Consider the following 72089-nt stretch of genomic DNA (forward strand, 5'->3'; position numbering starts at 1 on the left):
TTTTAATATTTTGTTTGATTAAATGTTCCATACTGCAAGTAGCTCTCGCATTCAGGCCTTTGAAAGAGGGTTTTGTGAGTTTGCAGTGTGGACACAGGAAGGTTGTGTAGGGACATTTGTGACAACATTAAAACTTATGAAGAAACTAGGCCCTTGATGGGATTCTCATTTTCCTTTGTGGGCATTAATGAAACTACTGATTTTCTCACATTTGTTTCTCTTGATGCCAAAGAGAACAAAACACAATTTTAAACAAATATTTTTTTTTAATACAGCATGTCTGCAACTTTCTTCCCACATTTGGGATTTTTCTTGTATGTAGAGATAATAACATAATCAAATGTAACGTTTTTCCTGTTTTTCTGCCTTTAAAGATCATGAAAAATTTAAGGCAAACTGAAGCATGATTTTATAATCATTGTTTATCTTCAGCAACAAATGCCAAAACAAAATAAAAGCCTACCATATTGTATTGTGTTCTTGTTTACTTTGTATGGTTTGCGGTTATTTGGACTATTTCTTAAATGTAATCAGTTTGATAAACAGTTTGAAAACATTTGCTGTTGTAAGCATTTATTGTTTTAATGGTAAAACTTTTTGATCTATGTGGGTCTTCTGGTTGTCATTAGCTTTACTTTGTATCTTGCTGAAATATGCGAGACCTCCCTGAAAATGACATCATCAGGATGGGAGCATATGTTGCTCTAACAGCCATTGAGCTCCATAAAGAATTTCAAACTTAAATTCCTGTGACCACAGAGCAGTTTTCCAATTTGCTTCGGGCCATTTTAAATGAGCTTTGGCCGAGAGAAGACGATGCTCTCATATGGCTTCTTCTTTGCCTGACAGAGCTTAAACCTGCATCTGCACATTTTTAAATCTGACCAAAGTGACAGAATTAGCCCGTGAAACTTAATAAATGCTCTTAAAGACAGAAAACACAAGTAGTTAATTTAAAAAAAAAAAAGTTTTTTGAATAAATTGAAAATTAAGCCTGTTGCTACAGATGCTTCAGCTTTGTTCGACAGTGTAGAACAAACCTGATTACACTGGCTCCCAGAAAGCTTAGAATTGCCTGAGAGAGTTTACTCATCAGCTGAAGTAAAAAGGAAATTTCTTTCATCAAAGATAAAGCAGACAAAAAAAATCCTGTATTACTTACAGTTTACACATGCCCAATTCCGCTGCTCGAAACCAGCGTGTGATCACTAATTTAATACAAACATCAGTCATGCATATTTTGACATCTATAGTTTAAAAATATAAGTTTGTGTTGATGAACATATGAAACACTCTTCAGTGTAGTGTGGTGGCCTAATAAAGGAGAACAGTCTGACAGAACAGCAGAGGAACATTTGGAGTCAGTTTGTCATGGTCCTGGGCCAGTGAACATAAGCATAGTTAGGATTTTTGGTTACTATGATTTTCACTTATAGTGTATCTGCTTTGTTCTCATGTCTTAGTCCTTTGTATCTTGTTGTGTGTAGTTTTGTTTTGTTATATTCTTCAGGTTGTGTTTCTTATAGTTCAGTTTCTCAGTTTGTTGTTGGGTGATCTATTTAGTTATTTATGTATTCAGGGTTCTCCATTTATCTTGTCTGTTTTGTTCCTGTATCTTGGCCTTTCCATTGTTTCCTTGTGTAATGTTTGATTCCCTCTGTCAGGTTTTCTGTGTTAGGTTTGCGTGTGTTAGGTTGGGTCACTTCCTGTTTTATTTTGGCAATTTTGAGTTCCTTGTGTTTTGTATCTAGGTTTGCTTCCCCTTGAGTTGTCAGTGTATTGTGTTCAGCTGTGCTCTCACCTGTTGCCCATTCCCTAGTTATCCCTTTGTTTATATATTGTCTGCGTTTTCACTCGTTCCTTGTGTCCTTGTCTCTGCATGGTCAGTGTTGTTATCATTGCCCTGCTGTGTGCTTCATGTCTTATGCCTCGTTCTTGTTACGTCCATAGTTATGCTTATGTTCAAGTTTAGTAACGCATACTGCTGGCACCTGACCAGTCTCACTTTTTGTTTGACCTTGTTAAATAAAGTCTAAGCTTAATTATAGCTCTTGCCTCTGAGTCCTGCTTTGGGGTCCTCTGCTTTGCATGCGCCAGCAGAACATGACACAGCTCAGCCCCTACAGAGGAAAACATGAGTTCAACACAAAAAGTAAGCATACATTTCACACTTTCATAGCATATTAAACTCTCCGTTCATTAGATATCATTATCTTGCAGTTTGATTCCAGTTCTTACTGGTTTATAAATGCTGCACCAGTAGCGGTGCCAAGTTGGACTTGTGGTGATCCCCAGAGCCTCTCATCCCGTCGTTCAACAGACTCCAACTCCTCTGTTCCAGACTGCAGCTGGTGGCAGCAGTCCTTGTGCGGTACGTCCATGGATTGCTAAGCAATCCATTAATATTTGCCTGACGTCCACCGAGGTCTTCAAGGTCAACTTCATGATCTATTCATCACAAATGACAAAAAGCCTTATAAAAAAATATGGTTCTTACAAGTGTGGTGTGCATTCTCAACATGTAGAAAGTAAAGTAAAAGTAAAGTATTTTAAAGATTTAAAATATCACGTGACCTCTGACTTCTCCTTCAAGACAAGATAATAAAAAAAAAAAATCATAAAAAAAAATTATACTGAAATCTATTTCAAGTGTACTGCTCAAAAAAAAAATTAAATGAACACTTTTTAATCAGAGTTAAGTAACAAGTTAGTTAAACATCTTGGATTTTGTAAGTTACATTTTAGGGGTCTCCATATTCCTTTTTGGCTGCAAATTAAACCCCAATGAAAACCATAGTTGCCAACAAATCACTAGGTTGAGCAGGTTCCGATGCAGGCTGTTTATTAGACATCTTAGTTGCACACAAATAGTTAAAAAGACACAGACAGTAGCATAGTAAAGACTGATATACACACAGAGTGACAGAAAAGAAGAAAGAACCTGCTGATCATGCCCCGACTTCCTCGTCACTCCCTCCGACCGAGGAAAGCCCTGCTGAGATTAAGTATGAGTCCGAATAAAATCAAACTTTCCAAATGATCCATGGCAATGAGCAAGCTCTGTTGCAAAAAGTTATTAGCACTCAGAAATATACAAACACAAAAGTAAAAACAAAAAGCAAAAATCCCTCATGGGAGGTTGTGCCTTAGTAGTTGCTGGAAAAACAGACAACACGGACAAAGACTATCGCTGCATTTTCTCTTCTCTTCTCAGCGTGGTATTTATACTCTTTCCCTTTCTTTGTCTATTATTTTTATTTACTTTTATTTTTTTATGTATTTTTTAATTTTTACTTTTATTTTCTTTAATTTTTTTTATTTTAGTTTTATTTGCTTTAAATTTTTTAGTTTTCATTTGCTTTAATTTATTTATTTTACTTTTCATTTTTTTAATTTTTAATTTATTTTTTCAGAGGAATTAAACAAAAACCCTGAGGCTAATCTGATGCTGGAGGGGGAGGAGTGGGGGCGGTAGCTCCAGGCTCACTGACCTGTCTGATCTAGTTTGGTCACTGAGGGCTCAGATGCCTGAGTTGGATGCCTGATGCTGCTGTCGTGCCTTAACCTTTGTGAAAATCAGGTAAAACAAATCTTGATTTCATTTATTTTTTTTTAGACAAACTTAAACATATACAAATAAAATTAAATAAAGATTTCCAGTGCGGTCTGCAGCAAAACGTTTCGGACATATTCGAATGCAAAGAAAAAAAAAAAAAAAACTATACACGCTGTAACGTCTGCCAAAATGAAATGAGTCCTCTTTTTTTTTATTTATTTATATTCAATTTAAAAAAAAAGAATAATTAAAATTATAAAATTAAAATTATACTTTAACCTCTCTAGTGACACATAAGCACCCCCTGACATACATTTCCATATACTCCTTTATGCATTATTATAAATTTATATTTAATTTATATTTAATAAAAAAATATGACATCATCTATATGAAAGTTACTTATCTATGTTATAGATCTTTATCTATTACTGATAAGATCTTGACATGCATTTGACAGAAGGTGGTACCATATCCCTCCTAATGAACCACCAATTTCAGGTCCAAAACAGTGATCGCAACTACCTCCGCTTTTTGTGGTGGAAAAATGGAGACCTAAGTGCACAGCCACAAGAATACAGAATGACAGTACACCTCTTTGGTGCTGTATCCTCCCCAGGATGTGCAAACTATGGGCTAAAACACCTGGCCAAAGAGAACAGCCTTGTGTATCCACTAGGTTCTCAGTTCATAGCCACAGACTTTCATGTAGATGACGGAGTCACGAGTGTACAGACAGTGGAAGAGGGCATACAGCTGGCACAGGATAGGATGACCCACTACCTGAACATTTGAAACCACAGTGGGAGCAATGCAGAATGGGCCCAGTGTTGCCAGATCTCGCGACAGAAACAAGCAACCAGCTCTATGAAAACAAGCCCAACTGGCAACCCGCAACACTGTGTAAATCTGAGGCCGCTTTTAAACAGTATAGCTTTATAGCGGTATAGCTCACTTCTTTGTTTTGTCTCATTGTGTTTTGGAGCAGTAAAACCCATGGTTCTTAGCCTCATAGAAGAGAAGGGTGCATAGTTTTTTTTTTGTGTGTGTGTGCTTCTCTGTATTAGCATGTTGAACTAAATAAGCATGGTGAGCACATATTTCACAATTGCAAAATCTGGGGAATGCCTTTGGTACGTCTCCCATTAGGACCGCAGCTACTTTCAGAGGTGTATGCGGACACAATATTTTTTTATTTTTTGGGGGGGGGGGGGGGGCAACAGGAGGAGGGGAGGTGAAGGAGCACAGGGGTGCCTAATCAGCGCCGTTCCTCTGTTATTGATCATTTAATATGCACAGCTGTTAAATACAGAAAATGCCGACTAGAGAAATAATTTCGTCGCATCGTTTTGGCGCAGCCCTCTTGTATGGCGCCCCTATGCACTGCGTATAGTGAATACACACTTTTAGCGCCACTGTCTCCCATCTGAGCTCGGATCCATTCTTTAAGTGCGCTCTCGTTCTCCCACTCTATTATATTTTTTTCTATATTTTCTCCACTTACTGGAGCTCATTCTTGCGCTGCCTCCTCACTCTGGGCTGTTATGAGTGTTTGTTTGGGTGTGCGCCCAGTCAACTTGGGCAGGAGCGATAAACAAAGTCACTTATAATAAGCGGACTTGGCAACACTGAATGGGCCTTGTCAATCTGGAGAAAGTAAGGGTAGCCAGATGTTACATGCCTAAAACTTTGGACAGGTGGTGAAAAGGGAACTGCATCATTTTTCAGACGCAAGCACCACAGGGTATGCGCAGTGTTCTTACCTGAGGTTTTTGAATGAGAAGGGAGATGCTCATTGTGCCTTCATCATGGGAAAATCTCATCTGTCTCCTTCAAAGATCACCATCATCCCAAGGTTAGAATTGACAGCAGCAGCTGTCTCAGTCACAGTGAGTAACCTGCTCAGAGAAGAGCTGGATTATAGCAATGTGGAAGAATTCTACTGGACAGACTCTAAAGTTGTTTTAGGATATATTAACAATGAAGCATGGCGTTTTCACACCTTTGTTGCAAACAGGGTGCAAAAGATATGCAATAGTACAAGTCTGCAGCAGTGGTTTTATGTCCCCACCAGTGAAAACCCTGCAGACAATGAATCCAGGGGAACAACAGTAAAGGAACTGCTATCATCCAGATGGCTTATGGGTCCCAAGTTCCTCTGGGAGAGGCTAATTCACCCTCCAGCAAAGGAGAGCATGGAACTCCCAATCGGAGACCCAAAAGTTAAGAAAGCTCAAACACTGCAAACAAAGGGTATAGAGTGCTGGAGTCTTGCTAATCACCTGGTAAGGTTTTCATCCTGGTCTCAAGCTGTTAGTGCGGTAGCACGTCTCAGACGACGACTCCTAAAAGACAAATCAAACGCACACTCTACTGTAAGTAAACAAGATGCAAAACTTGTGATCATTAGAGACTTACAAAGACAAGCATATCAGGAAGAAATAATGACACTAAGCAAAGGAAATCCATTACCAAGAAACAATAAGCTATATCATCTCAATGTCTGTTTGGACAGAGATAACATGCTGAAGGTGGGAGGAAGACTACGGTGGTCAGCCCTTCCTAGCTCATTTAAGCATCCAACAATCATCCCCAGAGACCATCACGTCACAAAGCTGATAACTGCTCACTATCATGAAAGGATCAAACACCAGAGCAGAGGCTTTACTATCAATGAAATTTGGGCCAATGGCTATTGGATCCCAAGTATGAGTCAAGCTGTTTCACTCTACATCCACCAGTGTGTGATCTGTCGGAAACTGAGGAGACCTGTGGAAGGACAGAGAATGAGTGATCTTCCTAGAGTACGGGTAGAGCCCTCACCACCGTTCAGCTACTGTGGCATGGATTGTTTTTGGCCCACTCATGACCAAACAGAGCGTAAGGAACAAAAAAGATACGGAGTGCTCTTTACATGCTTCAGCTCTCGTGCCATTCACATTGAGATGTTAGACAATATGTCAACTGATGCTCTCAGTGGTCTGTGTTGCTTTATTGCATTGTGGGGCTCAGTCAGATAAATTAAGTGTGACCAGGGAACCAATTTTGTAGGTGCCAAAAATGAACTGACTGCAGCTCTACAGGAAGTCGACACTGAGAGAGTGGTAACCTTCCTTGCAGAAAACCAATGTGATTTTGCCTTTAATGCACCTCATGCTAGTCATGCTGGTGGAGTGTGGCAGCAACAGATAAGGACTGTAAAAAATGTCCTCAACTCCACACTCTCACTCACTCCTGGTAGGCTCAATGGTGCTTCTATTGACTCTATTGTATGAAGCTATGACAATCGTAAACAGTTTTCCTCTGACAACAGACAATCTGAATGACCCAAATAGCTTAGAATCACTCACCCCTAATCATCTCATCACTATGAAAGCGAATGTTGCATTACATCCTCCTGGAGGATTTGTATGGAAGAAAATGATGGCACCAAGTGCAGTACTTGGCAGAACAGTTTTGGAGCTGCTGGAGAAGATTATCTCCACAACATTATGGTCAGACAGCGACCCAAGAGAAACCTTCAAGTGGGTGAGATAGTGATGGACACTGAGGAAATGCAGTCAAGATCAGAGACTATATTAGATAGGGATGGACTTGTAAGGAAAGTCAAAATGGTAGTAGGTGATAGATATCTGAACAAAAGAGGTAAGCGCATAAACAACATATCTGTTGTGGAATGTCCTGTTCATAAGCTGGTTCTCATACTGGAAAGCTCCTAAATCAAAGAATGTCTACAGTGTATGTAGAGTTATGGAAATGGTTGTTCTCATGAAGAAATCATTTGTGTTTGAGTAAGTTGTGTACAAACACTAAAAAAATTTGGTGGGAGTGTAAATGACCCCAGTGCATAATGTCATAAAGGTTATAAGGTTTGCAATATGCATTTGTTGTTCTAGCTGTTCAGTCGTTTCCTGTAAAGACGGATGTTTTATTTTGAAAAAAAAAAAAGAAACAACTCCTCACATGTGATGGTGAAAGGTAACCAAAGGCGTAGCAAACCAGCAGTGTAAGCTAAAAGATTGCCGGGAGAGGTAAACAAAGTAAGGAGAAATCGGGAGCGTAAACGAAGAGTTTAGCTTCAGCTGAGAGATGGCAACAAGGTAAAATATATGCAACAGTGGCGATCGTTTTAGTTTGTCATACGGTATTTGCTAAATTTTGTTGCTAATAGTTTAATGTAGTGTGCTTTTGTTGTTTGTCATTCATTCAGCTCTTACGTTGGTCTGTGTATAATCTGACGAATAAAGAACAGAGACCATCATTTCAGGTTTCTGTTTTCTTGAGCTAGAACAGGGGTCGGCAACCCGCGGCTCTTTCATCCTTATGCTGCGGCTCTGTGTGACTTGTTCCAAGTCATGATGCCATGATCATGGTGGCATCATGGCAAGTAAAATACCAACAATGATAAGAGAAAATACATTTGACCACTTGAGTGTTCTACAAAACTGTTTTATAAAATTGTTTTATGAATTATTTCAACACTTTAATGGTCAAAATCGGAATTTACGCATCGCCTGTTTATACGCATGTGAGAAATGCGGGGCGAGCCAGTGCACTATTGTGGCTCACCTCTGGTGGCGCTGTGTCACATGCAATAAATGGAGCAGGCGGCTGGAGCACGCTCATTGCTGTCTCTCTTTATATTGCCAATATACATGTTTGATTACACCTGTGCTGCACATGCTGATGTCCCACAGTTTGTCTAATATACTGAATAAATGTGTGTGACATGTTTATTCTTTATAATAGGTCAGAAATGCACGGTCAAAATACACAGGGGGAGGAAGGAAGTACCACACCGCACCGCACCGATAGGGGGCATTGCTGGAGCAGTGCTGCCCCATAGGGAGAAGGATAGGCGCATCTTCCGATAAAGATAGGATAATACATGTTTTTTAAATTAAATACACATTAAATACACATTAAATGTGCCTCCCTCAGTCACAAAAGCGAAGGTCCGTATTCCTTTCACTACAGATGTTTATTCAGCACACAAGGTACCGACTTACAACACCGTAGAACTAGACAGAACATATTCAAAGGAAACAAATCAATATAAATTGTCTACAAAATACAACTCAAATGATTCAAAATAAACTATTACAATCATACCACTTTTGCCTGCTTGTGAGCTAAGAGAGGGGTTTTTTTCTTCAATATTCTTGTCCTTTAACTCAGAAAGTCTGTTTGAGCGATTCGTCTTCTTAGCGCTGCTCCTTCCATTTACACCAGCCGTTTACACCAGCTGTTGCGTAGCAACTCCAACGGGAAGAGACATACAGATCGTGCACACTTAAGAGCAAATAATTAAAATTATAAACTTATATATCCATAAGACTTGGTTACTTGTGATAGAACTGTAACACAATCAAACACAAACGTTTTAAAAGAAATTAAACTTAACAGTAGTAAATTAAATACACGACACTAAGACTCTTTGGTGCCACACAGTGGTCACTGACAAACACTGCACAATTCAAACAGGATGCCTATAGCAGCAGATACATTAAATACTTTGTTTTGTTATGCGAAATTCTGTTCCCCCATGAAAATCTGTTCCCCCTGTGTCAGGAGAGCGCAGCCAGAGAGGCATATCTGACAGTCTTCACGGCGCTTCTGATCAATTTCTCGGTAAAAGTCTTTTTACAGTGTTTATTCCTCTCATGAAGAACATCAACTCCTGTGAATATGAAAACATTTGGTCTTTATTTGCCAAAGTTACACGTGGGGAACCAAATATTTCAGCCATCCAAAATATTGTGTTCCTCCTGCATGACATGGGAACAATTTAATTTACCAGCAAGTCTTTTACAGTGTAATTTTACAGAAAAATCGATCAGAAGCGCCATGAAGACAGTCGGATCTGCCTCTCTGGCTGCAGTTTGCGCTCCTGACACGGGGAACAGATTTTCATGGGGGAACAGAATTTCGCACAGCACCGGGGAAACAGCTGGAGGTCCTTCATCAACCACCTGATTAGCAACATGAAGAAAGAGAACTTTGTAGCTTCTCCATCTACCTTGTTTCACACAGAGAAATCTGCTGTACAGAAGTTAAAATATGCAGATGAATTGTCAATACGAAAAATTTTTCATCTGATTAAATAATAGAATAATTGGTAGAATACTTGATTGCTAAAATAATCGATAGTTGCAGCCCTATTTGTATTCAGAAAGCCATAGTCAAACATTAGTTTCCATCACCAGTGGAGCTATGAAAGGCCTTCAAGAAAAAAAACTGCAGGTAGCTGATATTTGAATGCAGTAAATGCTTTCAGCAGCTGATCGATAAAACATCCGAATTATGTTTTTTTGTGTGTGTGTGTGTATGCTTTTTACGTGATTTCTGCAAACCCATTAGTGGAAGGAAACCAGACTCTGGGACACATTAAATGCATGATATAAGTGTAACCTTTCTGGATTATATGCAAAAATTAGCACTCTATCAATCTAATAAGGCCTGATTTAGAGTTCTGCAGCGGTCCTACGTACATAACTGAATGCACCTCGAGAAATGTAACTACACATCCACAAAGACTGTGATTACTGCCTAGGCTTCAGAGGTGCTTTCTGGTTACATAAGTAGGCCCTGTTACTCAATTAACAAGCAGGAGCAGCATTTAGTGGTTTGGGGGGGTTCCTGGCTAGAACCCTGTATAATTATCCAATTGAAGTGCATTTTATTTTTGTTAGTTCGGTTTTTGTTGTAGTTCTAAATTGAAACTGCTTGCTTCCGGTAGTATTTGCGGCTCTCAGTGTTTTCTTTTCCGTGGAAACCGGGTTGAAATGGCTCTTTGAGTATTAAAGGTTGCTGACCCCTGAGCTAGAAGCTACACCCGGGTTATCTTGTCAAGTCTTTTTTCCTGTTTCACTTTGTTGGTCTCTTGTCTCTCATGCTTTGTATTTAGTTTTACTTCCCTTGCCTTGTTTCCATGTGATTTGCTCAGCCGTGTTCTTCGGTGTTTCCCATGTCCTTAATGACCTGGTGTGTATTGATTTTCTGCATCGCTCCATGCACTTTTTCATGTCATCTTTCCCTCATGGTTCCCTGTATCTTAGTTTCATGTATTAGCACTCTGGATAACTTCCCTGGAAAACCTGGTCTTGTTTTTGATGTTTAATGTGTGAGCTTTGCTATTAATGCAGCCAATCCTGAGTTTATCCTGCTGCCCTGCCGAACTGTGACATTTATGTGATATCCTGCTTTCAGTTCCAGAAGATATGTTATTATATCCATGGGTAATAGTAATAAACTTTAATGAAGTTTGCCAAGGAGGAATGCATTAGATTTATAGTCAAGCACTCACTCAGCCATAAGTGTAGAATTTGTACACTAATTATGACTACTGACAGGTAAACAGGTTGTTTATGAAGGAAGACACCTGAAATATTTTAATTAAAAAAGTAAGACATTTAATATGTTAAAGAATCAGAAAAATACACACATGGCCATGTGGGGACTCAGTAAGAGTGTGCACTCACTCTCTCTCCGAGCCCATGTTCCTGTCTAACCATAACGTTCTTATAGTGACAGCCTCTTATCTAAACATAAACAATCTCTGGGCGCAATGAGTTGACCTTCGTCATTCAGTCTTGTCCAAGCTGGTTTTTCATGACCCAGATTCTTCTCAGTCATGAGCACATCTTCTTCCTGATGTTCTAATTTAATCAATACAGAGAAATCTTGTCCAGATTAATGACAGAACATGGTGACGTTGGTGATGTTTTAATTGTATGTTTTGTGGCCAGTCCTCAAGATAAGATGCACTGAAACAGAGAAGTTAGTGTAGTACTTTCTGAGCTGTTGATCCCTGTCTAATGTATTATTTAATTGTTTATTATTTGGTTGATCCACTGTTTAGTAATTAATTTGCTGGAGTTTACCTTTAAACATTTGTCCTTTATTCATTGAGTACAAAATAATCCCTAACAACTCCCTCCTTTTTTCACACCATTTATGGTGTGGAAATTTAATACCCCTATGGTTAATAACCTATTGATTAAAACTAAAAACAACATAAATCCAACAACATGACATAATATATTTTAAAGCACAATAAGTCATTACAAGCCAGAGTTGCTCTCAAATGATTTTCTGTGAGCCACTGAGTTCTGTAATCTGTTTATACAGACAGACAGTAGCTCTCTTTTTCAGTGACGAATGGAAAAGCATATGAAAAGCATTCTAAAACATTATTATTAGCACTCTTATTTCCCCAGATCACCCTCCTTTTCTATAAATTAAGACCAAACAAAAAAATGCCAAGTGGACTAAAGCACGAGACACAAGATCACGATTATTCTGCAAACTTCAGAATATATCTGTTTAAAGCACATCCCATTAAGCAAATATTTATTTTCACACTTTCATCAATTAGTATTTATTTGCTGAAAAACTGATCCTGTTGTTACAGGTTCAGACCCCTTTTTCTTTGTCTTTTCCCAGGCGACTAATTCCTAGGAAAAGAGGAAAAATTAGAATTTGTCCATCTGATTTCCCAAAATATTTTCCCATCATTAAAGATACAGGATTTATTTATTTGAGTTCTCTACTTTCTAAAATTCTTTAGACAATGCTCTAAAGAATTGAATTGCTATTGTTAAAGATTATTTAGACTGAGTAAACCACACAAGTAACATCTGTCACTTTATTCTGCTGTTAATGATGTTCAGTTCTATCGCTAAGTTTTCCAAGCCTCTGTAAAGTTAATCAACATTCCTGATTTAATATTATAATTAACCCAATCTAAGTTTTGTTTAATTTTGGCCCAAAAGGCATACAGTGACAAACTCTGCTGCTGTACCTTAAATTTGTTAAGAACCCAACCAGGAACTCTTAGGCATAAAGAAGCCTTTCAGGCTGATCGTTTAATTACAACCTGGACTAATTCAGACACCATCACATTTTCCCAAGACTCCCATCCTCCACGTGTCAGTCCTCTGTTTGGCAAACCAGGGATTTTTAATACCATTTATACTCCGATAACAGGCCATCACACTGAGATGCTCCCATCCACAGTGTGACGGACAGGTGTTCTAGTCTGAGGCAAAATATTCCCTGTAAAAGGCACATTTCCTTATCAGGACATAGCGGGGAGCAGTTACTGGTATCTATGAAAAACTAGTCCAGTTGTATTGTACTGATTTTTCCCTACTGTCTTTAGTTTGAAAAATTGAGTCTCGAACTGCAGGCCTTTGGGGTCAAAATATAAATTTAAAAAGAACCTGTGGTTTGATTAGGTCGAACTATTCAACTTGATTTTATTTATTAATTTTACCCACTAAATATTACACCCTGACTCAAAGACTATCAACTTAAAATCTACACACTACAATTTGCCAAGAGACATATTTAACAGCAGAAGTGTATGTTTGAAAGACCTATTATTCAGTGTCTTCATATTAAAGATCTCTTGATTAGTTTAGCCCAGCCTAAATTTTTCTATTCTAGAAATGATTCAATTTATTCAGATAAAAAATAAAAAGCAATTTTAATGCTCTGAAATCAACTTAACACATATTTAGGTCAGAAACCAGAAAAAATAAAAATATATGCTAAAGCTCACACAGTCTATGATTAGTCATCCTAGAATCCTACAGTTTAAATCTGCACATGGGTACATGTGTTATACCTATGGAATAAAATGAAAACAAAAACACTAAAGACTAAAGGTAGAAGCAAACATAAAGAAAAACAAACATAAAATTGTGATACCAAGATCCAACAATACATTGCCTATGGCAGTTCAACAGGGAGTTTTTGGAAAGGAGCCAATTTTGGATCTGTTCTTTACTTTTCACTTAATTGATAAAATTATAAAGTTTTAGAGTAGCGCCCTCCTTTGGCCCCCAGAAACACCCAGTCAGCCAGGTTTAAGACTTTACTGGCCAATTCCGTCCCCCCAAACCTTATATTTGACATTTCTGAATTTAGCCATTTATTTTCTCTCTTTTTGTTAAATTGATTAAAAAATACTGACAGCATTAGTATTTGAGTTTTCATTAAGCATGTTATTAAATGTTATCTAATGGAAAATTTGCCCAAATTACAGATATTATTCTTGTCCTAATTGTTAAAAAGAAAAGGAAAACTAATTGGACTTAATTCTGTCTTACAACATACACAGTCTGCTTTCTATTTAAGACTGACACAGTTTTAGTGTTAGTGAGAGAAACCTTGATTATTTTACTTTCATGACTTAATTTATTTTGTATTTTGTGTACTTTGTTGGTCTTGCTCTGAATATAACACCATGTAGTGCAAGTCAGTCAAAATCAAAGTCTAGTGGGTCTGAAATTTTGTGGTAATTCTCGAGTCATAGGTCAAACTTACACTTCCCTCCTTTGTTGGTCTTTTACACAGAGCTCACAGAAAAATTGTTTTCTGTGATCATCTAACTGAAATCAGGACGTGTCCCTCCTTAGACCTCATGTCAAGAAAAAACAATTAGTGTTACAAGAAACAAAGCGGATTATATTCCTGTGGCCTTCCAATGATAAATTATCAAAACAAATTATGAGTCAGACTACTGAGAATGTTCAGACTGGAATTGAAACATTGCATATTGATTTTGATGTTGATCATTTGATCTTTGCAATTAGGAAGTATTTCAAGTCAAATATGTCCTCAGATTGTTGTTACTCTGTCCATCTCTGTTTTCTTTTTCACCAAAACTGCAACATCACAGACAGGTGTCCAAATGAGGGTGGGGTCGATTGCACTTCAGGACAGCTGGATCAGCCCAGGAAAGCTGAAGATAAGGTCTACCTCTGTGATCTGATGCTCCGCCCCCCCACGCCAAAACAGGGCCAAAAGTTTGAATTCGAAAAAAAAAATCTGAAAGTGCAAAAAAAAAAAAAAAAAAAAACCTTGAATGTGAAATGTAGTTTTGGGAAAAAAAAATTGTTTCACATCTTTTTTTTTTTTTTTTTTTTTCAGTTGCAAAACTTTTTTTCCTGTTTACATTTTTTTTTTGACGGGTTCAAAATAATTTTTCGTTGTTAATGCAGATGTCCGTGACTTACACCTTCATTGTGCAGTCAAATTATATTAACAAGGTCCTTTTTAGGAACAATTTATTTAATTCTTATTTTTTTTTAGACACATGGGTGGAGTTGATTTATCTGATCAGCTGATTGGATACTATGATGTCCTCCACAAAACAAAAAAGTGGTACAAGACATTCTTCTTTCATTTTGTGGACATCGCCATTGTGAATGCCTTCATCCTGTACCAAGCCCAATGCAAAGTCAAAGGACAGGTGCCAATGCATCAAAAAGGATTCAGGGAGACACTGGCTGTGGAGCTTTCAAGGGTGGGCACTCAGCAAAGCACCCCGCAGCAAGAGGACCCAGAACTGCACCATTGCCTTGTACATATTTCTGATTCTGGGGACAAAACCTCTGGAAGGCTAAAGTGCAGGAAGCGCCATGCAAAAACTCCAGTGAAGTGTGCAACATGCAACATCCCCCTGTGTTTTGTTCCAAACCGTGACTGCTACAATAACTGGCACAGAGAAAACTACACGTAAAATAATGTGCCCATAAATATGTAAATTTTTGTGTTTATTAAAATGTTTGTTGACTAGAGCACTGGTTTGAACTACTTTTTATAATGCACACGTTTAGTTTGTGTAAGAAAATACACTCTTTATTGCTTTTTTATGATAAAATATGAATTTCTAAAACAGGGAGAGTGGCTTTGGCTCTATATTCTAATTCCTTTAAGTGTAAGATTTCATTAGAGCCCTCATTGATGTCTGTAGGATGAAGCATACAAAAGTTACTGCATTTTTTCCAGACGTTGTACAGGGTTATCCAAATTCATCCGGAGTGTCCACTTGGAGTCTCCAAAAATGTCCTAAAAAACGCACAACCTATACCATATGAAATATGCTATAAAATGCTCATTTTTACAGCTATTGTTTTCAAATTTGAAATGGGGATTGCCAAGACCCTATTCTTTGTAATCATGGTGTGTTTTAGTCCATAAGTACCAAATTCAGCTGTCTGCACTCTTGTTTTTTGAAGATTTTTTTCTTTCTCGCCTAGATAAAACTAGGCGAGAAAAAAAAAATCTTCAAATCTCTCTGTTCCAAAGAGTATTACTTTCTGATAGGTACACTTGGAGTAAATCTTACTTTTGTGTTAAAAACTACAGAATGTTACCTTTACAAAATGCCCAAGCTTTTTCACACAGTCCTAAGGGTTTAGGAACAGCATTAACTTAAACATTTTATTGTCTTTTTAGGCGTTTTTGCCAAAATAATCCTGGATTGTTAAAGGGTTAAATTTCTTGGCTTTGTCTCACTCACAAATAATCAGATAATACATTTTAGCCTTTGACTTTCACTGAAAGTGTAGCACATACAGGAAAATATAGGCTATGGACACTCAACCCATTTGTTGGACCAGTTTCTAGGTTCCTAGGAGGGTTAGGGTAATGAGTGACACGCAAAGAATAAATGGAGCCACAGATAGTAAACACATCGAATGTATTGAACATAAAATACACAATAGAGAAATATACCGTATTTTTCGGACCATAAGGCGCACCGCATTATAAGGTGCACTATCAATGAACGGGTCTATTTTCACACATAATGCGCACCGGGTTATAAGGCGCATGATAAAAACACATGTAGAGTGAAGCAAAAGCGTCAGGTAAGTCGAAGTTTATTCAACTCATTCACAATAACTCAGAATATTTTTCAGTTGTAAGAAATACAGAAAAATACCCTCACATTTTAAATTCCTCATCTTCAGTGTCTGAGTTGAACAGTTGGGCGATTTCGGCATCAAGCATGCCGGGTTCCCTCTCGTCATTATCCGAGTCAGTCTCGTTGTTACTGTTTTGTTTTGGTTGCGGCACACAGCAACCATTTAATTGTTAATAAAAGGGCAACTTTTGAGAGAGCCAACAGTGAGTTTTGTTGCACAAAAGTTGGCAACAGCACCAGCCGCTGATCGCTAGATTACGCACAAATATCCAGGGCAGCATAGATGAAAATAGGCCAGGAACATGTAGAATAAAATCCATCATCGTTTTCTGCGGTTTACTGCGTACGGTTTCTATTTTTGGAACAATGCTTCAACTTCTTGTTGAATTTATCTCCGGCGGCTTTGGCAGCTTTCCACACCTGCTGCGCCGCACTCACAGCTTGTTCCTGTCTAATATCGTCAGTAGAGTCATTTTGTGAATCGACGATGGACTATTTTAGGGAATTTAATGAGGCCTTTGAACTGATCTGCCAGACCGGAGGAAATATTGCTGCAGACCATGCAATGGTGCAGTGGTGTGGATGCCTCGGCCATCGGCGGTCAGACGGCAGCGCTCAACTATTTGAAAAGCGTACCCCCCCCCGTTGTACGCTCTGCAATATTTCGATATTTATTAAACGTCCCTTAACCAAAGTCGCACCGAAACATTTCGACATATTTTTGAGCGCAGTGTACCACATAAAATTGGTTCAAGGTCAGTAAGCACAAGAAGAACTCACACATAAGGCGCACCGCCGATTTTTGAGGAAATTTAAGGATTTTAATTGCGCCTTATAGCCCGAAAAATACAGTATACAAAACAATAACCCAATAATAAAGTGTCCTTAAACTCTTTGAGGCAATAATTAGTTAAGTCAGTCAGTTACGTCAGTCAAGTCACTTTCCCCGTTCCAGGAGACAATGTTCTATGCAGTAGCATGGCAATTGTCCTACCGCCAGTTGAGAGCTGATGTTGTGAAAGAACCTGTTCCTTGTAGGCCAAAAGGATTGGTCCTGCTCAGTTCCAGAACCTCAATGGGTGGCTTGCCATCCTCCTCGTCAGGGGGAAATCCAACAGATCCAATTCAAGTTGCAAGTGTATCTAAAAAACCTAGCCTGTATAAATAAAGGACCAACACAATAATAATTTACTTTAGCTCAATATAGCTCAAGTGTTTCTTAACTCAAATTCTCTTAATATCCTAACTGTACAGTTTCAATCATGGAATGTATTTCAAATCCCATTTCACTTATTCTGTTCAGACATAATACTTGACATTTAGATATTTATCAAATAGTATAATGAACCATATAATTTGATGATAAAATTCAAACTTTTAACTTAAAAGGAATAATCACAAATTAAACAGAAATGCATTAAAGTACATTTCCCCGGTGCAGCGTTAGTTTATTTACTCAATAAGACTTGACTGCAACACACGTGTTTCGTATCACAGCTTACCAATAAATAAAACAAATGCTCAGCTTTAGTTATGCTTGAGACACAACTTCAATAAAATAAGACATTACATAATATTCAATTCAACACACGAGCATGACAGTACAAACATAAAATTAACCTGGGTTATAATATGTAGCACCAGTTCCCGGTAGCTATCAGGTTTGCCGCCACTAGTCGCCAATTAAGCTTTGCGCTAGGTTAGCCTCCGCCGTACTTTAGCCTTTTAGCTTCTTTTAGCTTTCGAGCTAGCCCAGCCCAATTCACTCACCAAGACGCTCGCACTGCCCGAAACCACCAAGAGGTCGGTTCCGTTTCTCCCGCTCGCTTAAGGGTGAACCAGGTTATTGTCTCGTTCACTTTCTTAAGCTTATTTCGAAGTTTGCTCAATTTAGCTCAGCACACACTGTATCATCTTCGCTCCCGCTTTCTGCTTCTGCAGCACGAACGTGCCTCCTCTGCGGAAGTGGGCGGGCTTAGCTGATTTAGCCAATGAGGCTCAGATTATTACAGATCAGTCCACTGAAGGCCTGAACAGAGTGAGTATCTGTGATGACAAACAACACATGACATACATGAAGGTTGGGAGAAAAGTGATTATGAACCCACTGGGTTACGAAAGGTAATAACCAAGATGGCGTTTCAAAGACAACATTGGAGGCTCCACTTTTCTTGTTAAAAAAAAAAAAGAGAGTCCTTATTTAGAAAGCAACTGCCTTTGTCTTTTTTAATTTTACAGTCTGGTAAAGTGATGCCACATTTCCATTTTGAAGAGAAGTGGGTTCCAATCATCTTTGATAATGATAAACAACTTGACAAAATCATGAAATACCTATCAGACCTGCTTGACAGCTACAAAAACATGTCAGCTGAAGTCATGGACATGGTCTCTTTAGACAGGATCAAGTACATGCTGAATGTGATGCTGTCTGAGGTAAGTTACTGGAATAGGTTTGTACATAATTTAAACATTTTTCAAAAGAAATCTGTTGTTTGAAAATCCACTGGTCACAACAAAGATAGGTAGAAATAGGTGAGGTGAAGCAGGGTCTGAAATCATGAAACATGTTAGCATAAACCCTTTGTAACCTTTATTAGAATGTAAAGTAAAGTAAATATTTGTATTTTTAGAAAACAGTTTTTAACATTACGTTTTTGGATCCATAAATGCACTGGAAAACACAAGCGCACTAACCAGGGCTGAGGCAGTGGAACAAATTGAACATGGCCAAATGGAGGAGAGGTAAGAGAATTAAAGTGACTGAAGCAATATGAGCATCCAAAAATAATCATGTATAAAAAACAGAAAAGGAATTAAAGTGATTGATAACTTAATGCCTTTTTTGCAGAGAGAGAGGAGCTTCTCATGCAGCTATGAGCAGAAATAGAGAGACGTTCAAATCTCTAAAAGCAAAGGAAAGTTGTGAAATAAAAGTGTTTACAAGTTTGAAGTTTGGCATTTTTATGCTTTTTAACTATCACTTGTCATATTAACACACACTTGCCTATTTTGACTTTTCTTTTCATTATGCTCTAATTATTTAGCCAGTACGATAGAATAATCTGGTCCAGGTTTGAAGTGTGCAGGTGTTGTAGTTTTGGAGCTGGATCAGTTCTAGTGTGATCCAGATGCAAAAAAAAAAAACTGCTGAAATGGCCCTTTATTGAAGTTTCACAAATCAGATAAAGGTTTCACAAATCACAAACTTGGTTTTAATTATTTTGCTATCAGTTTAGAATAATCTAGTCCAGGTTTGAAGTGTCTAGGTGTTGTAGTTTTTTAACTAGAGTTGATTAAAGATGCTGAAGGTAGCGAAAAATTTAGTGGAATGGCCCTTTAGCCATTTCCTGAATCGAAAGCTGCAATCGGAAACCAACTTCAGCTTTGTAAATAGTAACGCGTTACATTACTCGTGAGAAAAAGTAGGCAGATTAGAGTAACAACACTTGCCTGCTGATGGGATAAGGACCTTCTACGGCCCTGTCCAGCTCTCTTAAAGTAAATGCCTCTCTCCTGGAGTCTCCTGAATGCTCTTGAGACTGTGCTGGGAGACAAAGCAAACCTTCTGCCATCCTGGAGGTGTTGGACTGTCTGTGCAACTTCTGTAGGGTCCAAGTACTGGCTCATGCTACCAGTAGTGACTCTGACCCAAGCCACATGCAAAACTAGTGAAAAACAGTCAGAAAAGAAGAGGTGGGAAAAAAATGTCAGTGGCCTCCACCTGTAAAACCTTTCCTGTTTTGGGGGTTGTCTCTTAATTGCACCTGTTGTTAATTTCATTAAAACTGATTAACAACCCCCTCTGCTTTTTAACTGACCAGATCAATATCCCATAAGGTGATGCCATACTCTGATTAAAAAGTGTTCCTTTAATCAGTTTAAGCAGTGTACGTCAGTCTTGTACTGTATGACCGTTTTCTAGTTTGAATTGCGAATAATGTGAGTCGCCGCTAGAGGGCAGACGCTTCCAATCCAAAACAGGAAGTTTAAGCAGGCAAACGTGTATTTTGGCCGAAGAAGACGGGGAAAGGAAAACAGTTCGTAAAGTACTGTTTTGTTCTTTTCAGTTATTCGTGTTATCACATCGTTTGGTTAAAAAAAAAAGTCACGATGCCCGTTATATGTGCGGCAACAGGATGCAACAATAAGTTTGTCAAGGGGTCAGAAATAAGATTTTACAGGTAAGCTTTCACTGCAACGGAGGAGCTGAAGTACCGCGTTAGCTTCCAGCGTTAATGTAGCACAACATAGGTGTGCATTTGTTTTGAATCACTTTAATCAACTCTAGATCGCCTCAAGATTTAATGCAACATTAAACGTTTGGACATCAACTTTAAAAAAAGCTGCCGTTGTTTAGCATTAGCCCTGCAGAGCTAGCTAACGTTACCCTGACGGTACTATTATTACACTGCAATGCGACCTCACCCAAGTACTTTCTCTAAGACACCAGACCTTTAAAACTCTTTGCTTAAAGCTAATGGTTTGGTGGGTTGTGGCTGAAATATACATACTGTAACGTTGTAAACACACTTCCACAGTCGGCGATATTCACAACAAAGGTCGTCTTTATTAGCAGAAAAACGGCTGCTGTAGGCCACAGCCACGCCAACCACAACTACAACAGCGGAACAGCAACACACACACACAGGCAAGCTCTCGGTCTTTTCTCTCTCTCCATGCTGCCTTCACGAACCTCCCGAACAGTCCGAAATCCCACAACATCAACACGCTCTCTAACTAAGAGAATCGCTACAATACATTTACGCGGCGTTAATGCGCTAATGGAGCAGACCGCTTTACCGCCAATTAATGTTAATTTAACAGCCTACGAGGAGAAATGCATACAAGGTGAGGTGAGCACACATCAAATTTTAAAGTCAACTTTTATATGGTTACAGAGGAACCCCCCCCCAAAAAAAGGCACTGAGATGTTCTGATAATATAATAAAGAATGGGGACAGGGATGACAGATTCTGTAACAGTATGATGATCAAACTGCTGCTGTGATAAATTTGGTATGTATGTCTTGTTTAGCTTATTCAGTTGGTAAAAGATGACAGGAAAATTTATGACATTCTGTTAAGTAGGGCAAGGCTGACTCTTTGCCTTATACATGCTGACCAGTCGTGTTTATGGGTGTTGTCAAATGGCAAAGGCTTGTTTTAAGCCAGAGAAAGAGTTGGGCTAGTGTTGAGAAAGCCCTTGGTATCTAAGGTTGTGATTTTAAATTAAACTGACCCACCTGCCTGGACAGTTTACCAGCAGTCCTTATCTTAACAGGTTTGATGGTTGAAATCTTGCATCCAGGACTGAATAAATCCCTTTCTTGTGTGTCAGGTTCCCTCTCAGCAAGCCTCAACTTGCCAGCAAATGGGTGCACAGCCTTGGGATGAAAAACTTCATCCCAACTGCCAACACGTGCCTCTGCTCAGAGCACTTTAGGCCAGACTGCTTCAGGGACTACAATGGCAAACAGTTTCTCAGAGAGGATGCAGTGCCCACCATATTCACCCAAGGACAGGACTCCTCAAAGGTGCAGGGTCGCATTGACATCGCACTTTTTTCTAAACAGATGGCTCTACTTTCTTTTAAGTGAATTGATAACTCTGCAAATTCCACAGATTGAGCTGCGTAAAAGGGGGGTAATCCTAAAGGAGACGAATGTGGCAAATCAGATGCCAACTCAAGCAGACAGAGACAGGGCAAAAGAGGCTGCACTTCGCAGAGACAAAAGAGGAGGAATAAGGGTGAGTTTCTCTGTTACTATTGTGTGTACTGTGGGAGGGTAATGCAATGAGTTATATTTAATTAATAGTCTAAAATGTGCAAAAAATGTGTCATTACTGTCACATATATGCAACAAAGACATGATATTAGGATAGGATATCATAGTAGTAGGTTATTACTGTTGTTTCAATAGAACATTAAGCAGAACCCACTGGATTGTTTGAAACAAAGCAGTTTCTTTGCTGTCATTAAATCACAACTCCCGGTTTCTATAAAAAGTGCATAATACGTATATTTTAGGGAAAATTTACCTTTTACATTTGCATAAGATGTATTTCTTTGTTATTGTTGTTGTTGCAGGGTGGACGAGGTGGGCGTGGAGGGAAACAGCTGTCAGACAGGTGAGAGACTATGTGGGTGGAGGGTGTTTATTTATACTTGGAGCACATCCACACGAATGCATTTAAAAGCATAAATCCTATATTATGTTCAGACCTAGCGTCCAAAAGACTTTCGCAAATACTGCTGACCTAGTTTTGTATTTTGACGTGGACCGACTTTCAGAAATGATGCTGCTGATGCTCATGTTTGCTGCCTGATTGGATTACAGCACTCCCCAAATATGTAGCCAAAACATCACAGCTAGGCTCAGAAAATAGCCTTAACTACCCCAGGTTAATCCAGTGTGGACAAAGAATTATAACTATTTGTTGTCTAGTTTCAGACGTGTTACTGTAGAGGTATGTTATTTTTAAAATGGGGCTAAAAATTCTAATCTGGATGGAGATCCGTTTTTTTTTTTTTTAAATAAAAATGTGTTTTGTGGACGCAGCATCTCCACTGAGTTTTGTAGTCGAAATGTTAGTCGACAGTTTGCGCCTTTGTGCTCTTCAGTGCGTGTACTTTTATCACAGTCTTTTCCGGATAAACGTGCTGTTCTCTTGCACTTACTAATTAGGTTTGAACAGGAATTATGCCCACACGGATAACTTGCATCTTTTCCGGCTTAAGTGATTTTTGGCCTGCAGCAGACCCGTGGAAAAGAAAGCACACACAAAAAAGACCATCTGCTGGTGATATTCCTCAGATTTCTATGGTTACTGTGCCTTCTCATTGGCCAGCTTTATATTAATGAGTTGGCGTCTTTTTTTTTTTTTTTTTTTCCCCACAGCGGCCAGGAATTAGAAGTGTGGATGGTAGTAAGATAAACTGTCATCAGTAAGTTTTTGATTTTGGTGTGGGAGATCTTTAATCAGAGAATCATTCCTGCAGTGTAATATACCTTTTCTTTGTACATCTTTGAGTATCCAACAATGTGTTATTGCAGGAAAGTAGTATTTATATGGACTGTCCCCTTTAAAGGGTTGACTTTAAAGTGACCTTGCTTGTAAAATAGTCTGGATTATTATTGTTATAGAAATGGGAAAAAAAATAAGTTTCAGTATGTAGGTGCTAATGTGATGTGGAAATTAACTGCCATGCCAGCAGGTTTAGAGACTTTATTGTGTAAAGCACCTGAAATATAGCAACCGAGCTTGGATTTTAATTTAGGTCAGATTGTTGCATGAGACAACCTGTGACACGCCGTCTGTTTTAAACCACACAGGCAGAATATCGGAGCCAAAAGCAGAGTGTACGACACCAAAGGCCGACTGCTCTCCAATGGCAAGGACTTGTGTGACTGTCTGGATGTGGATTGTATGGGCTGCTTCTACCCCTGCCCCGAATGCACATCTCGCAAGTGCGGCGTCGAGTGCCGCTGCGACAGGAAGTGGCTTTACGAGCAGATGGAAGTGGAAGGTGGAGAAATCATCCGGAACAAGTTTGCTGTTTAGTTTTCAGATAACTTTTTTTGTTTGTTTTATTTTTCTTCCTGTTTTCACACCCAAGTCAGACTGATGGACCATTCAAGACTGTGATGCCCTCCTTAAGAAATAACCCACAATATTTATCTATTTTAATAAAGTTTTTTTTTCTTAATATTTAATTTCTGTGCTGTTGATAATGTTTAACATGCTTAAATATTATTTAAAAGTGCTTTTCTGTAGTGTTTGCTTTGTAAATGGGGGAAAATGCAGTGTAACGTACATATTGTGTTGTTGCCTCTCCAGCACACCTGTTGCCATTTTAAATTTGACAAAAAGCAGTGGAAATAGATTCACAGTGGATTATGCTTCCCAATGGGACCAATCGGTATCCCTGAAGTTCAGTGGTGGCCAAAGTACTGACATTCTGTACTTAAGTAGAAGTAGAAGTACTTGTGTTAAAAACTACTCTTGTAAAAGTTGAAGTACTGGTTCAACTTCTGTACTCAAGTATAAGTAAAAAAGTACAGGCTCTGAAATCTACTCAAAGTAAGAAATTAAAAGTAGTTTTTTGGAGGACGTTTCTACCTCTTTCTTACATCTTTCTCCATCTGAGTGAATTATCTCATTCTTTGCTCTCCATTAAAATACTGCAGCTGTTCTTTTAGCTAGCAGACACACTGTGTGACAAACTGCAGACACTTTTTTTTGTCCTTTACATTTTCTGTCATTTATTTTCCTCACCGTTCTGGCGTGCAGCCTCTATGTAAAGCGCAGCTTCCTCTGGCTCTTTCCAGTCTCCAAGCGAGCGTTGCAGGAGCCTCTCCCTCTTACCGTCTGGGGTGTCTGTTCCCTCCCGCCTACCCTGTTGTTGCAACTTCCAAGAAAAAACCGCTCGCAATCAGGAGCCGCCTCCCGCACTGACCGGCAATGCAAACGTTTCTCAGACGCATTAAACCTAAAGTAACGAGCTTCTTTTGAAAATGTAAGAAGTAGAAAGTACAGATACTTGGGTAAAAAATGTAGGGAGTAAAAGTAGAAAGTTGTCAGCAAAATAAATACTCAAGTAAAGTACAGATACCTGAAAAATCTACTTAAGTACAGTAACGAAGTATTTGTACTTCGTTACTGTCCACCTCTGCTGAAGTTTAACTGACTTTGTGTTATACTGTGATCAACTGTTTCCTTAATTTTTTTTGAGTTGTGGAGTTTTAGTGGTTTATTTGTGAGGGATGAATACAGTGTTTAAAATAAGACAGGTGAAGATATCATTGGAAAACTGAAATGGGTGAAAAGCACTAATAATAAAGAGAATAAAGCTAATAATCTATTTCACGGTTACAGAAAACAATGCAGCGTGGTGGTTAGCACTGTTGCCTCACAGCAAGAAGGTCCTGGGTTTGAATCCACCATCTGGCCGTGGCCTTTCTGTGGAGTTTGTCTGCGTGGGTTTTCTCTGGTATGGGTACTCCGGCTTTTTCCCACAGTCCACAGACATGCAGTTAGTGGGGTTAGGTTACTTGGTGATTCTAAAATCCATAGGTATGAATGGTTGTCTGTCTCTGTATGACAGGCTGGCAGGGTGTACTCTTCCTCTATGGCCTCTGGGATACACTACAGCCCCTCCCCTGACCCTGAATTGGATAAGCAACAGCAGAAGATGGATGGATGGAGAAAACAATGTGATGACAAATGAAATTCATGAGCGGAGCTCCTTGTGCCACTGAGTTAGACTGACTTGGTGGTTTGAAGGTCGGGACTTTACTCCCATTGTATATCTTATCAGTGTTCATCCAAAGGCAACACTGAAATGGGAAATAATCCTCCCTAAACAACTGCATTCCCACCTTTTTGACAACCAAGTCTTAATTATGTATGTTATAGAGAGCACTTTTGATCTTAAGGGCCTTTTAACAGCTAAATATTAATTATGAGTTATGTGTGGAGTTTTGCCAGCTATCCATCTAGTAAATTAATAACTATTTAAAACATAATCAATTTTCAATTCCATTAGGTTCTTTTTGCCTGGTTATCACAGTCCGGACACACTTGAGCAGCAGTCTTTTCACTCCCTTCATACTGACCTGAGGCAACAGACAACAGTGTGACACAGCAGTTCATCATGCCGGCTGGCAGAAAGAGTTGCAGAACTCCTCAGACAGTAATGTCTCATTTGTACACATCCTGCCGTCCTTGAGCTGAGCTGTAGGTCAAGAGTCATGCAGCCCAGGGTAGCTGTGCTTTTATACCCTCTGCTTATTACCACAGAATGAGATAAAGAATTGCAGCGGTGGAGATTTTTATTTTTAAAGGGCATGCTAATAAAATGCAAGTCCTTGTTTTTTTTTGTATTTGTGTGTATACACACACACACACACACACACACACACACACAGGGGTGCAGCTCGCTAACACGAAAAACCTTAAAGACGTGTGCATGTTGGTATTTCCAGCACCACTGTCTTATTTCGAATGGATTTATAGCTCATTTTTAAAAGTCTGCATGCAAATGAATCTTATTAATATTTATACAGTTTTTGAACAGAGAGTGAGTCGATGCAGGCATCATTCATCACAACCGCTGAAGCTTTGTTGTTAAATTTCAATCCAAGTTGAAATATTTACCCGTGGGGACTGTTTGCTATGCAGCGGCTCAGAAAGTAGAAGACACTCCAAAATCAGGTACTGGCCTTCAAAGGACACCTGTGTACTCTCTCATCATCCTAACCCTGAAACAATTACAGGAAAGCACAATAAAGTGACCTCAGTGTCTTTAACAGTTGTTAGCATACACATGTATATAAACTTTTCTTGCCCTGGTTTCTTAGAAAATATTTAATCTAAAAAAATAATTCATCATTGTCTGAGAATTAGCCATCCACTGCATCACTGTGTCCATTTCCTCCCTCGAGCAGAGAAAGCCCCCATGACACCTCATCTATAAACTTGATAAAATGTCTATTGAAATTTTTGCTGCAGCAGTCATCAGTGAGGACGGAGTGCAAACCTCCAGGGAGCTGCTGGATGAAAACAAGCCACCGTTAAAGGACACCGGTGACCTGAACGGACGGAAATCCGTCAGCAGATTTCCAGCCTGCGGTGTTCACACTGAACTGGAGATGTGGGCAAAGTGAGTTAGAGGCTGAAACTAAATCCATGAACAACAGGGTAAGACGACCAAAAGGTCTGTCTGGATGTTGACTGTTGATGGAGTAGATGTAATAATGGGACCGTCGTGTCTTTCGCTCCTGTGAACTGCCAGCTTCTTTTTCCAATAAATTCAGCAGAAAGAAAACTCATTGGCAACTAATCCATGCTCGGAGCTAAGTGTTATCTTTAGCACTCTTAAGATTTTCAAAATAATTCATTCTAGGTTACTTGTATTATTACCTGATGGCAGAATTACATATGAAGCCATGTTTCCAGACTTCCCACACTCAAGACATCACCTCCAGCTCTTTCGGGAGGTGTTCTCACACCAGTCAGGAGACGTGATCTCTCCAGCGCGCCCTACATCTTCTTCAATTTACTTTATTTCTATATGATTTGTTTAAACATGTGTCACATCTGTCCTCTGCTGTCTGAACCCCTTCAGGCTGTTTGTAGAGGAACAGAAAAGGTCAGTTTGTTGTGATGTGGTCGGGACTAAAATGCCTGCAGCCTCTCACCTGTGGGCCACACTCCGTCTCTCTACATGCCAGCTTGTACTCCTCTACTACAAGCAGCTTAGGTCAGTTTCACCTGCAGGGTTGATCATTACTCCATCTTAGCTCCTTTTACTCTCTGACTCAAAACAACAAATTGAAAACTTGTCTATCCAACAAGATCCCGAACATCAGCTGCTGCTGCCTTCAAGTACAAAACTACTTTATGCAGTCATTGCACAGAGATTTCTGTTCCGACCTCTTTTGCTATCATTGATTATTTTGTTTGCGAAGGCACTTTGGCTTTGACTTTTGCACTACGAGCCGGCAGAAACATTGATACCTCCTGAATGCAAGTTTCCACAGCAACACACTTTTAAAGTCAGTGCAGATAAAATGTCATGGCAACCGTCTTCTCTTGTTTTGGTACGGATGTGTTTTCAGGCAACTCCACGTCAATTTCACCCATACCTCACCCGTGACATCACCCTCCACAATGCCCACAGTTACGATATACATTAAGTGACATATCAGTGCATCAAAGTGCCGTGCGTCACTCCCTGCCCCTCCATCACCCCAACATCCATCAGTATGGCTCCAGGGAGATGTTTACTCAATTTCAATGTGTAGCATATTTCCAGAGGGTGATGAATTCAGAGCCTAGACTTCAAACTTGAATAGCATTCTGCTGCCGTAATTAATCAGTCATTTCAAACATGAGTTACCTGAAAGAACTATGACCATGACCTTTTTTTATGTTGTGGTCACCTAAGATCTGTTTGTCTTTCTTAAAAATAAATACACATAAAAAAAAAAAAAAGCTCAAAAATGTTGAATAGTGATTATCTCTGTGTTGAGACCCACCCCCAGGCACTCAACTGAATTTGCATTTTTTTTTACACAGATTGAAAAGCTAACTTTCACACATGGTGATGTTTAATGAAAAAAAAAATCTCATTAGGATCCCGAGCCAGACTATAGAGATTCAGAGTGTCAGGATAACTTGTCCTTTGGTGCTTTGAACGGAACAACTTTTCATTGAATCTGTCTCCTCTGAACCTCTAGACGTAATTAAAGGGATACATCACATTTATGGAGTACCCAATTAATGAATATTGCCTTCTTAGATAGGGGTGGGACAAAATATTGATAGAGACATTGATAGAGCAACACATTAAACAACTAATTACATCAGCAGTTGACCAATCCTTATTGTGGCGGTTATCAAAAGAATAAGTACAAAGTGAACAGAAAATCACAGGGAGGGAAATGGTGGGCAGGAAATGACACATTATTAGAATTTAATAATATTGTTAACACACACACAGTGACACCACAACCTGCAGTGACACAGATAGGGGCAGCTGTGGCTCAGGAGGTAGAGTGGGTGTTTACTGGGGTAATTGATTGGTCAGTGGTTCAGTCTCTGGTTCCTACCGTCCACACGCTGATGATCCCCGATGCATCAGTCAATATGAGCGTGTGCATGATAGTTAGAAAGCACCTAAGGCACAAAATAAAGTGCTTTATGAATGTGTGTGTGCTTGGGTGTGTGAGACTTGTAGTAGAAAAGCACTTTGAGTGCCCAGTTAGAGTAGAAAAATGCAATATATCAGGACAGTATTATTTTGCATGTTATAACATCCCAACCCCTGAAAAGGAAAAGCCATAGTTTGGTGCAACAATCAAGCAGTCTTTTAAAACCGAGCAAACCAGCACAACAAACCCACATTTAATGATGTTGCAGGAGATCTCCTTTGGATAAAGCTGGCTCGTTGCCGGGTAACAGCACTGTAGGTAGTTAACCGCTTGTCATATTAATGAGTGAGTTGTTGCTAGCAGCAGTCTCAGGTTTGTCTCTGGCTTAATAAGATTTTACGCTAACAATCTGTAGACTCAGGAGATGCATCTGCTTGTGCCTAAAAATAAGCCTGTTTCAAACTTTATCGTAACAATGGCGTCTCTGGCAGACTTCAGGGCATGGAGCTGATTTCTTCTTCTTCTCATTCCTCTGCAAAGGTGTCCATTAGTTCTGCCATTTTGTCCTAGTGTGTGAGTGTGTGTGTGTGTGTGTGTGTGGGGGGGGGGGGGGGGGGGGGGGGTTGCAGATGCAGACATCAGTTTTACTGTAAAGTGTTTTTAAATATATATTTTTTTGCTCTTATTAAGGCCTCCCCACACCTCAGCATACAATTATACTTCTGTACCTTTAGACAGTCTGTATCTTCCAGCATTATAGGGGATATTATATGACTCTGTTGGCATTTTAAGAGATCTGTGGAGGCTTTCTGCTCACTAAGCTGTGCAGAGTAGTGAAGAGAGACACTGATTTGCAGGCACTTTAGGGTTTTTTTTTTTTCGATATGCTGCAAACTCTATATTTTCATTTCCACCTGTCAAAAAGGAGGTGAAGAGTTCTGTTTTTTCTTGGAGGATTACATCCTGTTCTCGGCATGAAAACCTGACTTGCAGGATTATTGACTTTCAGGGGTCAGTCACCCTGCTCAAGACAAAAAGGGAAACTGCTGGTAGGTCGCTTTTCCAACTGACTCTACAGGACTGCTACATCTACACACAGTTTCCTCTGCGGTGACTTATGACACTGTAAGATTAACGTGTGCCACTGATCATACAGACTAATCTTGATAGTGGTGTTTTGGGGTGGCCCGGATTACCTAAAGGTATAAAGAGAAGAAAACAGAAATGCTTGTGATGCCTGTTTATTTCAGTGTCAAGAGACAGAGAGACACCATAATTGGTGAATGCAGGATGAATACGGGGGTCCTTTAAAAGGACAGACAGCTGGGTATGTATCCAGGCCAGGTCCCGCAGTCTGTGTTTGCATTACATACAGTGCACTCGCACTTCCTCGCCACAGGGTAGGTGAAGCCCCGTGGACATCGTTCTGTGTACTTCACCTCGTAGGACCATTCCCCGCTGCAGATTTTCTGTTCGGGCCAGTTATCAGCAAGAACGTAGTTGGGATCCTGTCATCAACACCAGCAGAGGGGAAAGGGATCAGACACAGGGACATGAACACAGTCAGTTCAATTTCTTAAGAGTGATGTTCATTTTAAATACATGAATTTAACAGCTGATTATCGCCAGCACTCTACAAGATTATTTATGGGGAAAAGATGTGGATGCTGAGACAGTTAAAAATGTTAAAAAAAAAACAAGATTTGAATCAGCAATAATCATTACTCGCTTTACAGGTATTTTAATAAATGAACTAATACCTGACCACAACCTGCTCTAATAGGTTACGTGTGGTATCTGTAGCTGCTGAAGGTTAATTTTACGCTGATAATGTTTGTAAGAACAGTAGTGAACCTGGAGCAGGTTTTAATGTTGAAACAATTTAACCAACAGTTGAGATCAACAAAACAAAATTATATTTTCCCATTTTGTATATGTATTTGTACCATTTCATTGAACGTCGCTGAACGTCTGTTTTCACCTTAAAGCTTGTATTATGTACTGGGGAGGGAACTTGAACCCACCCCTCCCCTGCAGTAGCCTTTTTGAGGTCTGATATAAAGTTGTAAACGTGAATTATCTTTTAAAAAAAAAAATGTCCTCAAAATAGAGAAAACAACAAATAATGTTACTGAACACTATAAAATATTCAGATTTACTCAGGAGGACTGATCTCAGCTTAACACGTTCATGGACGTAAGCAGAAAAAACGGTGCGCGTCTCAGTAGGAGCAACAAACAAGTTAGAGGCAATACATTCTTCACCTCCTGGTAGCACTGTCCTTCACAGATGGTGGTGTCGACGAGCTCGGTGGTGCCGCAGATATCCACGGGGAGGCTGATGTTTTTTGGGTGGCAGCCGGAGCTGCAGCCTTGCCCCGCCCCCGCCAGCGCTAGCGCTGCTGCCATGACAACCAGCTGCATCCTCTGCCGGGTGCAGCACACGCTGCTGCCACAAGAGGGGGTCAGGTATCACAAGTTATTGTTGATTAAAATGTGGCTGTGCCATTACACACAATTATTTCATGGAAATTAAAGAGAAGAGTAACGTATATACTCAAATGTAGTGGTATACGTTTACAGGAGTGGTGGCTGAATTAGTTTTTAGTGTGCTGGAAAACAAAATGTATTCTGAAATGACATGCAGCAAACAATGGTACTGATTTTTTTAAATTGTATTTTTGTGTTTAGGGTTTTAAAGTTGTATCTGGATGGCCTCTATGATAACAGTTCATTTATTTATCTACATGTTTTGATTTATTTTGTAGTCTTTCTTAAAGGGGCGGTTCACTTAAAATAAAGTTATAGCTTCTGTCTGTTGGGATTAAAAGACATCCATCTCTGAAATGTCTGCCTCAGTTTCACACAATTAAAGTAAAATGATTATTGTTTGTCAAAGTATATCAATGTTCAAAAACATTACTCTTAACAAGCAGCATTCCAGAATAAAATACATATAAAATACTCTTAGCTCAAGGTTCAGTGAGTTTTGCACATCTCACGCTGAAATGTCATTTAAGGCTTTGTGGAAATAAATAAATAAAGTGATATTAAAAAAAAGCAAAAGAAGCTTCCAAGGCTAATAATGAATTTCTAATTTGAAAAGCATTTTTTTAATGCCATGGCCATTAGAGTGCTTTAAACTTGGAGAAATAAACCTAAAACTATGTCTATGAACACAAATGTACAAGTGAAAAAAAAGTGTTTCAGTATCAATGAAAACAACTGAAAAGCTCACGACCCAGATGAAATCTAAATGAAAACAGCGCAACAAAGATGATAAAAGTGGGATAATACAAAATTTAGGACACTTCTTCCAACTGACCCCTTTCATCCACACTTTTTTTCCAAACCAAACCTTTAAATCACATTTACTTCTATCACATATTGTATATGAAGATAAAATTTTGACGTAATGACCTTAATATGTAAGAATCAAACTGCTTACATTACATGCGCTAAAACTGGTTTTTTAGCTTTTAAATCTCACTGTTTTCACAGAAAAACTGAATGTGCCACATCCTGCATAACTATAATTTCATATATATACATGAACAGGAAGCATACCTGTAGGGCTCCACTGATGCTTTGAACCTCTGCTGACAGTCCTGTTCCTTCTTTCACTCTCTAAACACCTGTAACAGCTTTCAACCTGCAGCTGTCTTTCTTGCTTAAATAGCGCCGCTCATAAATCCTTTTAATCCTTTCAGCCTTGGTTGGGGTGATATTTTTCCTACCTGTTTAGATTTATAAGCAAATCCTTGTGTCTTTCCTTCAACAGTCCAGGGATGTCCCGTGGCTCAAAGCCTTTCCTCCTACATATGAGCAGGAGCCGGCCGGTAACTTCAGAAATCTTATTTAGGTTATGTGAGTGAAAGGCGCAGATGGACCACAGAATTATAAAAATAAATCTACCCCCACAGTGTGATGGCAAACACTGATATGAGATGCACTAATTAATTTGTGTGCTCCATCCCCATTTCGCCATTGTGTCATTTTTTCCACCGTGTTGATAGCACTGCTGCATGTTGTTGTATTTACCACCTGTCATAGCAACAAGAAAATACAAATATTTTAGAAGTTTGTCAAAAACCTCTTTAAAACAGAAAATTATATTGTTATTTATTAAGTAAATAACAAACTGAATTCATGTGTTTATACCCAAAATTTGAGCCTGCAGTCTGGTCTTCTCTGAGAAGTCGGAAATGAATCAAGCACAATATTCAGTGAATCAAGCATAACATTCAACCAGTAAAACGAATTATTCTGTTCAAGAGTGCAGGTAATTAACTGTAATTTGGCCTCTTAATCAAAAAATAATAATGCCCTTTATTTTTCAGCTTTTTTTGGGGGTAAAACTGTAGATTTGAAAAGTCATGGATCACAATAATTATATTTTAGCACTAAAAATATAGTTTTGATTAAAGAGCTTGCACATACTGGTGGATTAACCATTACAGAAATATATAAAAAAAAGATTTTGGTAATGATCAGTACTGTTAATTTAATACAGCTGTGGCAGAAACCTTACACTAGGAGGTTACTAATGATCTTCTTGTGGCCTCTGACTCATATCTCTGCTTGTCCTGCTAGACCTCAGTGCAGCATTTGATACGGTCAACCACAATATTTTACTACAGAGATTAGAGCATGCTGTAGGTATTAAAGGTACTGCGCTGGAGTGTTTTGAATCATATCTATCTAATAGACTCCATTTTGTTCATGTAAATGGGGAGTCATAAGGTTAATTATGGAGTTCCACAGGGTTCTATGCTAGGACCAATTTTATTTACACTACACATGCTTTCCTTAGGCAGTATTAATAGAAGGCATAGCATACCAACTAGTTAAACTGCAGGAATGTCTTAAAGACATAAACGCCTGGATTACCTTTAATTTCCTGCTTCTAAGTTCAGATAAAACTGAAGTTCTTGTACTCGACCCCACAAATCAGATGCTTACTCTGGATGGCATTACTTTGGCCTCCAGTAACACAGTGAGGCATCCTGGAGTCAGTTTTGACCAGGATATGACCTTCAATGCACATATTAAACAAATATGTAGGACCGCTTTCTTGCATATCTAAATATCTCTAAAATTAGAGACTCTTGTCTCAGAGTGACACTGAAAAGCTAATTCATGCATTTATTACTTCTAGGCAGACTATTGTAATTCATTACTATCAGGCTGTCATAAAAGCTCCCTGAAAACCCTTCAGTTGATTCAAAATGCTGCAGCTAGAGTACTGACAGGGACTAGAGAGACCGAGCTTATTTCTGCTGTGTTCATGAGCTCCCTGTTAAATCCAGAAGCGAATTTAAAATCCTTCTTCTCACATGCAAGGTCTTAAATAATTATTTTTCTTAGTTATTTTCTAACTCTTTTTATTGTAAAACAATAGAAAATGCCCATTACTCCTGTCAAACTTTGCTTTTCTGAAGTTTAGAATGATTTTTTTTTGCCCCAATACATAAAAACATCAAATACATCAATTTATTGTTATTTTTTCTTTTAATTGAACATTTTTACAATTTTTATAGGCAATTTTTGAAGACAAAACAGCTTGAGAAAAAGTTGAAACCTAAATGAAAGCCACTAGTAGCTTGCATCATATGGGAAAATAAAACATACAATATGTTTATAATATGTAATATGTTAGAAATACATAAAGCAACATTTTGGCGATCAAAAATATAGATTTTTAGAACTAAATCCCAAGACAAGACAAAAGTAGAAATTTGTTACGTAGTGTAATCAGGCCCCACCTTATCTTAAAGCCCTCATAGTACCATATCGTCCGAAGAGAGCACTTCACTCTCAGACTGCTGGCTTACTTGTGGTTCCTAGGATAGAATGGGAGGCAGAGCCTTCAGCTTTCAGGTCCCTCTTCTGCAGAACCAGCTCCCAGACTGGGTTCAGGAGACAGACACCCTCTTTACTTTTAAGAGGCTTAAAACTTTCATTTTTGAAAAAACTTAGACATAGTTAGGGCTGGATCAGGGGACAAACCCTCCCCTAGTTATGCTGAAATAGGTCTAGGCTGCTGGGGGCTTCCCATGATGCAGTGAGCGTTTCTTTTTCACTCACTTCTTTTCACTCTCTGTGTGTTTATACCCCACTCTGCATTTAATCATTAGTTATTATTAATCTCTGGCTCTCTTCCACAGTATGTTTTCTGTTCCTGTCTCCCTCCCCTCACCCCCAACCGAATGCAGATGACTGCCCCTCCCTGAGCCTGGTTCTGCCGGAGGTTTTTTCCTGTTAAAAAGGGAGTTTTTCCTCCCCACTGTCTCCAAGTGCTTGCTCATAGGAGGTTGTCTGATTGCTGGGGTTTTCTCTGTATTACTGTAGGGTCTTTACCTAACAATATAAAGTGCCTTGAGGTGGCTGTTGTTGTGAGTTGGTGCTATTTAAATAAAATTTTAACTGAATTGTATGTACAGTCCAGTGATTATCCAATATGCGACTTATATAAGTAACAGAAAAAATGCTTTTTTTTTTAAAAAAAAATTCATGCCTGTGTTTTCACAAGTTGTTTTCATGTAATTATGGCATCCTTCAAATCAGTCTGTCTTAGTGCATATTGATGCAGCCCATGAGTTGCTTTTAGCTCATTCATTTCAAGTCATCAAGACACTGTACTGGAAAATATTTGCAAACCTGTGACTATGAGGAGCTAACGATTTCCAAAGTAGCTTCAAATATTTTTTTTTTGTCATGATCTCAAAAATGCTATATCAGCATCTATAACTGCAGGGAGCCTGATCAGCACTGGATGCTATAAAAAGCAATCTAAATGAATCGCTTCTTTAAAACTTCCTAGTTTGTCCAACTCATTTTATCCCACTTTACCCTTTTCTTAAAACTAAATGCTCTGCCTACAGTTTTTGTCCAGAAGGAATCTAAAAACGTGCAAACAGTGAGGAAATGTGAAAGACCAGTAATGATGCTCTTGTGCTGAGCAGTAACCCATCCAATATGACGTTTGCTGCCTTTGAAAGCAAACCAACAACCACGACCCAGATCACGGGGGAGCCTGAAAATCTGCCAGTTCAGTCAGCTCAGCAATTGGTGAGTGTAACTGTTCACCAATTAGGACCCACCACTCAGACGGATTTAGGTGTGCTGGATGGGTCTGTAACGGTGGTCAGCAGTTCTGCTGGAGCTGGTAAGCATGCATGTGAAAATGAAACCGACTTGTATAAAAAAGTAGAGGAGGACTATATTAGAGGAGGTGCCTGGAATTACTGTTAATGGGAGATGTTTTATTATAAAAGGATCATTCAAATGCTCAGTACATGGCATAGAGGAGCAGCTGCCACACAAACACTCTCGCATCCCTCGCTGCCGTGATCATCTTCTTCCTGATGTACATTTTCAGTGCCCTGTATTATTTTCCTCTTTCGGTTACATTATGCTTGTTAAAAGCCAAAAGACTTCTTTGTGTGTGTGTGTGTGTGTGTGTGTGTGTGTGTGTGTGTGTGTGTGTGTGTGTGTGTGTGTGTGTGTGTGTGTTATTATGATCCCCATTAGCATCAGTGTTAGCCTTGGCTGTTCTCCCTTGGGGCCTCCATTCATGCAAACACATACAATCAACATTCACAAACAAACATAAACAAGAAAGCAAATCGCTACAGATTTTATTTTGATTCATAGGTGAGATAAATAAATATTATTTCTTCTATAATGTCTTCTCATCCATTTTCTTAAATGCTTAAAATATTCAAACTTTCTCTCTGTTGCAACTTGTGTTTGGTAATTATGTGGAGTAAACAGCCTTACATACAATACATTTGGTGATCTTATGTTTAACATATTTCTTGTTAGTTAAAATAGCATATGCTAGTCTCTTGTCTAGCAGTTAGCCAGCCCAGGTTACATAGTTTAATTTGGTGCTATTTGCGCAGTCATGTGAAAAATAAAGTACACTCTACGATTCAATAAGTAGTGATTTTCTGTATGATTTTATCAGTATCTCACATTGTTGTGGAGGAATTTTGGTCCACTCTTCTTTGCAGCGTTGCTTAGGCAGGCATTCGTTTATGCACAGCTCTGTCCAAAGGACATTATTCCTGAAGTCTTTGTTGTTCAGATGCAACTTTGCAAACCTAAGCTGTGCTGCCGTGTTCTTTTTAGAGAGAAGAAGCTTTCTTCTGGTTACTGTTCCAAATAAGCCATACTCATTCAGTCTTTTTCTAATTGTACTTCATGAACTTTAACATTTAACATGCTAAGTGAGGCCTGTAGAGTCTGAGATGTAACTCTTCGGTTTTTGCAGTTTCTTTGAGCATTGCACAGTCTGATCTTGGGGGTGAATTTGCTGGAACGTCCACTCCTGTGAAGATTGTACCACTGTTGAAACATCCCTGAATGCTCCAGACCAGCAAAGAGCATACAGGTTTATCTGTATGCTCTTTCTTATGTCCAAGATATGTGAAAGGTTTTGGGGTTTTTTTTTGCAAATTTTGTAAAAACAAAGATATAACCTTTATGTTTTAATTAAAAATGATATTTCCAGTGCTGATGTTCATTTTAAGCCTTTGTGGTCTTTTTTCTTTTTACTGGAATCCAGGACTTTTCCTACTCTGACTTGGTCAAAATGTCTATTGTGAAATCTGCTGTTTCCCAAAACAATTAGATGATTTGTCTGTAATATCTGAATGCAACACACTAGGCATGCACAGCTGCCAGATATATGCGTGGAGAATACTGCTGTGTAGTAAAAAATTTGTTAAAAGTAAGTACAGGTATCTCAAAACTTGCAGTTGAGTACAGTCTTGACTTTCATAGAGCACTTGCAGATTCCAAGACTGCTCCTGTCTGCTTCTGAGAAATTCAGTGTTCTGCTGCATTCAGTAAAAGTTAGCACTGCACCACAATCTGGACAATCTGCAGTGACAGTAGAATATAACTACTTGGGCAGCAGCCACCACGGTTCATCCAACTGCTGCTCCGTCTGCCCTTGCAGCCACTGGGGAATGAGGTTCCCCGGCATCCTGCTGAAGTGCCATACCTGCTTAATAAGGCTGCAAGGACTTTTATTGAGTAAACCCCATCCTCCAAGGTGCTACTTTTTTTTTAGACAATTTTGGCAGGAATGCATCATGTTTATTGTGCATTTTGCCCTGAATGAACACCAGGCAGATTTGATTAATCTTGTATTCAGAGTAAAACACATCATTAGTCATTTTCTGAGAAAAAAAAATAGTATAACAGATGGTAGTTCCTCTTAAAAAAAGCGCATCTGCTCTGAAAATTGATTAATTAAGTGCGGTGCTGAAATTATATCATCCATCCGTGCATTCTATTGATGTGCTGAAATCTGGATAGGGCAGGTAAGACTTTCAAGTTTATGTCAGTAATACAGTCTGAAAAATAGCCCATTTGTTCTGCAACATGGCAAAACAAAACAACAGCAAAGAATCAGTGATATTAGCTGGTTGTTTCCAAGAGAGCGCCTCATTTTTCCTTCCCACAGAAGGAAGAAGTCCTGCCCTGTAACGTCACATCAGTGTAAACGGTGAATCAATTGGGCGATGATGAACTGTTCCCGGGAACCATGATAATATTCTGCTTCATAACTCGAAGCATTGCTATATAAAAAGAGCTCCTTTGGGTGCAAAAGCACATAGCTGTGTATGAAGTCACATATAGCCATACATCTTGCTGACATCACAGATTTGAGTCATGGGTCATGGGTTGTAAGCTTAGGAACAGAATCCTCTTCCTTTCTTTTTCTTTATATTAACGTAGTGTAAGCACTGCCATAACAGCAGTGAGTGTGTTTGACACGACACACAAACACACTCAGTCACACCTTGCTCCTGTCCTCTGCTCTCTGTCTGCTAATGTACAAGGCAGAAACAGAGTTTTTTAAACCCATTTTGTCGCATGCAAAAAAACACTCAGCGAGGCCCTGAACGCACTGCATCACCCCACACTCACGCTCTCTCCCTCCTTCCACCAGGTCTAAACAAACGCCTCCACAGCGCTGCCAAGGACAAGACTTTTGTTTGGTGACTGTGCTGGATGTTTCTGCGTGCAGGCCGAGTGTGGAAGTAGGTGGTAGGTGTGCTTATGTGTATCGACTGCTGATGATTCTTCGCTGACTTCTGCTGTCTGTTTATATATATATATATATATAAATATATGTGTGTGTGTGTGTGTGTGTGTGTGTGTTCCTAGTTATAGCCAATTCAATTAGTCAAACCAGATTTTTTAAGATTAGGCAGTCCATCAACGTAACAAATGATCTTGATGCCTCTGATAAAGGGGGGGGGGGGATAAAGCCCCCTGGAAGGTGAGAACTCTTTAGATAAAATGCAGCAAGGCTGCTTCAATCTGCTGAGAGTGTGGAAAGATTTCCTTCACAGGCCAGTGTCCTGTATGGCAAACCAAACCTAAACCAAATCCTGCAACTTCAGAGCCCGAGCTTACACAAGGCTTCTTATCCATAATAGACTTTGGGTGTCATCATTTTGCCCCAGGCTCCTCAAAAGCCTGACACACAAAAATGAAAACAACGTCATTACATCACATCATTTTGTGATTATGTATTTATCTTCTGTCCACTGCAACGGACAGAAGATAAATAAATAAACAACAATTTTGAAAAAATAAAATGTTGCTCTAACATGTTTCTTATGACAACAATACTTAAATTATCTAAAAAAAAAAAAAAAAATCTAAATATCAAAATATTTCTTCTTCTGTGTCTGAGGAGGAATAAATCAAGCTCATTTGTTGCTTTGATGGACTGCCTAATTGTCTCTAACTAGGACCCAGTATATCCAGATTGTTAGTATATCCAGCTAGGGTATCCAAATCATGCCATGAACATAGTTATGGTGAAGAATGTTTTCAGCAGTGTTGCCTTCAGAGGTGAAGACCTGTTTACTGATTTCATGTTAAAAACAGTTTCAACTCAACTTCAGCAGGGTATAAATTGAATTCATAAAGAAAGGAGAAGCCCAGTTTGATGCACTTTTAGGAAATATATTATTAATTAGATAAATCAGCAGGTTAAAAGAGAAAATCTAGTGTTTAGCTGATTTTGTGTGTGTGTGTGTGTGTGTGTGTGTGTGTGTGTGTGTGTGTGTGTGTGTGTGTGTGTGTGTGTGCACTTGAGTTCTTTTATCTATGTGTATGTGTGCCTGTTTTTTTCCTCGTTATAGAGTCCCTAAAAACAGTCATGATGTTTATTATGGTCTTTGTTTATTGTCTTAGTTCTTTAGCATGGACTTATAGCAGAACAAGAAATATTCACAAAACAAAAAAAAAGCAATCCATTTCTTTGCATATATGGACAGGAAAGGTCCTTGTTCTTGACTTTGAAGTTAATGTTTTTCAATCAGTAGCGTGTTTTGAGCCTCTTCAGAGGGGGCACATCACCCAGGCAAGTTGCAAATGTATTATTATTATTATTATTATTATTATTATTATTATTATTATTATTATTTACCATAGACTATATAAAATGTATATAAAAAGATGTAGCTTCTGGGTCTGAAAAGTGAAGCTAATGCTGAAATGCCTTAAACCTGCACTGTGTTTAATGGCCAGCAGGGGGCGAATCCTCCGGTTGCAAAATCAATTACTTTTAGTCAATTAATTTTAAGCCTCTGAAAACGTGTTTCAAAAATGTCTGGAACTCCTAAACAGTTAATGCACTACTAAACACACTGTAGTGCTGTGCAATAGCAAAATTACAAAATATGTATCACTGTCCAAAAACCCAACTGTACCTGACTGATTGATACAAAATTCAGTTTTACTACATACTGACAAGATGTAAAGGTTATTACATTAATGACTTCACTTTTGAGTTAAGCTGCAAAGATTTTGACTTCATTTGATACAATTTTGCATGATGGCTTTGAAAGAAACTACATCCAATATTGATTGTGTCTTGTGCATACAGAGCTTGGCATTTTTCTTGTCTTTTTTGGAATTTGGTGTGCTGGATTTTTTTCACCTGGTGTGCTTCAGGGAGAGGCAGAAGGATTTCTGATGAGCTCTGGCATTGGTTCAAAGTGCAACTAAACTTGTGTTTAATAAGGCACCTTGCATCCCCACTCTATCACCTCTTATTATTACTGACCTCACAACTCCCTCTGGTGCTGACTGAGGTGGATACTCAGTGAATAAGTGCAAGGGTTGAGGGAGCATGATGCGTCTGTGTGTGGTGGGTGGAAGGTGCTTACATGTGGTACAGACTAGAGAAGGCCTCCTCTTATGTCTTAGGTAAGTATCTGAAATACAAAGACAGAAGGAGGGAAGACTGTGAAGGCATGCTCTTTAAGGAAGCAGTGAGTGAAATTTGCACTGTCAGGTGCACTGATTACTTCACAAACACAGGTGTGTGCATTGGGTCTGAGATTTTGTTTCAGATTCCTTCATATCAAAATGTAGCACAATGGCTGTATGATAGGTTTTAGAAGGAGACAGCACAAGCATCCAAAAATATCCCAGCAGGAATATTACAAGTAGAGATTTAGGAAATACCTTAGGGGATTATTAGGATTCCTTAGAGGAATCCTGTATCTGGAATAACAGGCTGTTCATGTCCTAATTAGTGCTTTTGTTTCAGATGTATAGTTTGAATCAAATGGATTGAACTCAATGGGCTACAGCTACTGATTGCTTTGTAGCCCAGCACCAGGCCTGCAGCGGTACCTGCAGAAAAACTAATTATGTGTGCAATCAAATTCAAACTGGGAGGTTTCAAAGGTGCAATGAGTAAGACCTTAGCGCAAAGTGATCCACATAAATCTGTGGTGGCAATAGGGGGAATGATCAATAACAATGACTCAACAGTTACCTCACCAGGTGCTGTGATGTCTGGTATTTAAATTCATTGTATTTGATCTCCCAAAAGACGTGACTGTGTACATCTTTGACTTGTTAACAGAAGGCCAACACCACAACCAAGCTGGAGGGATCATCAAGCAATGGCGATATTACAGAATAAGATATGCTTTTGAATTGTATTTGTCCTCATTTTATTGTGGTCAGTTGTATCCTCCAGCACACATCTTTTGATGTTGCAATCGCTTGCTCAATGATTATAATGATCATATTGCTTATTGTGTAATAATGCACAAAATCTATCTTCTGTTTCTTAAAGTATCCACATTTTCACGAACTCTTACGTCCGTATGCAAATCAGAGCTAATGTGGCCACATTAACAAAAAATCCTCGTGGTATTCATTATACTGACTTGTCTGTGGTTTTCAGTACTCATTACTCAAAAAAGTAATGCATTCTTAATTGCCTTTTCAATAGTAATGCATTGTTTGACTAATTAATACCCTAACACAGTAATTTGTTAGCCTGCTTGTTCTGTTGCACTGTTTTTTTTCTCCTACAGCCTAGTTTAGGCTGAGAAGATGACCTCTAATTATGTGGTATACAAATTGCTGTACAATTGCTTTAAACAATATATAACAAATTAGACAACAAAAGGTCTGATTTTTTAAATTTTTTTTTGTGGTCCTACTGATTACACTGGTGATGCTTTCCAATTAAGAAAAAACTTTGTTTCTTCTCTTTTTCAGCCATTCACTTGTAGATTTGCTGTTGTGCTTGGGATCATCGTCCTGTTGCATGATCCAGTTTCAGCCAAGCTTTAGCTTTCAGACAGATGGCCTCACATTTGACTCTAGAATACTTTGGTATACAGAGGAGTTCATAATCAATGACTGTAACGTGTCCAAGTCCTGCGGCTGAAAAACAAGACTAAATCATCAGCCCTCCACCACTGTGTGAAAACTTTCTTTTTCACACGACTGTGTACTGATCAGACTGTGGTCACTAATGAAATAATCCCAGTTACTGTTTAAACTCCATGACAACAATTTTATTCCTTTAACCTTGCTTTAAATGTCAGTTTTACTGCTCATGACAAGCCTTACTGATGTCAACAAGACTTGAAAGCAATAAAAGAAAAAACCCCAACAGTATTTCTGTATTAACTTCAAAGACTGAAGCTCTGTAAATCAATTTAAGAGTGAATGTGTTTGGAATTTTCTTTCTTTTAGTTTACATGTACAAGTTAGCACTTGTTTGGCTCTACATGTAGATTTGATTCATGTCTTACTTGATGATTTTGTACATAGCAGTATTTTATATTGCTCAGGATTTATTGCACTACGGCACACAAGAAAGTTGGCTTATGTTGTGCTGTAGAAGCTCAGTAACAAAATGACCTCTTACATTTATATATATATATATATATATATATATATATATATATATATATATATATATATATATATATAGTGAAAATATAAAGTGATAATGGGATTTTATTCAGAATTGTGGAGGGGGAGTCATACTTTGTACTGTCAGCATTATGGCAGGAAGGTGAAACTAGTTACTAGTTTTTGAAGAGCCTGAGCTGGAGCAAAACAACAAAAACATCAGAAGTCCATCATGGGTAAGAAGTAGTGTACAATCTAGGGCTCTGAAGCTGTGGGATTTGGTTTCCCTGGCACAAACTGCAGTACAGGAGACTGGCCTGTGAAGAGGCTGATCTGCTCATCTACACAGGCCTTGTAGATAGGGGCTAACAGGGCACATGGACTTTCTTTTCAAAATGATAGCTTTCACATTTTATGGTCAAAACAGAGGTTAAGTGATTTTTTTTTTTTTCAGAAATAACATCTCTTTTGCTAAAAAAAATCCAATTGTTTCTTCAATTTGAGAGTCTTAACTTTGATTTAGTAGGATTTCAGAAATGTACAGTAATTTCATCCCTTCCAAAACAAAACTTTTAATAAGAGTCCTTTGTAGTGGACTGCACTACAAACTCACATTTTCAACCTATATCCATACTTCAGGAAGCAGAGGGCAGAGTGAGGCAGAAAGGATTTTACTCAGAATTGTAGAAGTAAAGTCAGACCTAGAGCTGTCAGGAGATGTGGCAGAGGAAGGCCAGACATTAGAGCAGGAGGGTGAAAGCTCACAGGAGGACTTACCAGCTTTTGAGGTGATATGTTATAAGAAGCATAGTTTAATGTAGGGCTGGGAAGTTTTTTAGGCATTTACAATCTCTAGAAGGGGAAATAAGAGCCTTTTTAGTTGAATATATACACACACACACACACACACACACACACACACACACACACACACACACACACACACACACACACACACACACACACACACACACACACATCAAACTGGGCTTCTCCTTTCTTTATGAATTCAATTTATACCCTGCTGAAGTTGAGTTGAAACTGTTTTTAACATGAAATCAGTAAACAGGTCTTCACCTCTGAAGGCAACACTGCTGAAAACATTCTTCACCATATCTATGTTCATGGCATGATTTGGATACCCTAGCTGGATATACTAACAATCTGGATATACTGGGTCCTAGTTAGAGACAGTTCAATAAGTCGAGACAGATTCTTAAAAATTAGGCGGTCCATCAAAGCAACAAATGAGCTTAATTTATTCCTCCTCAGACACAGAAGAAGAAATATTTTGATATTTAGATTTTTTTTTTTTTTTAGATAATTTAAGTATTGTTGTCATAAGAAACATGTTAGAGCAACATTTTATTTTTTCAAAATTGTTGTTTATTTATTTATCTTCTGTCCGTTGCAGTGGACAGAAGATAAATACATAATCACAAAATGATGTGATGTAATGACGTTGTTTTCATTTTTGTGTGTCAGGCTTTTGAGGAGCCTGGGGCAAAATGATGACACCCAAAGTCTATTATGGATAAGAAGCATTGTGTAAGCTCGGGCTCTGAAGTTGCAGGATTTGGTTTAGGTTTGGTTTGCCATACAGGACACTGGCCTGTGAAGGAAATCTTTCCACACTCTCAGCAGATTGAAGCAGCCTTGCTGCATTTTATCTAAACAGTTCTCACCTTCCAGGGGGCTTTATCCCCCCCCCCCCCCTTTATCAGAGGCATCAAGATCATTTGTTACGTTGATGGACTGCCTAATCTTAAAAAATCTGGTTTGACTAATTGAATTGGCTATAACTAGGAACCAGTAAAGTCAGATCTTAGGTTATCTGAGTCATTAATTAGAGAAATCAACAGTTAATAGCTCACCCCCCCCTCACCCACCCACCCCAAAAAAACCCAAAAACCTCAGAGCCCTTGGTTACACTCCTGACAGCAATAAATCTTACACCCCTTCCACGATTCTGAGTAAAATCCTTTCTGCCTCATTCACCCCTCTGCTTCCTGAAGTATGGACCTAAGTTGGAGTTAGTACGTCCTGGTGTCCACTACAAAGGACACTGTTATTAAATATTAAATTATTAAACGTTTTGTTTTGGAAGGGTTAAAATGACTGAACATTTCTGAAATCCTAATAAACTGAGGTTAAGAAACTCACACTGATGAAACAATTTGATCTTTAGTAATAGAAACATATCTGCAGAAGATTTTATCACTTAACCTCCTGTTGCCATAAAATATTGAAGCTGCAGTTCCTGTCATTTTAAAAAGAAAGTCCATGCGCTCTGTTAGTCAAACCCTGACAAATGTGGCACCGCTAGAAAGCCCAGGACGTCCTCTTGACATTACAGTAGGACTCAAATAGATTGCATAAGTTGTGCCATTAGAGGTCTAAGACTCATGCCCCCCCCACAGAGGACAAGCATGAATTGCTGGGTCTTATAATGAACACTTTGCATTCTGTTTCGAGTGCTCTCCTAATCAAATATCAGAAGGAGGGCGGGCACAATGAAGATTAATTATTTGCTTTCATGGGATATGTGAGCATTTTTGCATGAGAAACATAGAGCTAACCTCTTTTACTGTGATAATTTTAAAAAATGTTAAAGTGAAATTATATGACGCATTTCCAGTGCTTTAAATTCACACTTTTTATTTAGTTGAAATGCGCGGATGTATGACATTAAGTGATGAAGGCATTATGTTAATTTAATTTGACAAAAACACACAAACAATGTGGGAAAGGAGGTGTTAACTACAAAATATATCTACAGCATTTCCTGCTTTTCTAAGAAACATATGAGCTGCCACGTTTCTTTGGGAAATAGCTATTCGTGGAGGTTAATGCGTGACTTTCTTTTTTCTTTGTGGAAAGGACACCGGTTGCAACCCAGTAGTGACAACGAAGGGCAGATGAAGCTCGGATGTGAGACTGCAGCACGGCGCGCAGTGACCGGCTGCATCCACTGGGGGAGGACCGAGCACCGCCTGCACGAGCTGCGGCACATGAACGACTTTCTCACCGAGACTCTCCATCATCACACACACACACACACACACACACACACACACACAATGGGAGGGATACGGGAGTATAGGTAGGGCTACGGCGGCAGACAGACAGATGTGTGATGCTCAGACTTAAACCATGAAGCCGTTTCCCCTCGCCCGCGCGAAGGTAAACTTTTACCCACCCTCTTATCTCCTGGTCGTGTGGAGCTTTCATTGATGCCAACAACTCGCTGCTTGCACACCTGCTACTTCTTCTTCTTCTCTTTTGTAACATTATTGCTCCCAGCATACCAGAAGCGATGCAGCAGAAACGGGGGCTGGAGTGGCAATAGATCCTGTTGAATTGAGACAAGACGTCGAGACGCAGCCAAAAAGTGTCCTCTTCAGAGTGCGTCAGAGCACGGATGTATATAGTAGATGTGGATATGGTCGCTGGATGGATACAACGAGGGATTTGTGATGTTACCTTCCAAAATCATAACGGGATTTTAAGCAGGAGCTAACGACTGCATCCTCACCTAGCCTTTCCTTCCCCTGCTTCTCCAACAGATTTGTTTGTAAGGGGGCTGAGGCGATGTCGTTTGGCCCCTTTTCAGATGTAAGTATGAATGTCAGACTAAAGGGAGGATACTTTGATGAGACGATTTCGTGCGTAAATTGTATTCTAAACATAAATATATTCCATATTTCTTTGTTTTCACTCAGTAATAATAATAGTAATAATAATAATGGTGATGATGATGTGTGTAGACTATGCATTCGATAAAACAACACACATCAATTTGAAGATTTGATTTTGCCTAAACCAACTGCTGTTTTCTCTCTTCTTCCTTTCCTCGCAGCTCCTGAGAGCGTCAGAGGAATAAAGTCATTCAGATTCACCAGCGCTCCATAATATAACAACAACGGAGATCCTTTTTTTTTTTTTTTTAACTCTCATCCTAAAATGGCAACCATGAGTGACCAGGGAGGATCAAAAGACGCATTCGGGCGCAAGCCCTGCTCGTTGAGAAATTAACCACCTGATGGGCACCGGAGAAACCGAGGAGAGACTGTTTTGGTGTAGCTTGTTGACTCGGTGATTTATAATGCTGAGCAAATAAGGGGCGCTGCAAGTTTGACCGAGCGTCTGCGTAACAGGCTATGCCACCGGCCCTTACATTTTTTGGATATGGTAATGATGTCATGAAATACTGGGGGCTGTACCTAAACTGGAAGAGATGGTAATCAGTATCATGTAAGTAGGAAAATGGAATTCACTGAACATGGACCTATTTGAGGTGTGTTTGCTAGTCTGACTTTCTCGCATTCACAACTGATTGGTCGAGAGGCTTGATGCCTCATTTTCTCTCCCTGCGCGCTCTGAACTGCAACTTTTATCCTCTGGTCTGCATCCACATCGCACCCAAGCGGTCACTGTAGCGTTCACGGACCGAACCGCTCACTGACTTAAAATGGAGTTTGCCATGGTGGGTGCGGATGGTGGGTGCAATAGTCACCTGCCTTATGGATATGCCCAAGCTCGCGCACGGGAGAGGGAGCGCGAGCGGGAGCGCCAGGCTGCCCAGTCCAGAGCTGCGGCTGCAGCGGCCGCTGCCGAAGGTGGAACCTGTGCGGAGGGAGGAGGAGGCAGCTGCGGCGGTGGCGGCGGCAGCGGCGGCGTTGGGGGGTCCACCTCCACAACCTCCACGAGCGCTCATCTCCTTAACAACCGCCAGCATCAGTCTCGCGCCGCCTCCTCCACGAACGCCAACATCAGCAGCGGCGGTACCGCCTCGCGCCCCTCCTCCTCCTCCACCTCCTCCTCGCAGCCGCCACAGAACCAGCAGGAGCCCGAGCAGCAGCAGAGATTTCTCAGAGAGCGGAAAAAGCAGCGCGGCGTCGGACGCTGGAGACGGAACCGGAGCACTCTCGGCGGGGACCTGCGCCACTCGGAGCTGGCGCTGCTCGGATCCGAGGAGGACATCATGATAGAGGAGGAAGAGGCCGAGGGACCCGAGGAAGAGGAGGAGGAGGAGGGGGACCGGGGAAGCAAAAGGTCGAGTTTTTTGTGCAACATGGATGATGATGAGGAGACCGTGTCGATCACTGACAGGCGGCCCCAGTCCGGATACGAAAATGTTTACAGCGAATGCGGCTGCTGCGAGAGAGTTGTCATCAACGTGTCGGGTCTGAAGTTTGAAACTCAGCTCAAGACTCTCACTCAGTTCCCGGACACACTCCTAGGAGACCCAGACAAGAGAATCAGGTACTTCGACCCGCTGAGGAACGAATACTTCTTCGACCGGAACCGACCTAGTTTTGACGCCATTCTTTACTATTACCAGTCAGGTGGGCGCTTAAAAAGACCAGTAAACGTCCCATTTGACATCTTTTCCGAGGAGGTCAAGTTTTATGAACTCGGGGAGGAGGCGATACTAAAGTTTCGGGAGGATGAGGGTTTCGTCAAAGAGGAGGAGAAACCTCTGCCAGAGGATGAGTTCAAGCGCCAGATTTGGCTGCTTTTTGAGTATCCGGAGAGTTCGAGTCCTGCCAGGGGGATAGCGGTCGTGTCCGTCCTGGTTATAGTCATTTCTATTGTGATTTTCTGCCTGGAGACGCTGCCGGAGTTCAGGGATGAAAAAGAGTCTCTACAGCCACGAAACAACTCCTCTCAACCTGATCACGGATTTACTCCTTTTAACGACCCGTTTTTCATCGTTGAAACGGTCTGCATCATCTGGTTCTCATTTGAGATTATAGTTCGGTTCTTTGCAAGTCCAAGCAAAACCTACTTCTTTAAAAACATAATGAACTCAATAGACATTGTATCCATTTTGCCTTATTTCATTACTCTCGGCACGGACCTGGCGCAGCACCAGGGCAACGGACAGCATGCCATGAGCTTTGCCATCCTGAGAATAATCCGCCTTGTCAGGGTGTTTCGCATCTTCAAACTGTCCAGGCACTCTAAGGGGCTGCAGATCCTGGGTCATACCCTGCGCGCCAGCATGAGGGAGCTGGCCCTCCTCATTTTCTTCCTGGTCATAGGTGTCATCCTGTTTTCCAGCGCGGTGTACTTCGCCGAGGCGGATGAGCCCAACACGCAGTTTACGAGCATCCCAGACGCTTTCTGGTGGGCCGTAGTGACCATGACCACAGTGGGCTACGGTGACATGAAGCCCATCACTGTCGGTGGGAAGATTGTGGGCTCCCTCTGTGCGATTGCGGGTGTGTTAACCATTGCGCTCCCAGTGCCGGTCATAGTGTCCAACTTTAACTACTTTTACCATAGGGAGACCGATAATGAGGACCAGTCGCCGGTGGAGGAGAGCATGCCCCCGGGCTGCCCGTATTTCCCCGACTTTCTAAGAAAATTCAAAGGCTCGCCCTCTGGCTCCTCACTTGGCGACAAAGCGGAGTATATGGAAATGGAAGAGGGGGTGACGGAGTCGCTGTGCGGGCTGGACAAGAGCCCCAGTAAAGGAAACGGCACAGACATAAGCAGAAAAAACAGTACTAACTCAAAATCCATTCAGACTGACGTGTGATTACAATTAGTTTTTTTTTTTCTCAGAAGAACACGCCCTATAAAGATAATTATAAACATAATTTCTGCCCAACAGCAGGTGATCCCCCTAAACACAAGTTTTAAACATGCCTCAGAGACACCCAAAGTCACACACACACACACACACACACACACACACACACACACACACACACACACACACACACACACACACACACACACACACACACACACACACACACACTCATGCCCCTTATTGGCAGGTTATAATGCTTCATTTTTAACCATCGCAGACTTCTCTAACAGCAGTCTTTCCCAAATCATCTTCACAACACATCAGTCAATTTATTCATCCAACCTGTGCGGGCTTCCAAATCTGACATCCAATTTAAATTCTAGTAAAGACAGGCTATGCATTCGCACTTTATGAGTTTCATCTGTCAATAACAGAGAGGTATAGGGATGATCGTTTTGCTGTTATGCAATAAAGTAAAAAATCTGTTTGCACTAATGTAGAATTTGCGCTGGGTTTGGCAGATTTGTATTTAGAGACAGAAACTGTAGGCCATGAACATGGCATGTATTTAGTAATCCTCTGACCACTTAGCTAAAGAATGTTTGAACAACTTCCTCACAGAGAGCAGACTAAGGATATTAATAACCCCCTTTATATGCTGCCAGTAAAAAAAATAAATAAATAAATTGGACTTCAATAAATGATAAGACAGTTACAAGTTTTTTGTTACTGTTCCAATATTTAACATTAACAAAAAACTAATTGATAAGACATAGCATTTAGTAAACCAGGGCTACAGTTATTTTTATGACACCTACACAAGTATGTTTTTCCACAACAGGCCAAAAAAAGAAAAAAAAAAAGAAAGAAAGAAGAAAAGCCTTGTATTGGTGACCCACTGCGAGAGCTAAGCACAGGAGTCATCAGTTTAAAATGGCTGGAGAAATGACTCGCCCCAGGTTTTGTATGGACATGCTTGTTGGAATCTTGGCGACAGCAGTTTCCCAGTTTCATTTAAACCACCTCAAAATGACAATATCCCTTTACAAGGAGGCAGATGGAAAGTTAAAGCAAAAATGACTCGTCGTGGAAACTCATTGGAGGGGAGCTTGAGAGCAATTTTCTCTCCTGTCTGCTGGACTTCGTGCACAATTCTTTTCTTTTTCCCCCCTCAAGAGGACCATGATTATCTCGGAGCTCAGAGGATAGCCACGATGTGGATGTCTTCCAAGGTATGTGGCCTACTCTTTGGATATGAAAATGACACATTTTTAATAAATACAGGGAGAACATATGTTGCAAAACGAGGTGCCATCTTGAGATATGCACTTTTATTCTGAACATGTCACCCTTATATTTATTTACAAACACTCCCATGTTCCTTAGATAAGAGCACCGTGCGTAAATTCCCAGGAATATGGCGCACGTTTTTCAGCCTCCAAGTGGTCAGCAAATGTTCCTGCTGTACAAACTTTAAGCTGCACGCAAAATGCGCAAAACTAGTTACTAATCTCATCCAAGGCGAAATTAAGTCAGCCTGCTGTGAACTTGTGCCAAATGTTTGGAAAGATTTACCACCAAGGATTGCAATTTTTAAGTATAATAACAAAGTGCTGCAGAATTTACTTCCTGCTTTGCTGCACATCAAAAGAGCATTTAGATTTGACCTGTTCTGTCTTATTATATACTGAAGTGGTACTTTGGCGATTCCAAATGTGTTAGTTAAAGATTTTGTATCCAGTTTTTGCTTCTCAGATGAGCAAAAAAACAAAAATGGCCTCACTTGGATGTTTTAGTTTGACTGTCCAGAAGGAATTTAAATGTAGCTCTGTGTGTGTGTGTGTGTGTGTGTGTGCAGAGTCTGGCACTAGAAGGATGTTTTTACAACCATCTGCTGAAGGAGGAAAGTTTCTCTGGGTGCTTACCCTAAATCTCAGTTTAGGACATGGATGCACAAGCAGGATTGTATGACATCAGCCAGTCTGGGAGCCAGTCATATTTTGCACAAGTGGAACGTGGAAACTAAAAGCTTCTACTGCACAAGAAAGAAACTTGAACTTAGAGATGCTGAGAGGCATCTTGTGCTTAGCAATTAAACTTTTCAAATAAGCAATCGCAGCAGAGTATTAGAAGTCTGAAAGTGTGTATTTGTGTTTAAAATGGGCAGTTGTCTTACAACAAATGTATACATTAAGTACATTAGGTTTATATTTCCAGTAGATAAGTAATACAGGAAGAAAAAAAAATAGTTTAATCTGTCCATAAAAACAGTCTGGTTTTGGACATTTTGGACTCTAAAAACTGTGTTGCATGCTGGGAAAAGTCAAGAAAACATCATTCGCTTCCCTCATTAAAGTTGAAAAGCTAAAATGCAACTTCACAACACTTTTCAGCCTTCTGAACACTTACAGAATGCACCAAAAGGTGCCACAACATCAACACTCAATTTCCATCTCAAGTCAATCTATAGACATCTGTATTCATTAAATAGACCCAGACACCTCGTCACTCACGCCATCACTGCTTCTCAGCGTTCTTCTGCACCCTAACACTGCATCAGCATATAATAATTCATTGCACTGAGTGTTTATATCCTCAGTGGATCTCTGTTGCACAAGATATTTTCAACACCTGCACCCACAACCAAACACATTCACAGCACCCTCCTGGCACAGGGCCATCTCCTCTTGATACCTCACATTTAGCACTTACATAATGTGGCTTATGGCAAGAGGCAAAATCCAAAACAATTTTTATGCAAAGTGTGTGGGTCAGGCATATTCTGAGGCTTGTAGCTGCTTAGCTGACTGCAACGGCGTGTGTCATCCTGAGCCATGGAAGCTCAATGATTCAGGCTGTTCATAGAGTCTTAGCGTCACGTGCTGGGTGAGTTGCAAGATTCAAACCATATGGCTTGGCCATGTGACCAAGTGAGAGTTATTTATGATTGTTTCTCAAAAGGTATTCATTTATGTACCCCTCCCTTTTATCTCAAAGGACATAAAAGGGAGAGGTACATACAGTACATGTCAGATTAGGTTATGCAATAATAGGAAGTACAGCTGAGGTGAGTTGATCAACAGAAAGTTCTCTGTTTCTGGCAATCAGAGAATAGTTTGCGTAAACTTATCTGTGTCAGCTTTTTCCAGATTTTGATATCGCTTCTGTAAAAAGCCTTATACACCTTATATGAATTCATGGATTATAAAGTGAACTATCTGACTGATTTACTGATGATAAAACTAATAAAAAGTCACTGTCTTTAAGATGTACCAATACAGCTAGAGTACTATACCAGTGGCGATGGAGTGCTCATTGATAAATGTTGTTTACAGTGCTCCTTTCTACTACACTGTACAAACTACAGTGAACCACAGCGTTTCTGTCTAGTGGTCACATTTGTGCTATACAGAGCCAAAGCCAGGCAAAAGAGCTCAGCTGCCAAGGGTGCCAACAGGTTCTCTGAGTCTCTATCACTTTTTAAAAAAAAAGTTGATTACAAATGTGCTCGGTAATGTGCAACTCTGAAACACTAAAGACACGGTGCAATTAGTAGATTATTATTACAGTCATGACAGCATTAACGCCGCCTTTAATATTTGGGTTCAGACAAACAGTAAAACTAAGCGAGGGCTGTATTTTTGAAATATTTTGAAATACTGTCTGGTTTCTAAGAGTACCTTAAAGTACCTTCTGTGATTTATGCATTAGAAAATTCTTTTTTTTTTTTTTTTTTTGGTGCTGCTATAGCTCACCTGTTTAAGTTATGTATGGGTTGTGCAACCCGGCCATGTAAAGGGTTAACTACTACTCAAGCAGAACAGCATCAGCTACAGCAGTCTTGATTAAGAATAACCGACTCAGGTTTTTCTTTGCAGTTATCACATGGGTTTCTGTTTGGAATAATCTTAAATTCAGCTCCGTACACATCAGAGTCTATAGTCTACATTTTTTGTGAGAGTTGACTCCTCTGTATCGAAACAACCTGCTCTGCATAACAGAAGCCAAATTGTGCTGACAACCAGAGGTCATAGTCACGGCTGACCGCTCTGACAAATGGCTCATTTAGCTGTTCGGAAAATGACTTCTACCTGCAGCCAAGACATCCATCCATCTTCTACATCTGCTTATATACCCACTCAGGGTCACAGAGGGCTGGAGTCCATCCCAGAATACAGTGGACAAGAGGTAGGCAACATATCAGTGATAGTCAATGACAGACCAATTAAACACATTCAGACTGAGAAGTTGCCAGTTTATCGCTTTACAGTGTACACTGAGCTGAAACTAAGTTTGGTGATATAACAAATAATAAATAGAGACTTTTAAAAAAAAGAGTCATTAATCTTAAAGCAGGCATATTATTATTTCCATCTACCTTGGGAATACACCAGGTGTGTGTATCTGACGTCAGATCTGCTATGCAGTGTTGTTTCATATTGTTACTGGAGCGGGGCGCCTAGTTTGCACTGGGTCCTTTACTTTGAAAACGTACCAGATTTTGAAACAGCTGCAGTCACTTTCAACTCTGACTATGCGTGTGGCATCAGAAATGATGGAAATTATTGAGGTGGGCATTGATGGTGAAATTTAATATCTGGTTAATATGTGGTTGTTAATGTAATAGCTCAGTACAGAGGCAGAATCTGTAGGCAGGGTATGTTGAAGACCATCTCACCCCGCTTGCTGAGTGATGGAATGGAGTGGAACCATGTTTGTGTGCTTGTGTGTGTCTTGATGCTTTGTATTGTGGCTAATCCAAAGGTTAAAAAAAAGGGGACCTGCACATCCAGACATTGTTCCATCGGTGGTCAAAAAAAAAAAAAAAGTGTCCTTGTAACTGATCAGCCAAAGTAAGTGAAACAAACAATGATGTGTACAGTTTTTCAGTGTCAATTCCAAAAAAAAAAAAAAAAAACTAAATGTTTGAAATTTGAAGAGGAAAAGCTCTTCTTGTTCTCACACTTCTCACATTATCTGCATGAACATTTCTTTTTTTTTTTACGTAAATGTAACGATTTTGTGGAAAAATCATTAATCTGTCAAAATGACTTAGATTGGAACAACACAATAACGACTTCTTGTTCGAGAAAGGGATCCTTAATGTGCTGTTTTAAGTAATTATTGTAAATAATCTACTCATAGATGAGCCATCATGCCTCAATGATAAAATCTTTTCCGTGGGAAGTATCCAGAGCAACGAGAAAAGAAAACAACCAAACAACAGAGTGGAATTTCATGAGGCTGGAATGTCTCTCCATTCATCTGTCTTGCCAATACATTAATCAGGCCTGATAAAAGGCTGTCAGCCGGCTGCGTTGCCAACATGCACAATAGACGATCCCAGCTGTTGTCATTGTGTGAGTATTTGTGATTATTGTTGTTCATTTTTTGTAAAAAAAAAAAAAAAAAGAAAGAAAAGAAATGAGCCAACTCAATTTTTGTTCTTGTAAAATCATTAGTAAACAGTTCAAAAAATACAGGAGTGATTAATCACTTTAAATTCAGCAAGGCTGTTAACAAGGTATTGCAGAGCTGCCATCCAAATCTATTGGTCAGAGAAAGCTGAGAGACTGAGAGCCAATGGAGAAAGGATAAGAAAGGAAGTACTCTTCCAGTTGAGTGAAGAAGCCTGATCAGCGTTTCTTGGTGGGCCACTTTTTCTGTTGGGTTAGCTCACCTGCTGTTAAACCCCCTCCCCTGAACAAACTTTATCCAGTCATAGCTTAGCAGCTAGCATGGCAAGCCTGTGATAGTATGGAATTAAAGGACCTGGGTAATGGTCTGTATAGGTTTTTCAAAGAGACAAAAAAAAAAAATACTAATCCTAATTGTTAAGAAAACAATTGTAACAGTTTTTACACGACTCATAAGTTAGTTTGTCCAGCTAACTTTACCCACTGGTGTCAGACATACATCACATGGCACTGCCGACAGGTAAAACCCAATGGATGACTTTACAAACAGTCTGAGTCTGAGTTGTTTGGAGACAGGTTACCTCCCATCAGGCAACCTGTGCAACCGCCTTGCCATTGAAGGTGGTTGCACAGGGATTGAGGAGTGGTGCCCTCTTAACCTCTGGTCGACCACTTGGTCGCTGCACCTACTTGCAGTCTGTCTCCAACCACTTATTTTTACCAGTCACAAGGAGGTTGCCATCCTATCTTTACTCTACTGTGACTGAGCCTTAAGTCAGTGAGTCATGCTGACGTATTTCTGAGATATCCAGTAGCATTTGTAATGAAAGAAGGCGACAGCTCAGATTGTTCATCATCTGTTTTATAGATGGATAGTTCATTAAATAATGCACTTGGTTTAAATAGTTTGAGATATGGCCCATGAAACTAAAATAACTTTTATAGCACAGCAAGTTATCTCACTAACTACACTGGTACATGTGAACTTTTGCAATACTAACAGCTACTACAGCTGCTACTGTTTAACAACAAATGTCAGGAAAATCAAGAGTCACCCGATGAACAGAAGAGTAACACTAATCTTTGCATCTAAGGGCATATTTTTTCAGAGATTCAAAAAAAAAAAAGTAAATTTGTCATTACTCTCACTCTAAACTGCCTTTATTTTGTGTGGCAATCAGTTGAACAGCACTAATTGGTCCATGTCAACATCTTAATTGCTCCAGCCCATCATGGACTTGACAAAGTTGGTTTCCTCCAGTTTTCCATGTATACACCGTGTTCACAGCCCCATGGGATAGGAGCAGTTAATAAAACACACCTGGGATTACAGCTCTATTGTAAGTTTAAACCAGCTTGTGGTTTCCATGTAACAGTTACATAATGGCCCTCTACTGAAGAATAGCAACCTGATTCTCTGCATCCTCCACTGTATACCCTCTTTCCAACTGGCTCCATTAATCTGACAGTATCTCTGGCTTTATTGTGTTACTTCACTCTAGACGTGAAGATTGTATTGCTAATTACTCATATGCCTCTGTGTTGGATTTCTCAGGCCACAGTTTATGTTATTGCCTTACAGTTATTAAAAAACAAAGCTTGTTGGCTTTCATGCATTTAAAAGAGAAATGCTGATTTGTTTTTTTGTTTTGTTGATTTTTTTTAGGCCGCATCTTATCTTCCCACGATGCACTGAGTGTTTCTTCTTCACTAATCTCTTTTCGCTATACATCGATACCATAATTAATTGTTAGGAATGATTAAACTCTGGCACTTTTTCCCCATAGTGTGTTTTCTGTGCTCTCTTCTGTTCCCCTCGCCTCCAAATGATGGCAGCAGATGGCTGCACCTGGTTCTGCTGGCGGTTTCTTCCTGTTAAAAGGGAGTTTTTCCTTCCCACTTTCACCAAATGCTGGCTCACAGAGGGTTGCATTATTGTTGGGGTTTCTTTCTAATATTGTAGATTCTTTACATTATAATATAAAGTGCCTTGAGGCAGCTGTTGCTGTGAATTGGTGCTATATAAATAAAATTGCACTGAATTGAAAATTTTATCATTTTTAAAACAGATTCAGATCAATCATTCAGTATTTAAATTGTGATTATTTTTGTGTGGTGCTCCACCAGTTCACCTGTAGTGTACACAGAGGTATGAGTGGTCAAAATGTTGATTAAGTTTGCTGTCACACACAGTCAATCTGGGGCAACAGAGGATTACAGATTTGTTATGGCATTGGGAAAGGTAAGCATTTCAAAGATTTGTCATATCAAGTTGAGGCTTTTTTCACCCCTCATTTTCCAGAGTGCTACCTAAAACCCCACAGCGCTGCAGCTTTTTATGAACAGGCTTCAGATTTGATTAAATAGAGCAGCTGCTCAACCATAAAAAAGTTTTCTCTCCTGCTCCCTGTGAAGATGAGCTGGCGAGCAGAGGATGGGCGCCCTGCTGGTCCTGTAAACGTTTGAGAGGCCGCAGATGCTGATTATCAACCGTGGAAATCTAGAAACATGCATCAGTGTCGGAAAATCACTGAAGGGCGAGCTTGATAAATAGCCCCATGCGCACTTTAAGAGTCGATTGTAAACTGTAATGTAAATATTTACTGTACGTATGTCTGTGTTGCATTTTTATTCTGACTCAACCTGGTCAGGATATACTTGTGCCATCATTGTTTAAAAATCAAAATTACTGACCCTTCCTTACAGGCACACCCTTAAGGTAACTTTACATACCCCCTTAAAGACCAAAAAAGGAAGATATATGTTCAAAGCAGTAAAAAATATATATAAATAATTTATTTATTTATTTTTTTTAACCAATTTTCACCATTTCTTCCAAACTTTAAAGTGCAATATCAAGCAGACAGGGTGTTTGGACACAAAGGAAAATGAATTAGGTAAAATATACATTTTACACTCACATTTCAAGGTTTTACTGTTTCTCTATTTAATCTGGTCAAATGAAAAGCATTCACTTCCTTTTTTGGCAAGCTTCATTCTATATCTGTCTTGCATATCAGTGGCACAGTGGTGACAAAAACAATCTGACACCCTTTTTAATCGGCTGATTTTTGTACAGTCGCATCAAAGTACAAAAATTGCTACCTGAGTTTCAAGACTAAGATCAAGCCTAGAAACCACAAGAGTACAATTACGTACCCCCTGCCAAGTGTACACAGCAGTAGCTTAGAGTGTACTGCGACAGTGACAAGCCATTATACCCTAAAGGTACAATAAGATTCTTTATTTTCTGAGAGGGTACGACTGTGCTATCAGCCACAAAAGGTGATACGCAGTGCAAAGAAAAGCAGATAATGCTCATATAATTTTTCTCACCATAAAAAGTCAGTATTATCTACAGAAAGGTTGCCAAATAGTAAAACATAATTAACTTTTTCAAATGGTCTTTGAAGTTGCTGTTTTCTGTTCATATTCATAAGATAAATGACTTGCATTCCAGTTGTTGAAATCCTGACCATATACAGAGCTGCAGCAAGCAGCTGGCTTTGAAAGTGTAGAACAGTTACAAGAAACAAACCCAGGCAAACCTGACTGTCTCACGAGCTAAGATGTCTCTGTGGTCTCCATGATTTACATGCAAATGTTATTAAAGAGGTACAAGCACTGCCATAGTGCTCATCAGACTTGATTGATCTACTGTACTTAACTCTCTGTTATTTGTTCTAAGCCTGTCAGGTGTTGGACTGAAATGCACTACATATATGTCAGATAGTGGGTTTAGGCATGAAATTGCCCATACATATTATCATGTGAGTGTTTTCCTGGTTCCTTCTTTAGTTAAGTTTATACAAATTGTTGCACTACTTTAAAGATGTATGACTCTGACACAAGACTCTGTGTGTGCTGCCAGTGCATTTGCTTGCCAGAAGAAAGCAGTGATTAATTGGATTTTCCCTTTCTTTCATAAATTTAGTTGGATCAGTGGAAGTCAGACCTGCAATTAAAGTGCGCTGTTGAAACTGCCCCAAGCTACTCATGATTAGATTAGATAACAGACAAATTCTCCTTTCCTCTTCACCGAGGACTTGTGTGTATGTGTAGGATGAACAAAACCCGATGACAGGGTGGTGTCGGGGGTCAGGCAGCACATCATGCTAATGTACTGTCAGTGGCTACATTTCGTTATATATAAACTGTAGCTTTGTATTGAGGGATTTTGAGGCCTCATACAGCCTTAGCATTAGCAACATAACATGTTAAAACATATGGTAGTTTTTGATAATAACCTAATCACGTTAAAGCAGCAGTGTGGAGGAGTGTTTCTTAATACTTCTGGAGACTAAGCCTGCTGGACTTTATGTATTTAATTTAATGATAGGGAATATTATATGAAAACCGAAAGCCCTGTACGTTCTCCATATTGATTCAAATTTACTGTGTGCAACGTGCATTCAGAAGTTGCAGAGAATTATTATTAACTCTGCGTTGATGCTTGGCTTTCTAGCCTCTTTTGGATAATTGATTTATCCACAAAAAGTTGCAAATTGTCTCCGTGGTTCTATTACGCTCATCAATCACTTATGCAAAGTTAAAAACAGACTAGGGAAGAAAGGCTCAAAGAGGGGAATGAATTGGAAATTGCAGGCTTGAATTTATCAACTGGGCAGATGCGTGACTCTAGTGAAAGGATAATATTGCTCCTTGTTTGCTGCATGTGAATAAAGGGCAACTGCATGCCAATCTTATCAATGTCATACACATCTCTGAAACTGACATGTACTTTCAGTAGCGTTGCACCTGCAGGTGCCTTATTTGTAACGTTATGTCACAATGAATCCTGCCATGTGGTGTTTGATAAAGAAAGGTTTTCCCCTATATTTGAGACCCTTAAATTTCCCTGATTTCTTAAGAGTAGAACACCTTCTAGTCATGTGGTAAACTGATCAGAAACACACACTGATGGATCCTGTGCATGTAAAAACTCTGATGCATTTATTAAAAAGTGCCTCATGCACTTATAGGACTAAGCAAGAATCATCTTACATATACTGTACATTAATTAGAAATCTGTGCACTGTGTGGTTTGCTATGGCTTAGTGACTTGTCCTACAAAACGTGTGTCTGCAGTTAGAAATCTCTCTGCACCGAGCAGGAAATGTATTCATCACCCACAATATAATGCCGCACAGTCTAGAATACTAATAATCTCTCTTCTGCTTTCCTCCAGAACCTGTTTGCATTTCTGCATTTTTCCTGGTCTGTCAGATACCAGCAGCTTTACAAAATGTTTCAATGATTACATCTTACACTGTTTGATAGCACTGTCAATAAGTAGTTCATCACCATTATCTAACAGACATTTCAGATTCAGAGCATATTACCCACTTGTGGTGCTGTTGAGCAAAGACAACTGAAGTCAGGCTTGAATTCAGATCAGACCAGAGAGAAATGCAGAACTGAAAACACACCTTTTTATTCACATAGCTTTTCAACTGGTTCTGGACAGGGTCTAACAACCACTAATGTTAAAAGGCGATAAATAATATACAGTTATGTAAGCGCCACGTGTGCAGTCAACATCAATTACAGTCAGATGACCTCAAGTTTCACCTTGTGGTCAGTCCGGTTCAGTGTGGACAGGGAAACCGTAAATCCCAGATGAGCCTGGATCAGGGGGTGCCTCCTGTTGTATCGATCACTATTATGTAAACTTGAGCCCGGCTCTGTAACATTAAAGCTTTCTCGGCTTTTGTCCTGCCCGAACACCGTTTGTACATGTTGGAAAATGGCTGCCATGTCCAGACCTCTACAGACCTCATCTCCCACTCGTTCTCTCTGCTCTCCTGCTTTGGAGTGACTAGATGCTTTTATGTGGAGTGACTAATGCTCTCTCTAAAGAGCCTGGGGTATAGCTCATTGGGTGTGCATGCGTGCATTTTTGTGTATATGTATGTGTGTGTGTGTGTGTGCTGTACACAACCAATCAGTATGCCAGGGCTTGACTTGCTTACATGAAGATGAGTCACTTTCATGGTCTGCAAAGACCAAGATCCCCCCCCACACACTTCATCTTGATCCATGCAAATGGTTTGATTTGGAAATGTGTGCCATAACGCTGTAGTACCAATTCATGAAAGGACGTTCGGATGAGCGTTACAGTAAGTGGAAGAGGTCGGAGGTGAGACTGCAGACGGGTGCCGATTGGCACACAATAATATTCACTGTGTAGATATGAAATGATTTCTGTGCCCAGTTATACAAAATAAGGGTTTAAAGACAAGGTGGTTAACCAGCGTTTGAGGTTTAGTGTTTGTTTCGGTCATCATTTAAACACTGAAGACCTTAATCTGTGTGTTTCTCATCACTTCTAAGTGTTTGGGACACAGATTCTGCAGAACAATCCAAAAGGCAGTTTTAACTTTTGGCGGTGTCCAGCTCTACAACAAGATGTACTTCCTTATAAGGTATGGGAATACATTCAAAATTGTATATTCAAGGTGTAAAATCTGACACTATTAATTCTAAATACTTTCTTCTGATAATAAATGTGTACTTACATGGGATGTAACCTTTGGAAGCAGTGGTGTATTTTCGCTCTAATTGCTACTTTTATTCAAGTAAAGGAGCTGAGTACTTCTGTCATTGTTGCTGCTTACACAGGGGCTGGAGTTCCCGGTCACTGCTGCTTTGTTGGCTCCCCTCAGGACAAAGTTTTTCTTTCTCTTTTCACCATCAATGTCAGAATTCTCATCTGTCAGCACCTACATGAGCTCCTCTCTTCTTTCCCCTTGCACGGTCCATCTTTGTGTATGAATGAACTTCATGTATTTAAATTATGTAGGTAGGATAACACAGTGGCTCAGCATTTGCCACTATCATCCCACACCAAGAAGGTCACTGGTTTGGTTGGAGATAATGAACACATGAATGGCTGATGTGGGTGGTTTGCTTCAGCAGCAGTGCACAGTTGGTGACTGTATTCTTGTTGGTTTTCTGGTCATGTGTTTTACCTATTGCTGTCTCAAATCTTTGTAAAAAATGTAGACTGGGAAAATTTAAAACGCTTAAGATATTTCACACTGATTTCATCATGTCCCACGAAATATCTCAAACTTCATTTGCTTAAAACCTGAATTACACACTGGTTAGCTGAGGTCACAGTAGAGTTTTAAAGGAAACATCATGGGGCACACTGTGCCTCTCACCTCTCTCTACGGACTGCAGTCACTATACACAGAAAGAGCGCTGAGAGGATTTTATACAAAAGTTAATTTAAAGCAGCAGCTGGCCAACAAATGAATCACTGTAACTGAAGTATGCAACAGTCCATTTCTGGATACTACTAATTAGTTTTCTCAGTAATGTGACAGGAATATAATTACAACGTGGATTATGTTCATAGATTTGAATTTTTCGTTTCTTTCTTTCATTTTTTGATTTTTTTTTTCTTTTGCCAAGGCATGGTCGCAGTGATGGGTTGAATATAGACGGTTTGAGCCCTGAGACCCATGCAGGGTCAGATGTAAGAAAGAAAACATTTAGGGCCTTTTTGTTAAGGTTGGGAAAGTCTGCGGTTTTGGTTAGACATTGAAGTAAACACTATGTGTGTCGTGCTTCAAGTCACAGTTGACTTTTTCTGCCATAAACCAAGAACAACTCGAGTGCCAGGAATAAAACAAAAGCATAAGTAGACATACAGAAGTTTGAGATTTTGGGAATTATACGTCCATTTTTTTTCCTTGCAGGGAGCTAGATTGAGGGTTCAGACCACTTGTGTGCCTGCATGAAAAAAAAAGCAACTGCCAACCCTCAGTTAACTGCTCTGAGCCAAGAAATAGTTGCACACATAACATCAAATAACACAACAATCGTTTTTACATTTTGGTTTTAGTGTGAACTAAAACAAATAAGAAATAATTAAGGAGCCATAGACGTGCTGGGAGATGTGCTCAGGCTACCTCTGTGTAGAGTCAGGCCAGCTGCTTCCCCCTGTTTTCACTTCATGCAGAACTAAACTACCAGCTTCTTATTTACTTCACGGCTCTTCACAAGAACTGATATTGTGTTGCAAAAGGAAATACTGCAGAAAAACAAAAGTCATTCTGTGTCAGAAACATTTTACTGATCTGTAATCCACAACATTTCCTCAACACTTCTATTGAGGAAAAAGAAAAATAATGTAATGACATGACTATGGGCAGTATTTTATTACAGTGCGTGTTTTCACTGTATTCTTTTCTTTTATGGACTAAATGGTTATTTAAATATTCAATAAAACTAATTACAGATGAGTCAGTAATGTTATTATTCATTAAATATAACCTCACTCCAAATTAGCAGCATGTAAGTTAGAAGTAATCAAGTTTCTGTTAAATACCTGTTTTTCCTCTTAACATTTTATTATGTATTTATTGATGCCAAGTGAAAAGCTCAGCTTTATCTTTGAAAAACGTTTTCCAGATGAATGGGGAATGTCCTGTTTAGTGCAAACTGTGTGATATGAAACTCTGTATTTAACCATCGAGATGATGATTGGTTGGGCAGCAGTTTAATTGGCCGCCTACTCGTTAACATGTGTGCCTTCGGTTCTGCTTAGGTTTTCCCTTCAGCTGCCATGCTGGCACAAATAACTGCTCATTCCAGCTTCTGCAGATATCTGTTGAATGCAAACTTGAGGGCGCGCGATTAACCAAACTGCTCGACTGCTTCCGTCAGTGGCACATCGCGGCCTCCCTCCCTCGCTCCCTGCTCCCCTCTTTGATCACACACATTCTTGCATGCAACACACACCCTCCCACTGGCTTCCACAGTTTCTGTTTTCCTTTTGATTTCATTTACTGCAGCAGGTCGGTTTTAATTTATTTATGCTCCCTTACCTCTCATTCAGATAATTTGTTATCATGCCTTCCTGCTCCATGTCTCTCCCTCTCTCTGCTGATCCAATCCAATTTGGCTTTAATTAGTGTGTTCTTGATGACTTCTTTTGAGGTACAAACTCTTTTTCTTTTCTTTTTTTTTGTTATACATTCTCTGCTGGTTCATCCAAATTAATACCCTCAAGATCAGGTTTGGCGTGGGCTGGGCGTGATGCTTTACAGAGAGATTTCCCAGCAAATTTTTAGGGAAACCGTTGTGGCCTTTGAACTTTTGACATGAAAGCAGCAGGAACCATATAATGCAGCTGAAACAGTTATTTCCAGTGGCTCTCATTTGGTGTATTTGGGTATTTTCTCACGGATCTGAGATCAGTTAATGATATGTCAAGATGCCAAATATGTTTTTTGTTTTTATTTGAAGTTGATTTTTGCAAATGCTGTGGCACGTTGTTAATAACGTGACGTGGAAATAATTCTCCCAGCGGATAACTGTTACCAGTTTTGGCTTTGCTCGTACCTCTGAGGGTGAAAACCGTCTTTATGTTCGAGGCACTTCGCAGTTTCATTTTCCTTGGGCTCTGTCCACGCAGCTATTTTGGAAGGCTTTAACTGACGTCTGTTGGATTATGCAGAGAAACCACAACGTCCTCTTTCAGGATTTTTGTTTTACTTCTCAGGCCACTAACAGTAAATCCTTTTTCCCTCTAGCCAACTCCTGGTTTTATGCAGTCATGGTTTTCTGCCTCTTCGTTAGATGTGAGACTCAGCAGTTGGCAGATTTAAAAAGCTACCACTGAACTGATGGAAAATTCCATTTAATTTTTACTGTTAACAAATGGTTGATTTGTTGATTTTCCCTGCAGCCGCTGCATTTATTTGTGTGGGCCACAGAGCCTCTCTACATGCTATCTGCTGCACAGAAAATACTGAGTGAAGGTAGACTGCCAAGTATTGTGTCCTCAGAGGCAGCCGATAACCACACAGAATTAGTTAAAAGTTAAGAAGATATTATATTTGTCCTGTCATTTTAATATTATTCAAATATCTCCACAGGTCTGTGTTTTTAATCTCTGCACAGTCCCTGTAGATGTTATGCAGAATTTTACAGCCTTTCACTGCCCAATTAAGTAAATCTGTGCAGATGATACCACATTTACTTTCAGACCAGTTTTATTAAAAATCTTATCTGTGTTACCGGGCAGTATTTTCCATTTCCACCAAAATGCACTCAATTCATTTTAATGAGATTGTTTTGTTTTTCTGTTTGTTTTTTTTTTTACAACCTAGTATATATTTGAGGTATTTATTCATAAATAGCCTTTGTGCAACATTCAAATAAATCCTGAGTTTAACTGAAAATGAAAAAAGGGTCATTTTTAACTCACATCCCACCCACAGTTCAGTGGTTTCACAGACATCAAACTACCTCCACAGTGACTCTGGATCAATATCATTGCAGCGGCATCAGTTCATCAAGAACTGATAAATTGACCAGTCACTGAGCCAATAAATGCTGAATAAATGAGTAATGAGCAAATTAATATTTGAGAAACCACTGTGTACTTTACTCAAAGAATGACTTAATATGTGAACGCATGAATAAAGAACTAATAAATGAAAATGAGTCAGTGTATAAGAGGAAGAAGGTAAATAATGGATGAATGAATGAATTAGTCAAGAAACAATCAATGAATAGGTGATTGATTGAATGAACGGCAGATTAAAAATGAATGAATTCTCGTGTGTGTGTGTGTGTGTGTGTGTGTGAGAGAGAGAGAGAGAGAGAGTGCAGTGGGGTATAAATGGAGAATATGTGGGTCAGCCAGCATGAGTTTGTGAATGAAAGAAGAGTGAATGAACACATGGATGGGACTCACCAAGTGCGTGAATGAAAGTAAAGGTGCGTGAGAAAGACAGAATGAATGAATGAACCAAACAGTGAGGGAGAAACTTGATGTGTTTATTCACTGGAAACATTAGATACTATTCAAATCGGTCATTTCACAAGTGCTCCATGAAAGTGTGCCTGGAAGCTAATAAAGATAAAAGGCTGCATTTCCTTTTGAATACTTGATTTTAAAAATGTCAGACTTGACGACCTTTTTAAATAACATGCAGCGTACTAAATAACCCATTATACTTTGTTCTGGTGATGTGCGTACAGCTATATTAAATGTTGATTTTCATTAGTTAAATTTTTCATAGTCACATTCTTCCTCCCAAACCCAGATCTTTCTAGACATGCCTCTTTTTTCCTTCTGGTACAGTGTGTCGGCACGGGGGAAGACACATTATTAGTTATCTCAGTGTTTGCCTCTGTGGGTTTCCTGTGAGCTAATTGGAGCCCTCCCATGTGTCCCAGTTGAAAAACTGCATGTTTGCAGATAAAAATAGGTACAGCATTTCCTGCTGTGCCACTGACGGTATTTGTCTCACAAAAAAAACAAAAAAAACCCCACCTTGCTGCTGCTTGTTAATTTTAGCGTTAGCGGCTGCATAGAAAATCACGCACGCACAAACAAGAATACGCAAATGCCTGCAGAGCCTCATTCAAGTTGCTGCAACAGTGGGAAAAATTAGGCTTGTTATCTTTTTAATTGGAAAAATAAAGTTTATGGATGCATTTTTTTTTTTTTTTATGAACCGGCTGCTCTTTGTAGAGCTTAACAGTCTCCTAGTTCAAAGTTTTCCACTGCAGATGAGTTGATGTCGGTTCCCTCTGCGTTTCCTCCCGGTCTCTGCAAACAGGCAGTAAAACTAACCAAAAAGCTTTGTGCTAGTCATGGAAAGCTCAACTGTGCTCAACTGTGCACAACACTTGGCCCCGATACTGTGGTCACTGCTCCAGTCTAAGAAATTAAACATTTTTAAAGAAATGCATCCCAGTGTGGATATGGCAGTGAAAGTCTGGACATGGGTGCTAATGCAGTTCACACCAAGCTGTGCATTTTTTTCAGGAAACAAAATGAGTTCAGTAAATATCATTGTAAAATGCAAAATGCTACTTTTTTATTTATTTTGCTTTGGGTTCCAGTCAGGAATTCCAGCTTGATTAAATATTTAAAAGACTGAAAACGTATTTAAAAAAAATAAAAATAATAGTTGATATTGTTGTGGGATATTTTCACAGTGGGAATGATTTTATCCGCCATCTAAATAATCCCACATTATTGAAACTGTTAGAGCAGTCTCATTACAAAGCAATCTGCCAGGAATGTGCACATGAACATATTTCATTAGCCAATGTAGAATGTAGCTAGATTGCATCAACCTTTTTGTTTTTTTTTCCCATGCTTTTGTCTGTGACTTGATTTTCTGCAGCATGTGTGCGAGTACATTTCCTTTAACATGTCTCAGAGTAGTTTTCCCTTTGCCAGGTGAATTCAGTTTTTGTGGAGATCTACATCACTGATGTGTGCAGTTATACCTCGCTAGTCACGAGACAGAAATCCCATTTTAAAGTGAAATGTAATAGATGCAGGTTCCAGAAATCTTTAGATGTAAGTGGCAGGTATGATATCTCCAGATGAGACTGCCAGAAATTGTTCAGTGTTGGCGGACGTTTGTACTTTTTGTTTCTCCTTTATTTATTTATTTTTTCATGAAACTCTCTCCCTGAGCACACCAGGCTCTTCCCGTCAGACTTGATCAATTGGCTCCATGTAATGTTGTTCCAGGGCTGCATTGCCATACATTATGTTGAAAACACTCTCTCCAAGGATGGGGTGGAGGGCACCATAAGTCATAAGCAAGAAACTTGTGTTTTGGGTAAATGTAATCATTGTCATGGCAACAGGGGCTGGAATCTCTGATAGCAGCTATTTGTCTGTGGAAAACATTGTCCTCAAGTGTGTGTGTGTGTGTGTGTGTGTGTGTGTGTGTGTGTGTGCCATGTGTTTGGGGTTTGGTTAAATGCAAGTGTTAAAAAAAAAAAAAACTCAACAAAAAATGTGTGTGAACATTTGCACTTTCTGTAATCCTGCAGGTTTTTCCATGTCTCACCCACAGTTTGGAAAATGTGTGTTTTGGAGAGCTGAGTTTTCCAAACAGTGCACTGGCAGGCAGAAAGACTCTAAAAATATATAATATGTGAATCCCTTTCTTATGTGACTCAATCTGCTGCATATTTTGGAGTGAAATTCAAGTGCTAAACAGCAAAGAGGAGCCTCATGATATCAGTAACAGTTCAGGGTCCTGGCTGTCGTGCTACATGCTGTTTTTAAGTGGCTCTCTGCAACAGCTGGGGAGCAGGGTTTAATCCACAGTGCGAGGCTGAATTATGCATTATACTGTGAATGCTACACCATGTCTATTTAAATGCAGTGCCTGTCCTGTCTTTTGGGTCTCCGCTGCTTGTGCAGCTACTCGGCTGTAGATGCCACATACAGTAAAGAGGAAGAGCGTGCTGGAGAAAACCAAGTATTATATGCAGATTTCTCTTTGTGCTTCTATTCTGAATTTTTACTGGAGGTTAAAAATGATGTGCTGGATTCTTTAACCGTTTTCTTTACTCTTAGGTGTAAGGTCTGTGAACCATTTGCATCTTATCTAAATCCAGGTACGCTGATGTTGTTGGGTTTTTTAAAAATACTTATTAATACAGATATTCTCGTCATATGTGAAATGCAGTGGTCAATAACTCCTTGCTTGTTTAGCATTAAAATAGTCCTGTCTTTCCCAAAGTGAAAAAAAAAGGATAAAAATGAGAGAAATCATACAGAACACAATTTTCTGGAGTAATATGTCATAATTACTGAAAAAAAGATCATTCCCATCAGAAGAAAATTCACAGCCATAATCAGGTGTTGATCAGGGGACACTGATTAGGACCTTCACAGGCACATATGGAACCAGTCCTATTTAAACCCCTAAGGACGTGTTTGCTACAGATCTAACATGCTCACTAGCAAATCTAAGTAATTATTCAGAAAGAGACTATGTTGGCTTATAGAAGGGGATAATCAGGGGTGTGTGTGTGTGTGTGTGGGGGGGGGGGGGGGGGGGGGGGGGGCAGTTGTGTCAGCATCAGCTTCTAAAGCCAGGGCTGTATTGTAATTTCTTTATGGTTTGTTTGATAAATGGTTGAAAGGCAAATGTTCCTCTTGGTGCTGTTTAAGTATATCTTTATCTGTAGGCTCTGTTTCCAAAAGGATCAAATGTTTGCAACTAACTTACTAAAGAAGAAGATGTGCAAGATGCAACAAATATGACAGTTTATGTTAAATCTACTTCAAATGGCTGCTGCACATTTTTAGACTTTGATAGTTCTTTTTTTTCCCCTCTGTGTAGCCTGCAATTAGTATCAGCCATGTCAGTATTCATTTATTTCAACATTGCTTTGTATTTATGGGTTTGATGCAAATACAAAGTATTTAAGACGTCTTGTAGTGTTTGAAAGTTCATCAAGTTTACCTCCTTGCACATAAGGAGGTTCGAATACACATACACAGAAGTCAGATGACTAGAACTCTTTGTCAGTGGCGGGGGTTCCTGTGTGGTGTTTATCTTAAAAGCTGTCAGCTTATGCTTGTTTTATGGTACCGCATTTGTGTCTGTTTTCATTATTTTTATCGCTTTATATCATTTTATAACTTCACTCTTCTCTGCAGCTGGCTGATGGACCAGTAACAGCACAAATGAGTGGCCCACAGACCAGTTGGTTGTGACACTGCCCCCTGGTGATAGTAAACAGCTACAGCATGTAGATGGTCGGCAAAGCTTTCTGCAGGCTGTGCGTAGAACCAATGCAGAACTATGATTCCCCCATTACATGCCATCGAATTGAAAACCAACCAGTTAAACCACCAAAAATGGTCACTGAGTAGACTCTTGTGAGTTAAAAAAAAAAATCCCTCAGGTCTTTACAGTTGTATCCTCAAACCACAATGAGACAAGCTAAAACTATAATAACATACTTATTTGTATTTGTGTGCAGAGGTGCTCACTGTGTTAATATTTCCACCATTCACCTTTATCTTAAAGTAGCCACTGTCATTATTTCTGCCTCTGGGGTCTAAGTTGAAGTGAGTTGTACTGTAACTTTGGCCTAAAAAAATAGTAAAGGATCACTATAGTGCCCGGTGCTATAACTGGTGCAGGCATGCGAGAGAGTGCTGCCACTCTGGAGAAAAAGCTGTTATTTTGCCAATGTTAAAATTGCAAAGTCCCATTACAGTCATGGCACAGTGGCCAGATAGTGCCCATTCAGGACCGATCTGCTAAAATAGCTGCTTTTGAGAGCATATCGACCACAGAAAATACAACAATAGTGACTGGTGACTTGTGAACGGGTGTTCTTTCTTATATAAGAAACAATGGGTGACACAATGCAGGTTGCCTTTAAGGGCCTCTAAAGGAAATCAATATAGAAAAAGAATAAAGGAAAAATAAATTTACCTTTTTAAATGTACATAAGTGTGCTGAATTTTTATAAGAATATTAAGAATCCTGTATGTTTTAGGAGCCAGAATAGGGTGGACACTTAGTACTGGTCTCATGCAAGAAACACTAGTCAGTGTAGCTTTAAAGATTATGCTTTAACAGAATTTCCACACTAAAGGATTCACTTTGGAGTCCAGAATTTGCTTTAATTACAGTCTGGGAAGCTTGACCATAATCAATTCAGTCATCACACTCACCTTTATACTACTGCAATTATCCTCAGGTGTCTAATCAAGCAATATTTGAGTGCAGAGAAAAAGACCTTTTTCAGCCGTCCTCATCAGCAGAGCCCCTCTTTTATTCCTGCCTCTTTCACCTTTTTTTTTCCTTGTTATTGAAGTCCAGATGTTTGAATCAGCTGCTTTGAGCAGACACCAGACAATTCTTCCCTTTCTGCTTTCTTTGCAAAAGGTAATTATCACATAATTTTTTCCACTTTTCAGGATGTAAATCCAGCAAATGGTGCATTGTGCACCTAGAGAAGCAGAAGTATGAACAAAAGAGCGGGCTCCTGTGAATGCATAGATTAGATTGTTGCTGTTTAAATAAAATCCCGCACCATTCTGACACAACCAAATATTTGAAAATATGCTTAAAGGGGTAAATGCTTTCATGTGAGGTTTAAAGTGGAAGCATCTACGGTGTGCTTCATATTCATGTTTTGCAGTTGTGATACCTGCACTGGAACTTATCCTTTGTGCCTTATCCTTATAATCGCACCTCTGTGAAACATGCAGGTTATGTCATAAAACCAGGCTGTCTAAGTAGAGGAATGGTGCAAATGGTTTTTGAAATTGGTGGTCTGTGACCACAGAAAACTCCTATAAAAGCCTGCGTTAGTCCCCCATTGCACCAAAGGGAAACAAGAATGCTTAGTGATCTATTCCTTTCAAGGCTGCCCCCCCCCCCCCCAAAAGGCCGCTGCTGTTGGATAGGCTTGACCTTGTCTTTGTGTGGAGGCACGACTGCAACAACAAACAAGAGGTCTGTTGTTTGATGCAGAGTCTTGATTCTGAGTTTCAGGTGAATGAAGAGGGAGAGCTTAATAAAGACAACATGTGATAGATACTTCATACAAACAGATCTACCATTTTATTCTGACAGAAACGCAGGGAAGATGTCCTGTAAGATATCACTCCTGTTCGTGGCACCTGTTCTTAAAAGTAATGACGAGCACTGAATACTTAATCTGGCATAATTCTACGGGCAGTACACATTTGCTGATTAGATCATCTGTAAGCTATACATCAGAAGAGCAGCTGGTATATCTGTTCACAAACAAGCCCGAGTTGTTTTCACAAAGAAGTCAGGAAGAAAGTGAAATCTGATGTCCTTAAATTCATTTTGTAGATGCATTTTTTATGAGCAGTCTGTGCTAATTTCCTCTATTTCCTTTTATTTCACAATAAAAGCATTTCAGTGTTTCAGCAAAGTACTTTAAATTTAAAGAGAAAGAACCAATTAAAGAACCAGTAGGAAATGTTCACCTTGCAGTAGGTCAGTACAGCTCTGATGTGGCTGGCAGAGATATTAATGAGGTAAAAATTAAAGCTAATGGTGCATAATTCATGAATCCCTAATATAAATATATTCAAGAGCTAAATGTTTATAAGCATAAGGCAAACATACAGTTTTTAAAATGTTCTTTAAACTTTAGCTCATGAATACCATGAACATAATCATCTGCATCCTGCATTTTATACCTTTGTTTTTCTGGATA

The 72089-nt window shown here is 39.5% G+C and overlaps 3 protein-coding genes and 1 long non-coding RNA gene across 5 annotated transcripts; 2 read left to right on the forward strand and 2 right to left on the reverse strand.

The window, feature by feature from the left end:
- Positions 1-2054: 2054 nt before the first annotated feature.
- LOC115778310 (uncharacterized) lies at positions 2055-18201 on the reverse strand. The gene is made up of 6 exons (XR_004019768.1): positions 18045-18201; positions 17269-17430; positions 5839-5901; positions 5320-5454; positions 2239-2448; positions 2055-2120 (listed from the first exon to the last, which is right to left on the reverse strand). It is a non-coding gene; the product is annotated as an uncharacterized LOC115778310 (long non-coding RNA).
- A 2057-nt stretch (positions 18202-20258) lies between these two features.
- arl14ep (ADP-ribosylation factor-like 14 effector protein) lies at positions 20259-24334 on the forward strand. Of its 2 annotated transcripts, none has more exons than XM_030723513.1 (5): positions 20259-20455; positions 21612-21807; positions 21896-22021; positions 22353-22402; positions 23608-24334. In XM_030723513.1, the coding sequence occupies exons 1-5, from the start codon at positions 20385-20387 to the stop codon at positions 23834-23836; spliced, it is 672 nt and encodes a 223-aa protein (XP_030579373.1). In that variant the 5' UTR covers positions 20259-20384; the 3' UTR covers positions 23837-24334. The 2 variants fall into 2 exon arrangements, with proteins under 2 accessions (XP_030579373.1, XP_030579381.1); XM_030723521.1 differs by having other exon boundaries at positions 22362-22402.
- Positions 24335-30236: 5902 nt separating this feature from the next.
- On the reverse strand, positions 30237-31367 carry LOC115776682 (gonadotropin subunit beta-1-like). The gene is made up of 2 exons (XM_030724427.1): positions 31194-31367; positions 30237-30437 (listed from the first exon to the last, which is right to left on the reverse strand). Exons 1-2 carry the CDS (start codon positions 31350-31352, stop codon positions 30237-30239), a joined length of 360 nt encoding a protein of 119 aa, XP_030580287.1. The 5' UTR covers positions 31353-31367.
- A 16159-nt stretch (positions 31368-47526) lies between these two features.
- Positions 47527-49818, forward strand: kcna4 (potassium voltage-gated channel, shaker-related subfamily, member 4). The gene has a single exon (XM_030722701.1). It carries the CDS (start codon positions 47602-47604, stop codon positions 49675-49677), a length of 2076 nt encoding a protein of 691 aa, XP_030578561.1. The 5' UTR covers positions 47527-47601; the 3' UTR covers positions 49678-49818.
- The last annotated feature ends 22271 nt before the right edge of the window (positions 49819-72089 follow it).

The sequence above is a fragment of the Archocentrus centrarchus genome, chromosome 3 (assembly GCF_007364275.1).
Source record: "Archocentrus centrarchus isolate MPI-CPG fArcCen1 chromosome 3, fArcCen1, whole genome shotgun sequence".
In the NCBI taxonomy this organism is placed as follows: domain Eukaryota; kingdom Metazoa; phylum Chordata; class Actinopteri; order Cichliformes; family Cichlidae; genus Archocentrus; species Archocentrus centrarchus.

What these genes read in the sequence shown, in the direction of transcription:
- arl14ep (XM_030723513.1), top strand. Translation starts at nt 20,385, where the DNA reads ATGCCCGTTATATGTGCGGCAACAGGATGCAACAATAAGTTTGTCAAG. An exon ending in TCAGAAATAAGATTTTACAG is followed by an intron (nt 20,456 to 21,611) that starts GTAAGCTTTCAC and finishes CTTGTGTGTCAG; the next exon opens with GTTCCCTCTCAGCAAGCCTC. An exon ending in ACAAAAGAGGAGGAATAAGG is followed by an intron (nt 22,022 to 22,352) that starts GTGAGTTTCTCT and finishes TTGTTATTGTTG; the next exon opens with TTGTTGCAGGGTGGACGAGG.
- LOC115776682 (XM_030724427.1), bottom strand. Translation starts at nt 31,352, where the DNA reads ATGCAGCTGGTTGTCATGGCAGCAGCGCTAGCGCTGGCGGGGGCGGGG. An exon ending in AAGGACAGTGCTACCAGGAG is followed by an intron (nt 30,438 to 31,193) that starts GTGAAGAATGTA and finishes TGTTGATGACAG; the next exon opens with GATCCCAACTACGTTCTTGC.
- kcna4 (XM_030722701.1), top strand. Translation starts at nt 47,602, where the DNA reads ATGGAGTTTGCCATGGTGGGTGCGGATGGTGGGTGCAATAGTCACCTG.